Below are 67,074 nucleotides of genomic sequence, written 5' to 3' on the forward strand. Positions count from 1 at the left end.
TGCTTTCTCAACCTGCCCTGCCACCTTCAACAATTTGTGCACACATACCCCAAGGTCTCTCTGTTCATGCACCCCCTTCAGGATTGTACCATTTAGTTTATATGTCCTCTCCTCATTCTTTCTACCAAAATGTATCACTTCACACTTTTCTGCGTTAAATTTCATCTGCCACACGTCCGCCCATGTCACCAGCCTGTTTATGTCTTCCTAAAGTCTATCACTATCCTCCTCACTGTTCACTATACTTCCATGTTTTGTGTCATCTGCAAATTTTGAAATTGTGCCTTGTACACCCACGCCCAAGTCATTAATATATATCAAGAAAAGCAGTGGTCAGAGTACCAACCCCCGGGGAACACCGCTTCTTCCGGTCCGAAAAACAACCGTTCACCACTACTCTGTTTCCCATCACTTAGCCAATTCTATATCCATGCTGCCACTGTCACTAACATCTCTATTTCCTGGTCCTTGAATCTGCATCGAGGTGAAGGATAGTGACTATCCTAAAAACCTAACACCATGAATTTAGATTACGGTGGTATACAATTCTGCTGCTACTACTGATAACCCACAGCGCCTTACGTATACCTAGTTTCGGCTGCTAGATCTGCCCATAGTCTGTCCTACTTGGCACAAGGCTAGTGCCACACTACACAATGGAGGATGTCCTCACTGTGGAGATGAAACTTTGTGCAATGTTCACTCCTACCAATGCTGTCTGTGACAGTTAAATTGAAGACAAGGTCAAGTTGGTTACTTCCTTGTGTTGCTACCCTCACCATCTGACAGGCCCCATCTGGAAGTTACGTCCTTCAGGACCAACCCAGCTCAATCAATAATAGCACTATAGAACTCTTGCTTCCCCAGAGAGCTTCCTCCAAGTGGTGCTCAACATGGAGGACTGATTAATCAGCAGAAGGTGGATGATAGATGGCGATCAGTTGGAGGGTTCCTTGACCTGAAGCCATGAGACTCTCAAGGTCAATCCCACCCAGCTGTATACCACCGTAACCCATCCTCTTGTTGGAACAGAACATACGCATGGATAGTGATGGATAAACCTGGAATGTTGGGCTGATTGATATGATTCAGTGATTATGACTATGTCAAGCTGTTGCTTGACTGATCTGCAGGACAGTTCACCCAACTTAAGCACTGGTACACAGATTGGTTCAATGGAGAGTGTACAAGGATCTGCTAGTACAAACCTAGTTAATCTACTACAAGAGGCTACCTGCATGCAAAACACAAAACACAGCAGGCTACACACAGATCCAAGTGGTCCCACAACTAATGGATCAGAGCAAAGCCCTGTAGCCCTAACGCATTCAGTCGAGAATGGTAGTGGACAACCAGGCAACTAACAGCAGGTGGCACTCCTTGCAAATTCCCGCCCTCAACCATGATGGAATCCAGCACACGGGTGTAAGAAACGAGGCTAAAGTGTTTGCAGGCGCCTTCAGTCAAGTGCCGAGTGAACGATCCTACTCGGCCTCCTCGAGGTCTTCACCATCATAACTGCCAGTGTATAGCCAATTCCGTTCACTCCACGTGATATTAAGAACCAGAGCGCACTAGACACTGCAACGGCTATGGTCCAGGACAACATCCTTGCTGTAGTGCTCAAGACCAGAGCTAGCTGCTCCCCTAACCAAGTTGTTCCAGTACCAACAATATGGAAGATTGCTCAGGTATGCTCCAAGGGTAAATCCAAGTCACGCAATCACCACCATATTAACCTCCTCCCAAACATTAAATTCATGAAATGAGTCATCAATAACATTTACTCACCAAGAAGCTGCTCACTGACGTTCAGTTTGGGTTCCATCAGACGTGTGCAAGAGTTGAATGCCGGAGGAGATGCAAGACCAGCTGTTCGCAACATCATGGCACCAAGGAACCTTAGCAAAATTGAGGTCAATGGAGGTCCAAGGGAAAATCCTCCACTGGCTGGAGTCATACCCGACATTAAATAAGATGGTTATGGTTGTCGACGGCCAATCGTTGCAGCCCCAGGAATTCCTCAGGGAAGCATCCTTGGCCCAACCATCTTCAGATGCTTCATCAATGACCTTCCATCCATCATAAGGTCAGAAGTGGGGATGTTTGCTGATGCTTGCAGTGTTCAGCTTCGACAACTCCTTGGATGATGAAGCTAGCCGACAGAAGGACCTGGATAATATCCAGGCTTGGGTTGACAAGTGGCAGGTAACATCTGCACTATATAACTGCAGTGTAATGGCCATCACTAACAAGAGAAAGCCCAGCCATCTCTCCTTGACCTTAAACAGCACCATCCGTGCAGAATCCTCCACTAACATCATCTTGGGGTCACCAGAGCTGAACTGAACCAGCCATATCAACGCCGACTACAAAAACAGGGTAGAAGCTTGAGTATATGTGGCTCCTGTCCTGATCCTTCAAATTCTCTCCACCATCTACAAAGCTAAAGTCTTCCGTACGTAAATGGATTCCCCATAAACATAATAGGAATCCCCCTTTTTCATTGGTTGGCCTGGCCCACATGATTCCAGGGACACTTGCGAACCACATGTGCCCCTGGGGTGCATGGGCCTTTGCACAGGTGTACGCCTGCAGGCCCAGGACCGCAAGAGTCCGAAGCCATCAGAGTAAGTACGGAGTTTTCTTGCGGTTCGGAAGCGTCGCGGGCGGCAAGCCTCCGACCACAATTTCCAGGCCAATATTCACCACTGATGCAGTGTGGCTGCAGTATGTATAATCTACAGGATTATCTTGCAACAATTCAATCTAGTTATTTTGACAGCACCTGCCTTCCCTGCGACTTCTACTGCAGAGAACAAGAGAAGGATACGAGCAGCAATGTTATGGGAACACCATCACCTCAAAGTTTCCCTCCAGTTCACACATCATCCTAACCTGGACATATATTACTGTTTCTACACTGTCATGGTCAGTATCCCAAAATTTCCTACCCAACACCATTGTGGTAGCACCATTACCATATGAACTGCAGCAGTTCAAAAAGACCCACCATCACTTTCTTAGGACAACTAGGGATGCACAATAACTGCAACCTTGCCCACATCCTAATAATTCTTTAAGTGCCCAATCTCAGAAGTCTGCTTTAAATTGCTCCCACTCTGTAATTGACACGAGAAGATACACGAAAGCAACATGACCTACTCCTTCCTTTGAAAGCACAATATTTAACTATGCCCTTGAAGATCCCAGCTCAGCCTCACAATTATGTCCAAGGACTAGCAGCAAACTGTTCTAACTCAGAGGTCAGTGCTACCACTGAGTCAAGGCCGACACCTATTTGAATGTTAAATGAGAATTTTAACAATAAAAGTCATGAAAGAAAAAAGTTTCAATACATATACACTAATGGCTTTAGATGTTTTAGACATCATCACTTATTTGTTTGTTCCTTCCCTCTTCACAATGACAGATTAAATTTATAGCAGAGTGACCAGTAAATCCAATTACATCACATGATTACATAAAGAGGGATTAATTCTGTTTGCCAAACAGCTATCACCATTATTGATTCATGTGCATAGTTTAAAGAACCACTTGAAGGCTAGACTCGTAGCTTTTTCAGCTGCCAGTTTTCCCAAGAACTTACCCAATATCAGCCAAGGACATTTCAAACTGGGCTATTTCGATGTTATAAAGCAACTACTCCTTCAGTCTAGGAACTAGTTATATTTTACTTCTGCAATACTTCAACAAATTAAATGTGCATGGTGCTCCTTACATTTAGCGCAACATCTCAGACCAGCTTACACAAAGTGGATGCCAAGTAAAAAGGGGAGAGGGAAAAGAATCAAACAGTCAAGGAGAATAATTTCATCGAAGATTTTGAAAGTTGGAAGAAAGTGTTGAGGCAGATGGATTTTGGGAGAGAGTTCCAAAGGACAGGGCTTTTTAGAATGGGCACCAATGGTGGAGTGGTAGGAGTAGAGAAGAAGAAGGGCGATTAGCGTCTGAAAACCAGAGGGCGCACAAGGGACATACACAGCTGGAGGAGTTTCCAGAGGCAGAGTGAAAGCAAAACCATGGAGGGATTTGAGCAGAAGGGCTATGAAATGCTAGTTCACACTATTGCAGTCACGTTTTGTTGCTTGGCTCAAAGTAAAACAGTAAATCAGAATTCAAGGGAACGTCCAAATCAAAAATGAGGAGAGCGGTTAGAAAATCGCCAATGAAAAATCATCAAGTGCTTGTTTTCTTTTTTTTTTATAAAAGTAAAGTGAGTCAACTGAATCACTCAAAATACTGAAAAAAATTCTGCTCTCCAATTTAGCAATTTCTAATATCCAAAATAAAGTGTTGGACAAGAATCAAAAATCACATATTTCACTATAACCATTACATTTACCCATTGAACTGTGTTGCGTCTAAATACTTTCATTATTTAAGACTCAGAAGTCAAAATTTCTACTAGATATCCCTCAAGAAGTTGAAGGGAATTGCCAACAAAATCCATGCAAGTTGCAGAATTTTCTAGAATATTCTGAGCCTTTGCAATAGGTTTCTTGCAATTGTAGAGGAGGTCTCACCTCAACACATCAGCAGAAGAGTTTCTTTGCTTTTGCCAAAAGAACTTTGAAACAAACTGGAGATTGAATTCTCAAAGCTTTACTTCAGGCAAGTTTCACATTTAAGATATTTAGAGTGGCTCCTTTTCAATTATGAACTGCTCAATTTTATATCACCGACAGATAGCTGCCACCACTTGTGGCATCTTTAGTTGACATTTAGAATGCAAAAGAATGAATGTTTGAGACTGTATCTCTTTTACACAGTGTAAAGATTGAAGAATGTTGGACATCTTGGAGAGTTAAGGGTTAATAATCAAACGGCTCTAACTATAACTGGTCACAGAGCAAAAGGCTTTCGAAGATAAACAGGAAAACACAGGATGCCTCAGCAAGGAAGCAAGTCCCTGGGACGATATCTACCATGAGTGATTAAAGTATAACTTTAGTGGCTAGTGTAACAAGCTGCCCGTCAGTGGCAGTGAAGTATTTGTCTTGAATAGATGCTAATTACTGTGAGCAGGGAGCTGAGACAGCACTTGTAATTTGGGTGTGGCTCCAAAGGTATAAAAGTAAACACCATCTGCTAACGCAGAGTGTACTTAAACAGAGTATTAAACTTGGGAATTTGGAGAGAGTGGGAATGAGGTGGTGCGTTTGCCTCCATAGGACAGCAGATAGGTGATTGGTGAGTATTACAACTTTTTTTTTCCCCTCTAAGCTAGGCAGTGGTTTAAACTAAGAGCTGGGGAACTTTAACTAACACTATTAAATTAATATCTTAACTAGGTAAACTAAATAATTAATATAACTAAATAATCATTTGAATAAAAACTTTAATTAAATTAATTCAGGCTATCAATAAGCAAATAAATAACAAAGACTAGAGCTGGCAGGGCAGGTTATGTGTCAGGACTGTACAATGAAAGAGCCTGTGGACAGCGAGACTGTCCCGTATTCCCACATCTGCAGGTAATGTCTTTGCCTTCAGTCACTCCAGCTTGGAGTCACTGAACTGGAGTGAGAGTTAGACACAATCAAAGGGAGGGGGAAGAATTGCTGGATAGTTTTATCCAGAAAACAGTCACATCCCAGAGGAAAGGGAAGGTGTGACTGTTAGGGAGCTGGGTAGCGAGGACTTGGGAGAGGTTGAGGAGGAGGTAACACAGACACTGGTTCTGTCCAACAGGTATGATGTACTCACTACCTGAGAGGACAATAAGACTGCGGAGAGAACAGCCACAATGCAGACCAAGGCACTGCGGCTCAGAGAGCAGAATAGAAGTGCAGTAGTGATAGGGGATTCTATAATTAGGGGGATAGATAGCATCCTCTGCGGCCACAAACGAGTTCTCTGGAGAGTTTAGAAGAATGAGAGGCGATCTCATTGAAACATACAAAATTCTTACATGGCTTGACAGGGTAGATGCAGGAAGGATGTTTCCCCTGCCTTGGGAGTCTAGAACCAGGGGTCAGTCTCAGAATAAAAGGGGTCTGCCATTTAGGGCTGAGATGAGGAGAAATTTCTTCATTGAGGGTGGTGAATCTTTGGAATTCTCTACCCCAGAGAGCTGTGGACGTTCAGTCGTTGAGTATATTCAAGACAGAGATCGATAGATTTTTGGATATTAAGGGAATCAAGGAATATGGGGATAGTGCAGGAAAGGTAGAAGATCAGTCATGATCTTATTGAATGGCAGAGCAAGCTCAATGCTCCTATTTCTTATGAACAAGAATCCCGAAGCGGGTGTTGCCTACCTGGTGCCAGGGTAAGGGATATCTCGAGGCAGCTGGAGAGGAATTTGGAAAGGGAGGGGGTATATCCAGTTGTTGTGGTCTATGTTGGAACAAACGACATAGGTAGGAACAGAGAGGAGGTCCTGCTGAGGGAGTATCAGGAGTTGGGGCGAAATTAAAAAGCAAGACCTCGAGGGTAATAATCTCTGGATTACTGCCCAAGCCGCATACAAATTGGCATAGAAACAGTCAGATCAGGAGAATTAACACATGACTAAAGGGCTGGTGTGGGACAGAGGGGCACCAGTACTGGGACAGGAAGGAGCTGTACCGATGGAACGGGCGCCACCTGAACTGGGATGGGACCCATGTCCAAGTGGAAAGGGTAAATAGGGAGGAGGCAAAGGCTTTAAACTAGTAAGATTTGGGGGGGGGGGGGGGGGGAAGGGATCTACAAGAAATTAAACCAGCCTAAATATAAATAAAAACAGGAAAGGAGAGCATAGGAAAGAATAAAGTAAGGGAGGACATTGATGGCCAGGGAATGGAGAGATTTGTAGAACAGGAGTGTAAAAAAGAGAGGAACTGCTATTAAAAATGAGTTAAACTGTCTGTACAGCAATGCATAGTGTCTGTAATAAAACAGGAGAACTGGAGGCAATAATACATTGCGAGGAACCAGACATAGGGATTACTGAGACATGGCTACAGAAAAATCAGGACTGGAAATTAAACATTGCAGGGTATAACATATTTAGAAAAGATAGAGAGAGAAAAAGGAGCGGTGGAGTAGCTGTACTTATTAGGGATAACAATGGCAATACGAAAAAGTGAAACAGCTACCAAGACAAAAATAGAATCCATGTGGATAGAGATAAAAGATAATAAAGGATCAATCACACTAATAGGGGTAGTCTACAGGCCACCTCATAGTGGGAGGGAGGTGGAGGAAGAAATACGCAAACAAATTAGGGAAATGAATATAAAACATAATAATCATGGGGGATTTCAACTACCCTGATATTAATTGGCCAGAAGAGGTAGGCAAAGGGGATACATTCCTACATGTGTACAGGACTCCTTTCAAACCCAATATGCAAGAACAAGCCCAACAAGGGAGGATTCACTATTGGATCTAGAAATGGGGAATGAACCAGAACAGATAAAAAGTAATAGTAGGGGAACATCTAGGCAATAGCGACCATCATATAATACACTTTAAGATAATAATTGAGAAGTACACAAGTATGACAAAGACTGGGTAATAGATTGGAGAAAAGCCAATTTTGCAGGGCTGAGAATAGAACTTGGGAAAATATGGACAATATTGGCAAACAATGATGTAGAACAGCAGTGGGAAATATTTTAAATGGTGTTGAGAGTCTGGGGAAAATATATTCTACTAAAAAACGAGAACAAGCTAAAAACTAATGAGACACCATGGATGAATAAAGCCATAAGGGGAAAATTGAGGGTAACGAAAGAGGTATACACCAATTACATGGGCAGCATGGGAGTGCATGATAAGGGAGAATACGAAGAGATTAGGAGAAGTCAAAAAAAATTGCAAAGGCAAAAAGGAACCATGAAATTCAATTATCAAGGAAAATAAAATAGTAAAATATTTTACAGGCACATTGTGCTGTCTCTCTGTAGCAATTTATGTTAGTTTTCCAGTTAATTCAGGGGTTTGAGTAAGTTGGGTCGATTCCCATTGTGTACTGCCACCCAGTGGCTATTTGGTACCTAGCAACTGCAGTAAAAGTGCAGTAAAGTGCTGTAAAGCACAGTAAGTGCAGTAAACTACAGACCTACAGTGGCACATGCTCTGGGAAGCTGTATTGTTCCCATGCCTGAGTCTTGGATATTATTTGTCTGTAAGTACTTGAGAATGTTATAGATGATTAGTGTACACTGTATGTTGCAGAAAATGTTTAGTTTGTAACTTTTCTCTGTAAGCAAACTTACACAGCTAGCCGTGAAGTGCTCGCTCTCTGTCTAGCTGGTTAACTAGTAGCTGTATTTTGATGCACTATGTACAGGGCTAATTTAAAGAGAATGCCTTCCAGTTTGCTAAATGTATATTCACAGTAATCTGTGTTTCCACGTTTGGTAATTTACATGCCAAATGTACTGTGTTGCTCAGGCGTACCTAAATTTGTGTATGCATATCAGTTATGCGCTTGTATACTAATGTGTGCTTCCATTTCTGTGTTGTATTTCAGTTTTACAATAAGAATCTTTCAGTAAAGCTTTACAAGAAAAGTCAAGCCTTGTGATTTTTATGGGAAGATATCAAGTTGTTAGCTATCTGTCTAGCTCTGTATAGGAATGCGCTGCGAGGGCAGAAAACACATAAATTTAAAAAAAAGTCAGGATGGGAATAGGACCGCTAAGGGATGGACAGGATAATATCACACACAGGCAGTGATAGAGAGATGGCAGAAATATTAAATAATTACTTTGCTTTAGTATTTACCAGGGAGACAGAACAGGTGGACATGACATCGGATGATGAGATTAGAAAGGAGATAACTGCATTTAAAATAAAAAGGAGAAATATTAAATAAACTAATCAAACTCAGGAAAAAATCCCTGGTCCAGACAGATTACATCCACGCATTTTAAAAGAATCTAGGGAAGACATAACAGGGGCATTACTACACATATTTAATTATTTGTTAGAACAAGGTGTAGTGCCAGAAGACTGGCAGATAGCTAACGTAATACCTATATTTAAGAAGGGAGCTAGAACATGTCCAGGGAATTATAGACCAGTCAGCTTAACATCGGTGGTAGGAAAAATAATGGAATCCCTACTAAAAGGAGAAAATAGAACATCTAGAAACCAAAAATAATAATAATGAATAGTCAGTATGGATTTCAAAAGGGAAAGTCTTGCTTGACCAACCTCACTGAATTCTTTGAAGAGGTAACAGAGAGAGTAGACAAAGGTAATGCAGTAAATATAATTCATCTAGATTTTCAAAAGGCCTTCGATAAGATACCTCATAATAGACTAATGAACAAGGCCAGAGCCTGTGGACAAGTAGCAGAATGGATAACTAGCTGGCTTCAAGACAGAAAGCAGTGTGTATGGGTAAAGGGTAGTTATTCAGAGTGCAAGGTGGGAAGTGGCATTCCACAAGGATCAGTGCTGGGACCACTGCTGTTCATAATTTATATTAACAATTTAGACTTTGGAATAAATAACACAATTTCTAAATTTGCAGATGACACCAAATTTTATGGGGGGGGGGAAATAGTCAATACTGAGGAGGACTGCAACAAATTACAAGATGACATTAACAAACTTTAATGGTCATATAATTGATAAATTAAATTCAACTCATAAATGTGATGTATTACATTTTGGCAAGAAAAATAGAGAGGTCACATTACTTGGAAACTACAAGTCTAAGTGGGGTAGAAGAGCAAAGGGATCTCGGAGTACAAAGACACAAATCACTGAAAGTAGTGACACAGGTTAACAAGGCCATAAAAATGCGAAACAAGCACTAGGGTTTTTTTCGTGAGGGATTGAATTGAAAAGGAGAGAAGTTATGCTAAACTTGTATCATACCTTGGTTAGACCACAATTCTGGTCGCCATATTATAAAAAGGATATAGAGGCACTGGAGAGGGTGCAAAAAAGATTTACAAGGATGATACCAGAAATGAGAGGAATCAGGAAAGGATGAACAAGCTGGGTCTCTTTTCTCTTGAAAAGAAAAGGCTGAGGGGTGACCTAATAGAGGCCTTCAAAATTATGAAAGGTTTTGATAGAATAGAAACAGAGAGTGTTTCCACTTGTGGGGAAGAGCAAAACTAGAGGCCATCAAGACAAGCTCGTCACCAAGAAATCAAATAGGGAATTCAGAAGGAACTTCTTTACTCAAGAGTGGTGAGAATGTGGAACTCGCTACCACGGGGAGTGACTGAAGGAATAGTATAGATGCATTTAAGGGGAGGCTAGATACGTATATGAGGGAGAAGGGAATAGAGGGTTCTGCTGATAGATTTAGATGAGGAAAGACGGGAGGAGGCTCGAGTGGAGCATAAGTGCCAGCATGGACTGGCTGGGCCTAATGGCCTGTTTCTGTGCTGTATATCCTATGTGATCCTATGTAACTATAGTATAGGAGGGAAGTTTAGGAAGATAAGTGGTCAATAAAACTACTCAAAGGATTCAAGAACAGATAGGTCAGGAAGTCTTCTTTGAGGGAAGTATCTTTGAAGTAAACAAATTAGACTGTTTATGTAAATAGACTGTTTTCAAAGAATTCAAGAACAGATAAATCATTAGGTCTTAGCTGTGACACGTACCCTTCATGTAGGCAAAATAAGATGCACAAAGGAAACATGGTTTTCAACAATTAGTTGGAGAGCTCAAAAGGTAGAGAAAAATGAAAAGCTACGCTGTGTACGGTATAGATTGATCACCTATGCTGTATATGAATAATGTCTGTCCGTATACTCCACAATCCAGTGTCTAGTGCTTCTTCGAATGGTGTTGTTGTGAACCATAGAAGGAAGAAGGTTGACTAATAGTTGATCCAACAAAGAAGATTTCAGTTTTTCCTCCAAGTGATTTAAACTTAGCTGGAAGATGATTCTGAATAATTGAGTTCTTGCTGATTGGCTGGTGTTCATATCAATTACAACAATTTCATTCCCTTTCCATTCTGGCTCCAAATTCAGTTAGAACAGCTTTTTTCTGAAAGACAATGAACTATTTTAGGCAATTTTTTGTATGAAGCTGCATAAACTATGTTTCGAGATAATTTGTTTGATTATGGAAATTCATGTTTCTTAAAAGATGGTTTAAAATCAGCAAAATGGATCATGGTATACTTACAGCTTAAATGCAGGAACTGGCTATCAATAGAGAAAAGTGGTAACATAGAAACATAGAAGATAGGAGCAGGAGTAGGCCATTCGGCCCCTCAAGCCTGCTCCATCATTCAATGAGATCATGGCTGATCATCCAAACTCAGTACCCTGTCCCTGCTAGTAGGTTGCACGACATCACAAAAGGGACCACAGATGGCTCAGGGCACCTGATGATCTGAAAGGGGCCACGGGCTGTTCGGATTCCATTTTCCTGGGCTTCCTCGACCCTATCCTCTTCCCAATACTACCAAACACCAGCAAAGCCCCCCTCAATTTTCTGCTAGGCTCGGCCCTCTCCCCATGCTCCTTTCCCAGTCCTTCTGGACATTCCCACAAGCTTCCAAGACACCTTCCTGGTGCTCATAAAACTCTGGACCACGCTAGACCAAGATCTCATGGCCCCTCTCTCAGTGATCCTAGAATACTCTTCTGTAGTGCTCCCATACCCAAGGACTACCATGAGACCCCATCCAGTATCGGCTCCTCCCCAATGGTATAGAAATATTTCATGACATTCGTAATGTACCATGTTTGTCTAATTTATTTTTATTTTATATGTTGAGAAGAATTAGGTAAACTTAATTATGCAGGACGGCAAAAATATTGTTTTGATGGCGTCTCATATTCCCCAGTGGTTTGGTCCCAGTGTAGATGGAAACTGTGCAAGGCTGTTATTACTGTGCCATGGTGCATTTAGAACACAAGGCTCTGCGTATTCTCTTAAATAAATGTTAATAAATATTTTCCCCCAATATTTGTATGTGATGTTTTGTCCATTCAATATAAAAAAATGCTTCATGGAAATTACATTCATACAGTATGTTTGCCTATAGTATTTATTTTCAATGTCATTCAAGACACTATCACTGTACATTTCTAAATTCACAGAAGAGGATGAAACATGTTTTTGGACTGGTTCAAATTTTGTCACAACACCACCTCTATTAAAAGGATGCGTGGTTAGTGTATTTAATGCATGCCTTCTTGAAGGCACAGTACATCTAGGTCAAAAATGCACTTATGAAAAATAAGGATCCGACTTTTTTTTTTAAGGTTAGCTTAACTGTGCCGTAAATACTATGTAATATATATTCTTAAATGAAGTAATCTCTTTAAATAATCAGACTGGCACAATCATTGCCTTATTTGATTGCACACATCACTTTAAATATGATCGATGTTCCTGAATACTGCTAAGAAAAGTGGCTATTACGCAATAATCAAAATATATTAATTTAAAATTGTACATGAGTAATTAGGCGTGCCCCAGGAAAACAAACACAAAAGAGCAACCAAAAAATCATTTTGATTTAAGGTTACCTGATATTGGCAGGGTTTCAAACAAACACGAGAACAACTATATATTTTGCAATGGACTACTGACCAGTGTGTCACTGGCCTGATAAGCATTCTGTAGTAATTAGCTGATGTCAGCTTACAAACTGCTGCTGAGATCAGGAAATCAGTCTTATGATAGGGGAGAGAGGAGATAAAGAAATGGATAAACTCGCACTCCACAGCACTCTTTCTTGGCTCTTTACAAAGCAGTTCTAACATCCATAAGATATCCTTATCCATGCTTTTATTACCTCCAGACTAGAGTTCTTCAACACACTGCAGGCCTCCCGACTCTACAGTGTAAACACCCAACTTGTCCAAAACTGCGCTGCTTGCATCCCGTATTGTACTAAGTTCCACCATCACCGAGCTCTGCTAGCTCATGTCGTCAAAAGTATCAACTTCAAAAATCCTCATTAGTCTCGATGGCCTCAACCCATCTCAATTCTGCAAACTTCTCCATTCCAGCACGCATCCTTCAGGCGCTGGCTTTCTGTGCATTTCTTTTCACAAACCTATCGTGGTAACTATGTTTTCAAACATCTTTGAACACCAACTAATATTCAGCATTCAATTTTCAACAATAACTTGCATTTAACGTAGAAACACATCTCAAGGCGCTTCACAGGACTGAAGACGACAAAAATTGACACTGAACCAAAGAAGGAAATATTAGGACAGGCAACTAAACATTTGGTCAAAGAGATAGGTTGCAAGGAGGGTCCCAAAGGAGGAGAGGTGGACAGAGTTTAGGAAGGGAATTCCAGACCTTGGGGTCTAGGCAGCTGAAGTCACAGCTGCCAACTGTGGGGGACGGACAAGTCCAGAGCTGGAGGAACATAGAGTTGTCGGAATACAGAGTTGTCAGAGGGGGGCCTTGAAGGGATTTAAGCAGAAGGATGAGAATTTTAAATTTGAGGGATTGGGGGGACCAAGGGTCAATGTAGATCAGGGTTGATGGGTGATTGAGAGGATCAATAGCTGCAGAAGTATCGTGGCAAACAGAGGGCCAAAGGCTAGACAGTTAAAGTGCTGTTGTAAGTGACTTGGGCGAAAACATTTTGCCATTTGAATTCTCACCGTGGGACTTTTACCATATTAAAAAAGGTACTAAATAAATACAAGTACAGGAAACTTTGTGCTATCCGGGACCGACCTGTTGCCGTTCCCTCAAAACTGCCAGACAAACCAGCGTTAATGTTGAAGCATATGGAGCTTTTCAGCTCCGTATCTGACAACAAACACTGTTGCTTAGCAACAGCTTCTAAACAGTCGGCCGTACCTTGGAAGCGTCTCTGTTGCTTAGCAACAGCATCAGAGAAACTTTGCAGAGCCTGACTGTAGAAAAAAAAAGCCACGAGAAGAAAAAAAACCTAACAAAACAGCTCCTGATTTTTGCCGGTGGCTCGAGCTTGCCGGACATTTAGCCTTTGGATAACAAAGTTTCCTGTATGTGTTTTCGTTTATTTCTAATTTTTTTTAAATTGGAGATGACTGGGTACTGATACTACTCACTGCAGTTCCACCACCTAATGTTTAGCAGTACTTAAGTGCACTACATATAATTATTTGCATAACATAGAACGGCCATGTCAATTAACTTCAAAAGCTTTCTCAACTTCAATGACTAAGTACAGTAAGATGTACAAGATTCTACTCAGTAAGATTTCTTAACAATTGTAAGTAATCTACAATTGTGTAGATCTTACTGAATAGAATGTTGTGTAACTCACTGCACGTAAACCATTTTGTTTTACATTTCATGAAAAAAGTGGGGTGACTTGAGTTTATCTTCCAATGCAGCACACACTGTAAAATGATTAGATTTTAAGAAACAAATTTCCCAGATTTAATTTTCAAAATTAAAAGCTTGCATCATGATTCACCAAGGAGCAGGTCCAAGAAAAAAAATTAGCAGCTCTATGGGAGTTCCAGATGATGTGATTTTGGATGTCAAATATGTTTGTGTAGGAGCAACAGAAAGGAATCATGATTGAATTGAAGTCTCACATGGATGAACTTCCAGGTAAGGTAGTGGAGGTAAATTATTTTAAATAGTTTTTAAAAAGTTGGTTGCCATGACAGGGGTACAGGTTGAGCGTCCTGAATCCGGCAACCTCGGAACCGAGGCCGAGCCAGTTTTTGTGTTTTTCCAGACTTCGGAACGTGTTTCTGACGTCCGAAGAGAGGAAATATCGCAACCTGGGCTCGGGCATTTCCGGACATCAGAAACACGTTCCGAGTCCAGAAACGCCTGGGCTGCTCTGCGTAGCGCTGGCGCGTTTCTCCGCCCCTCCCCTTCTGTTAAAGGGAGGGATGCTGCGAGCTCTGCAGAACATCCAATGGCCCACACTAGGCCACCAGGGTGGCTTGGTGCCGTGGCCGCAGCCTGGCAGAAACACTTAGTGGAGCTGTGCAGATTAAGGAGGATAAAACACAACACTAAAGTTTTACTGCATCACTCGCATTTTTCATAGGATTTTTCAAAAAAAGACAACAAAGTTAGTACAGGTGGAGCGTCCAAAATACAGAGTTCCAGATGCCGGAACATTTTACGGATTCCGGACGACCCTGCCACCAATCGTCCCTGTACTATATATTTTTCCCCCCAGGATGGGCAAGATGAATGGCCTTCCTCATTTCTATCTATTTTGAGATTAAATAAAATGATATGGTCAATGGGTGGCTCACCTCTTGACTCCCCAAAGCTTCTCCACCACCTATGAGGCACAAGTCAGGAGTGCGATGGAATACTTCCACTTGCTTGGATGAGTGCAGGAGCAACACTCAAGAAGCTTGACACCATCCTGGACAAAACAGTCCACTTGATCGGAAGCCCATCCACCATCTTAAGCTTCCACTCCCTCCATGACAGGCATTGTGGCTGCAGTGTACACAATTTACAGGATGTACAGCAGCAACTCACCATGGCTTCTTTGACAGCACCTGCCAAACCCACAACCTCCACACCTAGACGGACAAGGGCAACAGGTGCATGGGAATACCATCACCTCCACATTCCTGACAAGCAACACACCCTCCCAACTGGGACATATAATCGCTGTGCCTTAATGTGGGAGTACCTTCACCACATGGACTGCAGTGGTTCAAGGCGGCTGCTCACCACCACATTCCCAAGGGCAACTAGGGGTAGACAAATGTTGGCCTTCCTAGCGACACATTTAAAAAAAACTGTTCTAATACAAGTGAGCTGTTTTTCTAGTTTTCATAACAAATTTAGAAAAATGTATGCACATATAAAAGGAGATTAAGTGGAATGGAAATTCATTAATTTTAATTACACTTTGAAATTAGGTTCTAAAATTTATAATAATGAAATTCCAATTAAAGCTGTATGACTACCAGATTGCTCATTTTACTCTAGAAAACCATCATAAATATCAAAGTGGGTAGTTAAGAGTGCTGACATTACATCATAAAATTTCACTGCAAATTTCAGATTTCCATTAATCACCAGAACAAACATCCAATGTTATAAAATTTGAGATAAGGAATAGGCCCCATCCCCTTTCATATAAAAACATTACAATTGCAAAAAAGGTAAGTGAAATAAAAACTACAGTTGGTATTTGAAATAAAGTATTTTTTCCCATCTTGTACCTTTAAATGCATTAAGTACAAGTTGCTTCAAATTGTACTTTACCATGCTCTTAAAAATTGATAGAAAAAATCCATCTTATTTTAAATGCCAACAATAAATGGAACAAAATATATAGCTTTAATTCATTCATAGTTTATCACTTAACCTTTAAACGGAGGTATCCCAATATCTACTTATATACACTAATAATGTAATGGATGAGATTTTGCAGCAATTACAATGGAAATATTACAACTGAAACCTGAATTCCAATAATTACAAGGAAAAATGTAAAAAAAATTTTTTAATGCTTTTCTGTCTAAAATCGTGTACACATCCAGGCTGGCCAATAGATTTAATCTCAGTCTCGTTTTTTATAACCAACCTGCCAAAAGTGAATGAAACAATAAGCTTTTCCTTGCAAATTTAAGATTGCGTTTTCCTGCAATCCCATTATTATCACACTGAATACGAGGCCTAATCGCGCAGAGCAATAAACGTGAAACTCGCCTCCTCCAGAAATCGAGTGACATCGTACACTTTGTCGTGTATCACCAGCCATGTGGACTTGCTACCGTTGTGACTTTTCACTTCTTCCATCGTTAAATATTTCACCGTCGAGTCATTGTCGCTCTTGTTATTTGGCTCCCCCATTGTACACCTACTGCCGAGGTTACTGACAACCAACCTCCTACCCGCACTGAAGACCGGCACCCGTTCGCCGACTACAACCCGATCCCCAGCCTCCAGTGAGCGAGCGAGCGTGACCTCTGCAAGTGATCTTCCTCGCCCGGCGGTCTCCGCTGGCAACAGCCAATCGTGTACCGGGATCGCCGCGAACGAGCGGTGGAACGCGAGGCCGCGCGCGATCAAACGCGTCAGACGATCCGGCAGCACGGTCACGTGATTAGAGTGTACTTCTTTTATTGGCTGGCCGGGGTGGGGCGGGTTAGATGGTTGGTCGCGATTGTAGATTATTGTTTTTTTTTTCGAATTTTTTTTTCTGTCATTTTTTTATTTTAAAATTTGAACATTTTACAGTGAATGACATTACAGAGCTCAATTCTCAGCTCTTTGTACAAAGTCACAAGCCCCCATGCCTACAAGGCAGGGGTCCCAGTCTCTACAAATTGGTGATGTGATCTCCAAGCTTTTTTCAATTTAAAATTTGAACATTTTACAGTAAATAACATTACAGAGCTCAAGTGTCAGCTCTTTGTACAAAGTCACAAGCCCCCATGCCTACAAGGCAGGGGTCCCAGTCTCTACAAGCTTCTTGGTCGTCTTCACTTGTTCGTCCAGATAGTGGGTCTCCAGGAATTCACACAGATGAGGGTCGGCGCTCCCAGTGGAGAGTTTGTGCAGATCCGGCAGACTCTGGCTGACACTGTTCTCCATCTGCAGGGCTCTCTGCACCACCGAGCGGAGCCTCCCGCTCTCCCGACCGAACAAGTGGACTGTAAAAAATAAGCTTAAAAAACCCTAGATTAATATTTAAAACTTATTAAATTAAAATCACCCCAGCCCAGGTGACGATGCACTCCAGTCCCCGCGGCGTCCACCTGTCTGTAGATTATTGTCTTACGTGAACGAACTAAAATTGAATGACTGCAAGAAAGAAAAGCACAAGTTATTTGTTTTCTTTCTCTGCAAAAGATGATACGACACTCGATTATAATTTCATTAAGGAAAATAAAAAGGAAAAAGCTGGAAATCTGAAGTGAGGACTTCAGAAGGGTTACGCACCCAAAATGTCATAACGCGTCTGTCAAGCAGTTGCAATGAGGGGGACTGACCTGCTGTGTATTTCCAATATTATCTAATTTTGTAGTTTCATAAGCACTGAATGCAGGCTGAAGTCAAGTCAAACTGTTCTTAACCTGACCTGCTGAGTGTTTCTGGCATTTTCTGTTTTTATTTCAGAGTTGTTCTTCATGTTCTCTCTCCTCTGAGTTCACTAGCCTCCTATCCTCCCTTAATCTCTCCCTCCATGCAAACTCCCCAACCCGTATTCACAGCTGCCCTCTTGACCTTGCCATCCCTCATGGCCTCGCTACTCCCATCGTGTCAATCACAGATAAGGCCATCTCTGGCCACTTCCTCATATCGTTCTCCACCCACATCCCCCTTTTTGACACGGTTGACCACTCCATCCTCCTCCAACGCCTCTCCACCGTCGTCCAGCTGGGTGGGGCTGCACGCGCCTGGTTCCATTCTTATCTCTACCTGAGCTCTACCTCACCATCACTTCTCTCAACCCCTCCACTGTCTCTGACATCCAGTTCTGGATGAGCAGAACTTTTCTCCAATTAAATATTGGGAAGACCGAAGCCATTGTTTTCGGTCCCCACCACAAACTCTGTTCCCTAGCCAGTGACTCCATCCCTCTCCCTAACATCTGTCTGAGGCTGAACCACACTGTTCGCATCCTTGGTGTCATATTTGACCCTGAAATGAGCTTCCGACCACATATACGCGACGTAACTAAGATCACCTATTTCCACCTCCGTAACATCGCCCGTCTCAGCCCTTGCCTCAGCTCATCCGCTGCTGAAACTCTCATCCATGCCTTTGATACCTCCAGACTTGACTATTCCAACGCAGTCCTGGCTGGCCTCCCATGTTCTACCCTATGTAAACTTGAGGCCATTCAAAAATACCCGTGTCCTAATTCACACCAAGTTCCGTTCACCAATCACCCCTGTGCGCGCTGACCTACATTGGCTCCCGGTTAAGCAACGTCTCAATTTCAAAATTCTCATCCTTGTTTTCAAATCCCTCCATGGCCTCGCCCCTCCCTATCTCTGTAATCTCCTCCAGCCCCACAACCCCCCGAGATATCTGCACTCCTCTAATTCTGCCCTCTTGAGCATCCCTGATTATAATCGCGCAACCATTGGTGGCCATGTCTTCTGTTGCCTAGGCCCTAAGCTCTGGAATTCCCTCCCTAAACCTCTCTGCCTCTCTACCTCTCTTTCCACCTTTAAGACGCTGCTTAAAACCTACCCCTTTGACCAAGATTTTGGTCACCTGCCCTAATTTCTCCTTATGTGGCTCGGTGTCAATTTTTTTGTCTTATAATACTCCTGTGAAGCGCCTTGGGACGTTTTCCTATGTTAAAGGTGCTATATAAATACAAATTGTTGTTGTTCTTAATTCACACGTGCATTAGCTATAGGTTTTCAAACTGGTGACATAAGAACAGCACTCGGTCATTCAACCCCTCGAGCCTGTCCACCATTCAATCAGATCATGGCTCATTCATACCTCAACTCCATTTACCCACCTTTGCTCCATATCTCTTGATACCTTTACTTCTGTTAATCTCAGTTTTGACATTTTCAATTGACCTAACCTCAACAGCTTTTTGGAGGATAGGGTTCCAGACTTCCACTACCCTTTGTAAGAAGAAGTGCTTTCTGTCATAACTCCTGAAAGGCCTAGCTCTAATTTTAAGGTTCTGCTCCCTTGTTCTGGACTCTGCCACCAGTGGAAATAGTTTCTCTCTATCTACCCTGTCAAATCCCTTCATCATTTTAGGAAAGAAAGAACTTGCATTTATATAGCGCCTTTCATGACCTCAGGGCATCCCAAAGCGCTTCACTGCCAATTAAGTGCTTTGGAAGTGTAGGCACTGTTGTAATGTAGGAAATGCAGCTGCCAATTTGCGCACAGCAAGGTCCTGATAATCTGTTTTAGTGATAATGCCCAGATAATCTGTTTTAGTGATATTAATTGAGGGATAGTTGTTGGCAAAGACACTGGGGAGAACACAGTACTGCACTGGAGTGTCAGCCTAGATTCTGTGCTCAAGTCTCTAAACTCAAGCGAATACAAGCCACATTTATGCAACCTGGACACCCAAATCCCATTGCTCCTCCAAAGTTCAATAAAAAAATTCTGATTTCTTGAATCCAAAGTGGATGACTTCACACTTCTCCACATTGAACTCCATCGGCCACAGTTTTTCCCACTCTCTTAATCTATGTCCCTTTGTAACTTCCTGCTCCCATCTACAAAACTTACTGTTCTTCCTAACATAGTGTCATCTGCAAACTTGGATATACAACTTTCTATTCCTTTATTGAAGTCATTGATATATATGGTGAAAAGCTGAGGCCCCAGTACAGATCCATGGGGAATACCAGTTGTCACATGCCACCAGAGTACATTCCTTTTACCCCTACTCTCTGTCTCCTACCTCTCAACCAGTTACCATCCCATGTCACAAGGGACCTCAAAATCAGATTTCTGAATGTTTCTGTATTTGTTAACTTACTACTCTCTCTTGGTTATTCTCCTACATAGCTCAACATGGGCACAGCATCACTGCCAACCACTTCTCCATCTGCTTGCATGATCACACTTGGTATATTCCGTGGGTCCATGCTCAGTGCCCTCTTCTTCACTTTCTACATGACACCCTTTGGACCTCATCCAAAATTGAGGTCAGCTTCCACACGTGTTTATGATATCCAAGCTCTTCCTCACTACAAGTTAGCTTGGCTCAGTGGTAGTGCTCTCACCAAAAGGTTGTGGGTTCGAGCCCCAGTCCAAGACATGAGCACATAATCTAGGCTAACATATCAGTGCAATACTAAAGGTGAACTATATTGTCAGAGATGCCAGTTTCTAGATGAGATATTGTACTGAGGCCCCATCTGCCTGCTCAGGTGGATGTAAAAGATCCCATGACACATAAAGAAGAGCTGGGGAGTTTTGTGCGGTCTTGGGCCAGGGATTCCCAGGTGTTGGTGGGGATGTTACACTTTTTCAAGGAGGTTTTGAGGGTGTCCTTGAAGCGCTTCCTCTGCTCACCTGGGGCTCTCTTGCCGTGCCGGAGCTCCGAGTAGAGCGCTTGTTTTGGGAGTCTCGTATCGGGCATGCGGACAATCCCTCCATCGGAGCTGATCAAGCGTGGTCAAAGCTTCGATGCTGGGGATGTTGAGGTCTACCAACCTGCCCCCGCCACACAGTACTGCCCCCCTGATTATCAAAATCCACAACAAGGCCTTGGACAACGTGGACCACTTTTCATACCTTGGGAGCCTACTGTCAACAAGGGCAGACGTCGATGACGATGTCCAACACCGCCTTCAGTGTGCCAGTGCAGCCTTCGGTCGCCTGAGGAAGAGAGTGTTTGAAGACCAGGACCTCAAACCCGGCACAAAGCTCATGGTCTACAGAGCAGCAGTGATACCCGCTCTGCTGTATGCCTTAGAGACATGGACCATGTACAGCAGGCACCTCAAAGCACTGGAGAGGTACCACCAATGCTGCCTCCGCAAGATCCTGCAAATCCATTGGCAGGATAGGCGCACCAACGTCAGTGTTCTTGCTCAGGCCAACATCCCCAGCATCGAAGCTTTGACCACGCTTGATCAGCTCCGATGGACGGGTCACATTGTCCACATGCCCGATACGAGACTCCCAAAACAAGCGCTCTACTCGGAGCTCTGGCACGGCAAGAGAGCCCCAGGTGGGTAGAGGAAGCGCTTCAAGGACACCCTCAAAGCCTCCTTGAAAAAGTGTAACATCTCCACTGACACCTGGGAATCCCTGGCCCAAGACCGCACAAAGTGGAGGAGAAGCTTCCGGGAAGGCGCTGAACACCTTGAGTCTCTTCGCCGGGAGCAAGCGGAAGCCAAACGCAGGCAGCGCAAGGAGCGCATGTCAACCCAAGCACCCCACCCACCCGCCCCTTCAACCACCGTCTGCCCCACCTGTGACAGACACTATAGGTCCCGCATTGGACTCATCAGTCACCTGCAAACTCATTTTTAATGTGGAAGCAAGTCATCCTCGGTTCCGAGGGACTGCCTAAGAGAAGAGAAGAAAGGTGAACTATATTGTCAGAGATGCCAGTTTCTGGATGAGATATTGTACTGAGGCCCCATCTGCCTGCTCAGGTGGATGTAAAAGATCCCATGACACATAAAGAAGAGCTGGGGAGTTTTCCCAGTGTCCTGCAACTTTTATCCCTCCACCAACACCACCAAAACAGATCAACTAGTCATTTATCTCATTGTTGTTTGTGGGGCATTTCTATGTACAATTTGGCTGCTGCACTTGTCTACATTGCAACAGTGATTGCATTTCAAATGCAATTTCTGTCTTTCACATCCCCCATTGACCCAAAGGATGCTGCCACACTGTCAAATTGATTGTCTAATACCTGGTGAACTAAAACAATGTCGGCAAGATCGCAGCCATCTTCTTCTGCTCCAGCCAGCATCTTGATGCCTTTCACCTCTATTTCATTAATCACTGCAGTTGCCATTTCAAGCTGAGTTAGGACGTGTGCAACCTTGGAATCCTGTTTGATTCCAAACTCACCTTCCTACGCTACATCTAATCTGTTACCAAAAGTGTTTTTTTTGCACCTCCACAAATATTGCCCATCTCCATCCTATCACTCCCTGCTGTTACCAAAACCTAGTCCATGCCTTCAACAACTTAAATCTTATTCAATGTCCTCTCCAAATAAGCTCCCTTAAAGCTTCAACACATCCATAATGATGAAGCTCATGTCCGCACCCACAGTAGGTCCCACACACAATCACCCCCGCCCCCACCCCCACACTACCATACATCCTCTTCAACTGGCTTGTCGGCCCCAGCGTATTGATTTGAAACTTCTAATTTTCAAATCTCTTCAAAGCCTTGCCTCACTCTGCCTTAATCATGTCCTCCTGTTTAACATTCCTGCATGCATCCTCAGTCGAGGCAGAGAGGTTTAGGAATGGAACTCCAGAGCACGGGGCCTAGGCAGCTAAAGGCACAGCCAATAATTGTGGGGCAAAGAGAGGGACTGCACAAGAGGCAAGAGCCGGAAAATTGCAGTGTTCTGTGGGAGGGGTTGTAGTGCTGGAGGAGGTTAGAGAGATAGGGAGGGGGTGAGGTCATGAAAGGATTTAAAAACAAGGATGCGAAGGCATCAGAGGACAGGGAGCAAATGTAGGTCACCAAGGATAGAGGTGATGGGTGAGTAGGACTTGGTGCAGGATATAATGTGGGCAGCAAAGTTTTGGACAAGTTGAAATTTATGGAGGATGGGAGGCCAGAGTACTGGAATAGTTGAGTCTGGAAGTGACAAATGCATGGATGAGTGTTTCAGCAGCAAATGAGCTGAGGCATGGGTTGAGGTGGGCGATATCGTGTATGTGGAAGTACAGTATGTGTTCTGTAATGGAGAGAATACAGGGTCAGAAGCTCAGCTCGAGGTTGAATAGGATGCCGTGAAGGATAAGTGCACACCTTGCCATTTATGGAATTCTAGGTCACTGCAGTGACTGGGATATAAGGTAGATATTAGTGAATTAAAGCTAATGGACTATCTCAAGGTCTTGACCTCAAAAGAAACCTTTCATGTATCGGTGCTATTTTGATACAACACTCTCTTTTCTTGCAGGAAACCTCCCAAAGGGACAGCCATTACAGATGACAACTATCTCTTGTAGTGCCATTGTTTGAGGGATTAATTGGACCAATTTATCTATAAATAAATAATATAAACTGAGGAAATCCACCCTTTGAAGCTATCATCTAAACGACATACAATGTCTGTGTATTTTCACTTCACAAAGACAATAAGAGTGTTATAAATCTCATCATCAAGAAACTACTTATGAAATAACGCTGGACGGCCAGCTGGTGGCGCCGTCCAAGGAGTATAAATAGTCGGGCGTGGGCCCCAGCTTGACAGGGACATTTTGTAAGACGAGGAGCTAGTGAAATACAACTAGACTTCCATGTTCTGAAACAAGTTGATTAAAGCCTTGCTTTATGCTCAAACCAAGTGCATAGTGAATTTTATTACGTCAGAGTTTCACAGAACAAATGTCATTAATATGTAATACTGTACTTCCAGACAGATATATGTTTCACTTTGTCTACAAGCTTATAGGGGGAAAACAAAAACAAAAACACCTATTTGAGCATTAAAAAAAAAAGAGCCCTGGACTTGGAACAATTTAAATGACACGATATAATTCAGAAATTTTATAATTTAAAGCTGTACGGAACCCTAAAGGCTGCTTTTTATGGGATGTGGGAGTTGCTGGTAAAGCCAGCATTTATTGTCCATCCCTTTATGCCCCCAGAAGCTTTGGTTTTCATAAACTGTTAATTTCTGTTTGCTATACACTATAACAGTATGCTAAATAATAATATAAATGTGTTTATTTAAAATGTAGATGATTCTTTAGAAATGGGATGGAGTCGGTAGATTGTTCTGACCAAAAAATTCTATACCTGTGGCAGGTCTGGTGTTCGCAAATGTTTTTTTACCCTCACAACATGGCGGAGCAGAGGCCCGCTCTTCGCCCCCAAAGCATTCTGGACAGTGAGGCAGTGGCCCTGGTTGGGGGCAACGTCAGTTCCGGTGTATTGTGTGTGTGAGAGAAATGGCGGAGTGTTTGGGGTTGACGAGCGGTTCGGGGGACCCGGTCGGGGGCTTGCCGCAAACTGGGGTGGGAATGAGGTCGAGGTGCCGGGAGAGACAACTCTCTGGTGGGGCTGAAGCCGATCTCCCGGAACCCGAACAAGTGGTGAACCGTTGGACATTGGAGTTTAACTTCTACTGCGCGCTCAAAGCGTTCCGAGCCGGGGAGTACGAGGAGTTCTGCGCCATCCTGGATGTGATAACGGGTGAGAAGAGTTGTAAATACTGGATTAAAGATTAGGGACTAGTTAATTGTTTTTAAATAAACCAAAACATGCTCGAAATGCACAACAAAGCTGGCCAACATCGACAAGGATACATGGTTTAACCGATGCTGATAGACCTCCGTTTTCCCATGAATGTCAGGTTATATTTCAGAATAAGAGCATTGAACATTTTATGATATTTCAAATTTTGCATAAAATATTTGGGAGTAGAGGATATCTAAGCTGATAACAATACTAAGTATAGTCGGGAGCCCCAGTTAATTTTAAGTTGACGATCTTCACAAACATTGTGTGTCAGCTATGGCTCGGTTGGCAGCACCCTCGCCTCTGAGTCAGAAGGTTGTGGGTTCAGGTCCCACTCCAGAGATTTGAGCACAAAAGTCTAGCGCAGTACCGAGGTAGTGCTGCACTGTCGGAGGTGCTGTCTTTCGGCTGAGACGTTAAACCGAGGCCCCCATCTGTCCTCTCAGGTGGACGTAAAAGATCCTTTGGCACTATTTCGAAGAAGAGCAGGGGGGTTATCCCTGGTGATCTAGCCAATATTTATCCCTCAATCAACATCACTAAAAAAAACAGATTATCTGGTCATTATCACATTGCTGTTTGTGGGATCTTGTGCGCAAACTGGCTGTCACGCTTCCTACATTGCTACAGTGACTACACTTCAAAAAGTACTTCATTGGCTGTAAAGCACTTTGGGATGTCTGGTGGTCGTGAAAGGCGCTATATAAATGCAAGACTTTCTTATTCTTACTGATGGGCCTTCAATAACCACAAAACTAGAAGTTATAGACTTAAACAAGTTGGCTTTTAATCACTAAGATCAGAGCTAACATTTCAACACGCCGACTGGTTCACAGGAATGAGTCATACAGATCCTGGGATCTTTATGTAAGAGAAGTCAGGGGCGGAGCCAAGACCTGGAACCTCCCAGGTTAGTCGGGAAAGAGGAAGTGAAACTATACACAGTGGGGGAGAGTAATATACATGAGTGCAAAACGAATACAGGACCAAGACAAACAGATTTCATTGCACTTATATTCACAAATTAAATAAAAGTCCTGGTACCTTTTGAAATAAGCATACTCCTTTAACCTCCATGGTTACAGATTCTACAGTGCCTACTACACTTTATCACTAATTATAAAATGTCTGTTGCATAGCACACTTCAAAGTTTGCTCACTTTGTGTACTGCTTCCCTGTAACATTTTGTTGATTGGCTCAAAATGAAACAGTAGCAAATCAGAAGAGGTAGGGAACATATAAATCAAAAGCACCTAGAAATCTTCTATTGCAAAACTAGCACAGACTTACAAAAACCAGTCCTGAATGACAGTCACAAGAATCTCCCAATAAAAGGAAGAAGTTGGACCAATTGAATCACTATTCTGTGAGGGGGAAAAAATTGTTTGCCACTTTTTTTTTTAGTAACTGAACGCACAGAACCAGATGGCCTATCAACATGGGAGATCTGAGATTTCCATGCTTGCAATCAAATTGACACCTTTAAAATGTCAAACCTAATTGTGTGTATTTTTTTTCCATCTAGAATTGGGAAATGCTTTGAATAATAGGTACTATCTCCCCTACATCCTTCTACCCCAGTAAACTGTCCTGGACCACCTAATATTCATGTTCAAGTGAACATTACTGGTCTTCTGGCTTTTATTTAACTCTGAAATGTGTTTTCCTTCTCTTTCCCCACCCAATTTCAGCTGTCTTAAACCGACCGTACATCGACACAGAGGAGATTGGAAAGAAACTTCTCACAATACAATTTCTATCCAAATTTGGTAAGTAAATGCTATTCCTGTAGATAAAGCACTCATTGTCTAGGCTCACACATGGTATTTCTTTCCTCAGACTTTAAAGTTATAATCTAAACATTTAAAATGGTTTAAATGTATCGTTGACTTTTTATACATAACTATATGTGGTCAACTCATTTTCAGAGAGTGATGCCATGCCGCTGGAATCTGTTTTGACAATTCTGGGCCAGATGAAGGCAGAGTTCTTGCTCGGTGAGGATTTGTTCCAAGAGATCAGCGGAGCTGTGGTGGTGCAGGTTAGTTTCACCATTTGTATTTTTAAAATAAATGAAGAAGTCAAAGTTTTTGCAGCATCAAAGGTAGCAGGAGCAATTGTTCCCATCTGACCTGGCCCTTTATTTTTATCATCGTTGGCAGGGTAGTTCACAACTGCACATCTCTAGATAGGATAATGAAATAGTCTGTGTTAGTTGTCTATTGGCATGAATTCAATATCACTATTCAGTTGTTTCTGTGTATGTTATTTTCCCCCTATGTGTCTTATGTACACATAAAATGGGGAACTTAACAAGATTAAACTGTTGGGGTATTTTGGTGCAAAGGTAGAATATAACATTTGGCAATTGAAAATCCTTTGCACTTGTGCGGGACTGCTCTCTGCCTTAGTTCACTTCATCTTGTTGACTGCCAAAATCGAAATGTTCTCATTTTTCTCTCCCGCTTCTTGCTGACCTTAATTGCGGAATAAGATTGAGTGCTTTACATTTGTCAATTTTGTTTTACTTTTTAAAAATGTTAACCCATTAAAACTACAGTTACTGTCATAAACTTTAATCTATAAAAGTGTGAGCCTTCGCTCAGTGGTCGCACACTCGCCAATGAGTCAGGAAGTTGTAGGTTCAAGCCCCACTCAAAAGACTTGAGCTCACGATCTATGTTGACAGCTCATTACAAACTGAGGGAGTGGTGCACTGTCAAGAGGTACTGTCTCGTGGATGAGATGTTAAACTGAGACCCTGTCTGCCCTTTCAGGTGCACAGGAAGATCCTATGACACTATTCAAAGAGCAGGGGAGTTTTTCTGGTGTCCTGGCCAAAGTTTATCTCTCAGCAAATATCACCAAAAACTCATCTGCTCATTTATCTCATTGCTGTTTATGGTACTTGCTGTGTGCAAATTATATGCTGTGATTACCAACATTCCGACAGCCGCCACGCTTCAAAAGTACTTAACTGGCTGTGACGTGCTTTGGAAAATCCCGAGAGGTGCTATATAAATGCAAGTTCCTTTATTTTTGTTATGGAAAATGCAATAAGAATATAAAAATGGGGCTCAGTTTTATTTCTTTGGACTACCTACCCTCAGGAAAGCAGTATAAACTGTCCAATATATTGTGCAATCATTTGTGCTCTGTGGTTCTTCTGTGATTGACCTGTTAAATTCAGATTATAACATCTGTAACTGATCAGAAACCTGTTTTATTTTTCTTCAGAAATGAGCCTTTTTCCATATATATTTTATAGAATATTGGTAGCCAGGCAGCTGGTGGCCACTTAGATCAGTTTGCTACTCAGCTGGAAATAAACTGAGTGGCTATCTAGGATGTACTTTGTCACATATTACTTTGAGCGTAGATAAATCACCTGTGTCTAGACTTAATTGAGTGTTAATTGTCAAATCCACAAAGGTGATGGAAACTCTTTGCTGTTTACTTAGCTTTGAGAAGGAATCAGAACTGATTGATTGATTGCTTCTCTCATCGATGGGTCCTGAAAACAAGGGACTTATTACAGCTGTCCTTTGTCCTGAAAGAGGTGGCTGGCTGGAAATGGGGTTCTTGGAAACCAGCCTGGTTCTTTTGAACCCTACTTTGAGCTACTGTTATAATAATAATAATCAACTTTATTGTCATTGTTAGTGCACAAGTGCAGTACAACGAAATGTAGGCTTGCGGCTCCTGAGAGTGTACATTTAGATTAAGACATTTAAACATTCAACATACATTTGGGTTGTAATACATTAACATAAACATAACCATAACCATAATAAAGTGCATTGGCAGATGTGCAGGCTTTAGAGTTTATTTGTGGAGTTCAGTAGGATGACAGCCCTGGGAAAGAAGCTGTTCCTAAATCTGGTCGTACGGGTGCGAATGCATCTGTAGCGTCTCCCAGATGGCAGGAGGGCGAACAGACTGTGGCTGGGGTGGGTAGGGTCTTTGATGATGGTCCGTGACCTCCGTAAACAACGTTTCTGGTATATGTGCTCTATGGTCGGTAGCCGGGTGCCGGTAATGCGTTGGGCAGTTTTGACAACCCGCTGCAGGGCTTTCCGGTCATAGTAGCTACAGCTGCCATACCATACTGTGATACAGTTCGTCAGGATGCTCTCTATTGTGCAGCGGTAAAAGTTAGAGAGGATCAGGGGTGACAGGTTACATCCCTTCAGCCTCCTTAGGAAATATAGGCGCTGCTGGGCCTTCTTCACCAGAGAGGAGGTATTGAGGGACCAGGAGAGGTCTTCCGTGATGTGGACTCCGAGGAACTTAAAGCTGTCCACCCTTTCCAGCACAGCCCCATGGATGTGGATGGGGGTGTGACTTCCGCCTTTAGACTTCCTGAAGTCCACAATGATTTCTTTGGTTTTCTTGATGTTAAGGGCCAGGTTGTTATCGGCGCACCACTTCACGAGATGCTGGACCTCCTCCCTGTAGGCTGACTCATCGTTGTTGGTGATCTGGCCTACTACCGTGGTATCATCCGCAAACTTGATGATAGTGTTGGAACCATGAACAGCCACACAGTCGTGGGTGAAGAGGGAGTAGAGGAGGGGGCTCAGCACACATCCTTGTGGGGCCCCCGTGTTCAGGGGCAGAGGGGGGGAGGTGTGGTTACCTAATTTGACAGACTGGGGTCTGTTTGTTAGGAAGTCCAGGGTCCAGTTGCAGTTGCACAAAATATTAAATTGTGAAAGACGCCATCTTGATATTCCTTTGTCTCACTTTAGATTTTAAAGGAAACAGTGGGTGTAACAGTTGCACGTATCTCTGCTCTTGAGTGGACATAAGAAGATGAGAAATAGGAGTAGGAGTCGGCCATCTAGCCCCTCGAGCCTGCTCCGCCATTCAATAAGATCATGGCTGATCTTCTACCTCAACTCCACTTTCCTGCACTATCCCCATATCCCTTGATTTCCCTTAATATCCAAAAATCTATCGATCTATTGAATATATACTCAACGACTGAGCCTCCACAGCCCTCTGGGGTAGAGAATTCCAAAGATACACCGCCCGCTGAGTGAAGAAATTTTTCCTCATCTCAGTCCTAAATGGCCAACCCCTTATTCTGAGACTGTGACCCCTGGTTCTAGACTCCCCAGCCAGGGGAAACATCCTGCATCTACCCTGTCAAGCCCTGTAAGAATTTTGTATGTTTCAATGAGATCACCTCTCATTCTTCTAAACTCTAGAGAATATAGGCCTGGTCTACTCAATCTCTCCTCATAGGACAACTGCCCCATCCGAGGAACCAGTCTGGTGAACCTTCGTTGCACTCTCTCTATGGCAGGTATATCCTTCCTTAGGCAAAGAGACCAAAACGGTACACAATACTCCAGGTGTGGTCTCACCAGGGCCGTATATAATTGCAGTAAAATGTCTTTACTCTTCTACTCAAATCCTCTTGTAATAAAGGCCAACATACCATTTGCTTTCCTAATTGCTAGCTGTACCTGCATGTTAACTTTCAATGATTTGTGTACAAGGACACCCAGGTCCCTCTGAACACCAACATTTCTCAATCTCTCACTATTTAAAAAAAATACTCTGCTTTTCTATTTTTCCTACCAAAGTGGATAACTTCACATTTCTCCACATTATATTCCATTTGCCATGTTCTTGCCCACTCACTTAGCCTGTCTTTAGCCCCTTGAAGCCTCCTTGCATCCTCCTCACAACTTGCATTTCCACCCAGCTTTGTATCATCAGCAAACTTGGATATATTACATTTGGTCCCCTCATCCAAATCATTGATATACTGTAGATTGTGAATAGCTGAGGCCCAAGCACTGATCCCTATGGTACCCCACTTGTTACAGCCTGCCAGCCCGAAAATGACCTGTTTATACCTACTCTCTGTTTTTTGTCCATTAACCAACCTTCAATCCATGCTAGTATATTACCCCCAATCCCATGCACCCTAATTTTGTTTAATAACACCTTATCGAATGCCTTCTAAAAATCCAAACACACCACATCTATTGGTTCCCCCTTATCTATTCTGTTAGTTACAACTACCGATTTGTCAAACACGATTTCCCTTTCATAAATCCGTGTTGACTCTGCCCAATCCTATTATTATTTTCTAAGTGCCCTGTTATCACATCCTTAATAATAGATTCTAGCATTTTCCCTACTACTGATGTCAGGCTAACTGGTCTGTAGTGCCCCGTTTTCTCTCTCCCTCCTTTCTTAAATAGTGGGGTTACATTTGCTACCTTCCAATCTGCGGGAACCGTTCTAGAATCTATGGAATTTTGGAAGATGACAACCAATACAGTCACTATTTCTATAGCCACCTTTTTCAAAACCCTAGGATGTAGGCCATAAGGTCCAGGGGATTTATTGGCTTTCAGCCCCGTTAATTTCTCCAGTACTATTTTTGTTTTACTAATACTAATTTCTTTCAGTTCCTCATTCTCGCTGGACACTTGGTTCTCCACTCTTTCTGGGAAGTTTTTTGTGTCTTCGCCCGTGAAGATAGACACAAAGTATTTGTTTAATTTCTCTGTCATTTCCTTATTCTCCATTATAATTTCTCCTGTCTGTTGCACCAGGCTGTTGGCAAACTGGATCCAGGAGAAACAGTTTGAATAACCAGCTTCGTATAGGAACTTCTAATTATGATGCAGGTTCAAATTAAGCGTTGTTACAGAGAATCTTGAAGACTTGGAGATGATTTTTGTTCTATCCTCTACCACCCCCACCCCCCCATATAATTCAGTTCATCCAAAACTCTGCTACCCATATCCTATCCCACACCAAGTCCTGATCTCCCATCTCTGACTTGCATTTGTTCCCATCCCCCAATACCTCCAGTTTGAAGTTCCCATCCTCTTGTTCAAATCCTTTTATGGCCTCCCTAGGTCTGTAACCTTTTCCAGCCCTGTAACCCTCCGGAGCTCTCCATCCCCCGCCATATTTTCCTGGGTCTTTCGTGCTGATCTGGCATTAACCTGCTGAAAACAGTTAAAAGGTCATTAACATAGCTCCACCCCCATTGAAATCAATGATGATTGTGATTTTCCTGCATTTAAACCAATTTTCACTCCACTGCCTCTTAGACTCAAAAGTCATGGCGCTGGTGGCTGGCAGAGGTGTGATCTGTTTACTTTGAATGCATTCGATGATTGCATTTAAACGACATGCTAGTGTGTTTGCTGATCGGGACTTGTTGAAAGACAGATTCTTACACCATTGCATTGTGATGCCAATAAAAAATGTAATAACCGATTATTTTAAAATATTTATTTATCTATTTCTTTTTAAGCATTGATTGTTGCTGCGAAGAGTATAATTGTTTTGAAATAGTGGTAGAAACGCTTGCACAAATAAACTGGGCTGGAGGGTGCAGCAACAGCTGTTCAAAAGAATATCGGTCCCAAAAGTCAAGAGAAAGACTTTTGGATGATAACGGCCCCAGATCGTCCCTCATACTTTTTCATCAAATGTATTTGTTGAATTGCTGGAAAATATGGCTGCTCTCTAGCATAATCTAATTAGAAGTGCAGGAAAATAAGTAAGTTATCAATGGGATTGCTACACTACACAGCAAAATTTACTGTGAACATCGCAGGAAAATTTGGACCAACATCTATATTAAATAGGCTAGTGGCCACATCGCTTCTGTATATTAGTTGCATTCAACCCTGTATCACGTTCATTAGTAAATGCAGAAGCCCATTAACTCCTGTAGTTGAATTTGTACCTCAGAATCTGTTCCGAGTCTGTGCTGCTGTGATACTGTCCCAAGGCATTTAATGGTCGTCCTTCGGAGACATTAAACTGATTCCTCGTCTTTGTTCAAGTGGACATTAAGACTCATGGCACAATTCAAAGAAGAGCAGGTTCTCCCAGTGTCCTAAGCTAACCTTCCTCCCTCAACCTACACCACCAACAAACACATTAACTGATCATATATCTCATGCCTATCCGGGGCATTGGTGGTGCAGAGCGACTGCCCTGTTTTCCAATTATAGGTACTGCATTTCAGAGTTATCTACTGTATGAAGTGCTTTTGAGATACTTTGACGTGATAATAGTTGCGTTTATATAGTGCCTTATTGGTTTCTGAACTGGTTAGGTTACATTTTGTGTATATACATGGCTTATTCTCTGCATTTTTAACAAGTTTGTTTCAAAACATTGAAGAAAACAATGTGCTTATTAGCGAGCCTGGTCTTGTAGTCATCTCAACCGTGTCAATTTTAAAATGGTTGCCAAGATTAATAGGGAAAATCCAGGATTATTATAATCATAATTTCAGAGGCCATTTTAAAAGCGAACAAGAAATTTGTAAGAACAAAACTTGGGAGAGGTTGGAAGTTCAGCCTTTTATCTTTTTTTTCCTGACTCAAAATATGGAGGATCCATAAAGAAATTCGTGGCATTGCCACTTAATCAGCTGGTTCTCCACATCTCCCCTAAAATGGAGCCTCCAGGAAAAGCCGGTGAATTTCTTGAATCACACCTCAGTAGTGGTGAACCAACCAAACTAGGATGACCAGCTGACTGGGGATTGTGACTCATGATGATTTGATTGGAAGTCAGATGAGGTGATCCTAATTGTGGTGACAGCTTTTTCAAAGTTAGTAAATTATTTTTGTACCTACAAACCTTGGGAGTATAAATAACATTTTGGTCCTCTTTCTAAAGGCTGTGGTTGAATCGATTAAGAATAACTGTTTTCGAGAAGCTTCTAAGATCTTCGAACGGCATCTCAAAAAGGACAATGTTGACCAGGTATGTGTGTAGCTGTTTAATTTGGGCTAATAAAATCAGACGTTTAGGCGCTGCGGCAGACATTTTTTCGTATTATTGATCTATTCTCTGTAGTTGTCAAATTCTTTTACTTAATATTGCAATCTTAATGAGGGGCATGGGGAGGGTATAGGGTCTTGTAGCTGGAAAGGAGTGATGTGACCATAACCACAGTAGTTTTGTTTAAATAGCAAATGAAATGTTATTTTTCATTAATTTATTGTGAATAAAATGCAAATATACATTTTCCGAGTATTAGTGTTTTGAAACTAAATCATAATGTGGTTGGATTTAATAATTGCATCAAGATATTTTTGCATCTCGAAACTGGGTACATTTGATAGAATTAGAAGAATAATGAATACGTGTCCTTTATGGGACTGTACCTACAGAATCAGCAGTCATACTGGTTCTAGCTTCATTTTCTTAATGCTATGGTGGTGGGCCAGTATTTGTATAACTTCAGTGTACATCAATACGCATGAAGATAATTTTCCATCGATGGAATCTAAAGGAGTAGTTGGTGATAGATATTGATTGCTCTTTTTAAGCTATAAAGTTAACAACTGCAATAACATACAATCTGCGCAGGCCATGTAAAATGTACAACCCTAGTAATATAAATATATATGATATATATGCACTGAACTTTTTTGCCTAGTTTATATAATTTGCTCTATCCATTTTCTATCTCTCCATTATCTAATTTTAATAATACAAATGCCATGTCCAGCGCATTATTTTTGTTATACATCCTGTGTCACACTTCCTTTTATATAGAAGATCATTCTAAGCTAGCCAAATTTCTTCCACGATTGGCTCAATTCCAAATCAGTTCCCATCAGGTATATGCAGAAACCCTTTTCTCTGTGAGACTTCTATGTCACCTCAGCCTCAAATTTTACCTCCTTCATCTATCCACCTCCTCCACTCCATCTACTACCTATTGCATTTGTTTCCAACCTGCAACCAACATGCTCCCTCCCTCCTCAACACCCCCACTGAAGATCCAGCCTTGTGTACAGGAAACTTTGTGTTATCAGGAGGCTAACTGTCCGGAATGCTCGAGCCACCGGCAAAAATCAGGTGCCGTTTTCGTTAGGTTTTTTTTCTTCTCGTTGCTTTTTTCCTCAACAGTCAAGCTCTGCAAGGTCTGCTGAAGCTGTTGCTAAGCTACAGAGACGCTTGGACTGTTTAGAAGCTGTTGCTAAGCAACAGGGTTTGTTGACAGATATGGAGCTCAGAAGCTTCTGTATCTTTCAACATTAGCGCTGGAGTGTCCGGCAGTTTTGAGGGAACGGCAACAGCTCGGTCCCGTCTGTGCCGGATAGCACAAAGTTTCCTGTATATTTTAAATTTATTTTCCACTATCCTGTCTGTTCCTCCATTTGGTTTGCACTGCTCCCTTTTTATGATCCGGTCTGCACTTACAGTTGCTTTACATTTATCTTCTACTCACACCAGCTGTTGCATCGCACGCCACCTGCTCAAGGAGAGAGCAAAGAATGTAAACTTGGGTCTTTCAGGCCGCTGAGACAAATACAGGATAATTGGGTTAAATTATTTGTGGTACAACATCTTGCAACAAATCCCACAATTTTTGCCCTTCTGTGCAATATTCCCTGTTGGTTTCTCTAGTCGCACACACTCCAGTTTTAATCAGCACGTTTTAAAGTGCCAATCATCTCCCTCTTAGGCAAAAGTGAAGTGCGTGCTGCCGACTGTGACATCTGGTAGTACAGCTGCTGTGCTGACTGCTCTGTTCATCAGTGCTATTTCAATTTTCAGCAGTTCCAGTTAACTGAACACTAAACTGACAGGGACTGGAAGAAAATTGTCCCCTGTGATTTTTTTTCAATATTTTGCTATGGTAAATCACTTGCCCTATAGATAATAGATGGTTGTAGACTCAAGTTTCAAACTGTCAGTGCCCTAGTAGTCTGTGATGAAACTTCAGCTCTTTTGAGCCGTCATGCTGCCTTATGGGGCAGGACTGTGGTTAAGACTAAATTACAGTGGCCGTCTATCTTCAAAATGCCATGTCAACGCAATCTATCTATGCTGCATAAACTGACAACAGTGCATTATAAGTGTCATCATCCATCAGCAAACACTGAGCCATCACCTGCCACACTGGTTAATTGATTGTAACGCTACTTTGGTCACGTCACTTGACAAGCTCTGGAGACAATGGTTAGCTAGATCTTTTTTGACTACGTGCATCCATGGAAACAACTTAGATTTATAAAGCACCTGTTAATATATCAAAATGCCCCAAGGCATTTCATAATTGGGGTTAGACCTGAATTGAAAGGTATGGGGAAGTGGCCAACGGTGTCATTGTAGAGAAACGTTTTAAGGACGTTTTTGAACACAGAGAGATATGTAGGAAGAGGGAAGCATTTCGAGAGGGAGTTCCAGAGTGTGGGACGAAGTTAGTTGAACGCTCTGCCAATGGTAGTAGAGTGGGGGAAGGAGGCAATGTGCAGTAACCAGAGTTGAAAGAGCAGAGGTTGCAGGCAAGAACATAAAGCTGGAAAAGGTTATGGATGATGGAAAGAAAGAACAAATTTGCATTTATATAGCACCATTTATGATGTCCCAAAGCGCTACATAGTCAGTGAAGCATATTTGAAGTGTAGAACTGCACTGAGATAAATGACCAGATACTCTTTTTTTTAATTTTTTTTAGTGATGTTGGGTGAGGGATAAATATTGGCCAAAACATCAGAAGAACTCCCCTGCTCCTCTTTGAATAGTGCCGTGGGGTATTTTAAGTCCACCTGAGAGGACAGGCATGACCTCAATTTAAAGTAATGTCTGATCTGATGGCAGCACCTCCTACAGTGCAGCTCCCCCTCCATACTGCACTGAAGTGTAAATCTGGATTATGTGCCCAGGTTGGAGTGGGGCTTGAATGCACAACCTTCTGATTCAGAGGTGAGAATGTTACCACTAAGCCAAGGCTGACACCTTGATGATGTAAAGCTAGGCCGTGAAGCTATTTGAAGGTACGAGCAAGAATTTTATAATCAATTCAGTGAGGAAAGAGCATCAATGGAGGTTTGCAAGGATCGATTAGTGGGATTTTGCGCAGGATAGGACATGGGTAGCTGAGTTCTGGTGCATTGGAATTTATGTTTTGTGCAGCTTTAGAGGCCAGCATTGGTAGAGTTCTGGAACTGATAAAGGCATTGTACTGTCAGTAACTTGTTGTGTCTTATTGCTTCTGTGTGTTATCTTTCTAGCCTGGATGTATTGGTCTGACGTTATGTATTTACCGCTTTGCAGAATAGACAGGAGAAGTTGGACTCTGATGTAATATACTGTAGTTAAAGGGTAATTGTTAGTCCTGCCCCTCTCTGAGCGGGCTTCAGTTCGCTGGAGACTCGGTCCACTTATGCCAACTGCCTTTTTGGTGGGGGCTTGAGTTGAAAATATTGGGAGAAAGTCCAAACTGTAACAGTATATCTGATAAATACTAACATGTTCAACATGTATAGTAAAAAAACAAATGCAGTTGTATTGTGCTTTTACCATTATAATTTCGCACATTTATCCTATTCGGTTGTTTTAGAAATTGCTTTTGGCAATTATTGAAGAGAAGAATTCATCCCATCCCGATCTGCATCTCTTTCAATACAGCGACTTGAAAAGGAAAATGCTGTTTTTTGCAGAAAGCTTAATTGACAACTCTGAACCATATCTTCTTCGCGTATGTATTCTGATTCAGTTCCTTTGTCGTATAATCAAATGTACTTTAGCACTTGAGAAAGTATTTCAAGTTTACTTGTTCTGCAAATGTGTCCATTCACAATGTTTGTTTATTTTGTTCATTCACAGCACCCCCCCCCCCCCCCCACCCAGCTCGAGGTCTCTTCATGCCACGCAACTTTCCAATTAAAGTTGATTAGCGTAGTGCTTCCTCATGAGGTCTTTTGATCAGCATTTTTTTTTAATTAAGAAAAAATAAAATAGAAGAGGACTAATGTAAAATAATTATATTATTTCTTCTACTTTGCTTCTGGACTCGAGTTCGCTTTTAAACTTGTAGCATTTCAAAAATATTAAGCTATGTAAAAGTACACTAAAAATAGTGCAAAAGACAAAAATTGAAGAGTACTTCGTTATTCAGCATAACTGAATAAAAAAAGAAACCATTGATTATTGGGTTTGTTTAATTTGCATTGATACAGTTATACATGTATACTTTTTTGTACTATTTAAATGCTTTGCGCATTCTATGTAAACTCACTGAAAATTTTGTGAGGATTGCTCATTTGTAGTGTTTTTTTCCCCTGAGCTGTGCTAACTTCTGTGGTTGTGTATTTTTTTTAAGTTCTCATTGCAAAGTTATGTATTTGCTGCTAATTTGTAGCAAGTGCATATTTAGGATTGCATGCTTTTTGATCCAAGTTCCCCAGTGCTAATTGCTTTCAAGCTATTGTTGTCTGGGTTATCTCCACCCAATTTTTTTCTGTCATTTTTATTAGACATCCATCTTTTTCTGCCTTGTCAAGCATTCTGTTCGCTTTCATTGTGCAAGGAGCGCTAAAGAAATATTAGTAGCAGTAGTAAAATGGGTATAGTAAATTTCCTAGTTCTAACATACGAACAAACATACGGACAGGTAAAGACCCTCTGGTCCATCGAGCCCGTTCCACACCATTGCGATACCTTGTGTATATCACTCCACCCCACCCGAAACCATGTGATCTCCTGGGAGAGGCGAAAAAACAGATTAAAACACCCAGACCAATTTTGGGGTGGGGGGGTAAATCTGGGAAATTCCTCTCCATCCCGTCTAGGTGATCGAAGCTAGTCCAGGAGATCAGTCTGGCCCTGAAATCCCTACAGTACCTACCTTCTGTAAGAGGTGATCTCCGCCCCAGCCAGAAACAGGCCCAGCTTTCGCTTGAAGGAATTCAGCAAATCAGCATCCACCGCACGAGACGGCAGTCTGTTCCAGAGGGCCACTATTTTCCGGGAAAAGAATCACCTTCTGACGTCTAACCTAGATCAGGCCTTGTACAACTTAAGTTTGTGACCCCTGGCCCTCCCTCGCCTATTTAATGGGAACAAACTCTCAACTGGAACACAATCTACTCCCTTCATTATCTTATATAAACCTCAATCAGATCACTCCTAAGTCTACGCATCTGTAAAGTGAAGCGTCCCAACTCTTTTAGCCTATCTTGATAACTAAGATGCTTTAAACTGGGAATTAGCCTAGTGGCCCTCCTCTGCACCCTTTTCAAAGCCTCAATATCACCCACCATGCGAGGAGACCAAAACTGGACACCGTATTCCAAGTGAGGCCTGACCAAGGTCTTGTACAAGGACAAAATAGGATGCCTCGTCTTGTACTCAATTACCCTATGGATACACCCAAACCTCCTATTTGCTCTAGCTATCGCTTCACGGCATTGCTCATGTACCTTTAGAGATGTATGCATTAGAATGCCCAAATTTCTTTCTCGCTCCACCTTCTTTAATGCTTTTCCCTGAAGGATGTATGAATGTTGAGCATTTGCCCTGCCCACATGCATAACACTGCACTTGCCCAAGTTATACAAATTTTGCCAGTCTTGCGGCCAATCTCTCAACACATTAAGATCTGCCTGATGCAGACGAGCATTGTCTAACACTCGCACAGATGTTGGTATCATCTGCAAATTTGCAGATCGTGCCCCCAACACCTACATCCAGATCATCAATAAAAATAGTAAAGAGCAACAGTCCCAACACAGATCCCAGCAGGACACCACTGGAGACCTGTCTCCAAACCGATTCAAATACATCGATAACTACTTTTTGCCTATGTCCCGCCAGCCAGTTCTCAATCCAGCTCGATATATTACCACTAATATCAGAGGCTTCGCTCTTTCGAGAAGCCTCTTGTGCGGTACCTTAACAAAAGTGGGTTTTTTGGTAGAAAAGGCAGGGATTTATTTTTAACAGGACTAAAATGTGCATAAATTTGCCCTTCTTGAACTGACGGGTACATTTGCTGACCGTGTACAGATTACAGAACAGTGCTGCACAAGTTCAGTAGATTTCTTGAGTGAGATTTCACAAAAAAAAGACTAAGAAGAATAAATATTGGTCATTTGTGATTTGCTCTCAGAGTGCAAAAAACTCCACTTCAAGAGCTGTAGCAGAAGTGCAAGATGAGGAACTGAGATTTGACTCTAATCAAGAGGTGCATCAGAACAGGCAGGCGTCCGATCGGAATAAAGGCTCATCGAATCCAATGGATGAATGTTGCATCTGTTCTAAAAGGTGGTTGGAACATTTTAATCAACTTAAGCTATATTTCAAAATTGCTAAATGTGTAAAAAAAGAAAAGTTAAACTCCAGCCTGCTGCAAAGACTCATTTAAGGAAATGATCTGGAGTAAATTTCAAGTTTTGACACCTTAGTAAAGAAAAATTGTAACTTGTTCACTGTTTCTGTTTCCTAACAGTAATCTTAGTGAAAATTAACTTTGCCCTCTGGTGCTGTCAGTGTTTTAGTTCTCTATTCTGCATTCAAATGCATTGGAATTACATTTCAAGAAGTGTTGGGATATGTAAAATAGAATTAATATTGGATGTAGTGGTCCTTTTAATTGCATTGCCGTTTCAAAGCACAATTGCTTGTCTTTTAAAATTCACTAATATCAATACAAAATAATCACAACCCCCAGCAACGTTTTTGACTTGGCCCTTTTTCTTGTTCTCTGGATGTGGGTGACACTGGCAAAGTCGCATTTATAGTCCATCACTCGATGCCCTGAGAAGGTGGTGGTGGAAGGAGAAGGTGCCTTCTCCTTGAACCAGTGCAGTCCTTGTGATGGTGCTCCCACAATGGTGGTAGGTAGGGAATTCCAGGATATTTACCTAGCAATGATGAAGGAAAGGTGATAGGTGTCAAAGTTAAGCTGGTGTTTGACTTGAAAGGGAACTTGGAGGTGGTGGGAAAAAACAGCAACTTAAAAAAATATTTTTTTACAAAATAGAAAACTTTTTTACATTTAAGAGTGTTCCAGCAAATAGTATTTCCTCAGTCACAAGCAACCATTTAATTCCCTTGTAAAATAATTTACGGTCTCTGCTTCAACTTCAATTCAGAAAACTCTGCATTCTAACCACCCTCCCAAGAATTTTTTTCAGCTTTTCCTTTAATTCTTTTTATGATTATTTTAAATGTACGCCCTCTTGTTACCATGTTACCAACTGGGGAAACAGTCCATACTATTTACCTTATTATTCATAAATTTAGACATCTATGAGATCACCCGTTAACTTCCTCAGATATAATGGCATGTATTCTCAACATGACCTTTATCGGAGGGCATATTGATGGAATAATTACGCATATTTGTGCAGTAGTTTAACACTGCAGGATTGGTGGGGAGGGAGAAATGCTGCAGGGGCCACCTCACTTTTCCTATTGGTGTTTTTAGGTTAGGTTCATCCTGTACAGCTGGGGATCAATGGTGTTGGTGTGCTCTTTTTGTCTGTCTGGGCATCAACCCATTCCTCCCTTTTGCTGGGTGTGTTATGGGGCTTGTGAGAGGACACTTATTATGAATTTAGAATATGCAACATTGTTTAGGAGATTTAAGGTATTAGAGCGATTGGTAGATTGGTCTTTTCTCATGCCTGACTTTTTAAATTTACCTACAGTGATCGTTTAATCTCTCTGCATATTGCAGAAATAATGATAGAAATAATTAAACAGATAACAATGCCATTATGATAGATGGATCAAAAGTTAGACCTGCCACTTTTAATTTGCAACTTGGAAAGGGTTAGGCATCACCCTAACTACCCCCCTGTCAAGCAGCCTGAAGTTCATGTTAATGGTTCCTGAATTAGCAATGTATAGCCTGACATATTTTTAATTCAACAGGACTCAAAACATGCATGCTGTTTAAACTCTTTTTTTTAATTGTCTGTGTCTGCGCCAATCTTACTTTTTCCACGAGGTGTTCATTTTGCACCATGTAGTGTTTTATGAAAAAGTAGTACGTTTTATCAACAAGTACTATTTTACAGGCTTGGAATTTTTGTGGAGGCAGAACTTCAATCAGCTTGGCTATCCGAAGCAGTTGTGGCACTGCTGTAATGTATATTTGTATTGAAAAATCAAATTATACGGTGGGCTGTGCCACAGAGTGATAAGGATGTGGATTTGTGCCTATGAATCCCCTTAGGATCCATTTATGATCGCCGCCCTACTGTGGTGAGGAAGCATCAAGCAAAGATTGGGAGTTACCTGCAGAGGGAGAAAATGAGATGGGAGTACACCCCAGGCCAGGCTTGTTCACCATTATGTTCAGAATTAAAGTCTAATCTATCCTTTAAAGCCAATATGCATTGTGCAAAGACATTCTGGGGAAGGAAGAAATTTACTTCAGGTACACTTTTAATAAGTTGCTTGCCTATAAAATTGAAGTATGAGAAAATGCCAACGGTAAGCATTCTAGCCATTAGTTCAATTTTAAAAAAAACTAGATTTCCCCCTCTCCCAACTTGCTCCAGTTGCTTGTCATTCTTCATGTGTGAACCTAGATGGTCAATGTTGACAGGTTATTTGACTGCAGAGGACCATTTTAACAAAGCCAAGTCATATCCTCATCTGACGTCCACACGTGCACTCCTCAGTAAGGGCCACTGGATAGAGTTCAGGAGCTGAAATCCTGGCTGATTTCCCCCCACCCCCCATCCATTCCTAGGCTAGGGTAGCTGTGTAAAATTGGAACGTCTACTAATCATCTCAGCTAAGAACAACTAACTTGGTACAGACCAAGTTACAACCCTGAGACCTATACTGTATGGCTCAGCACCAAACCAGATGGTGCATTTACCAACCTGAGCTATGGGAAGCTTGGGTTGTGTTCCTAGCATTGAGTTCCTTAATGGTAAGAATAAGAAATCCTGCAATGTTTATTTAGAGAAGTTTATGTTCTGAACAGACTAGTTGTTGTTCTTGACGTATCTTCCTCCCTGACAAGCTCACTAAAATTGAGAACATTGTATGGGGAATTATGTGTGAAACTATATCCTATCACTCTGTTGTGCAATGAATTTCTAAACCAATGGTCTGTAAAAAGAAGAAAAGAAAGACTTACATTTATATAGCGCCTTTCATGTCCAACGGACGTCTCAAGGCGCTTTACAGCCAATGAAGTACTTTTGGAATGTAGTCACTGTTGTAATGTAGGAAACATGGCAGCCAATTTGCATACAGCAAGCTCCCATAAATAGCAATGTGATGATGACCAGATACCGTAATCTGTTTTTGTTATGTTGATTGAGGGATAAATATTGGCCGGGACACCGGGGCGAACTCCCCCGCTCTTCGAAATAGCGCCATGGGACCTTTTACGTCCACCTGAGAGCGTGGACGGGGCCGAAACGTCTCATCCGAAAGACACGGGCTAGATTGACACATACTTTCCTACAATGTTTCAAAATATTCACAAGTTGTGTTGGGGAAAAAAAGCATGTTCATGTTGAAATGCCAAAATCCAGAGAAACAGATAATCCTATAACGACAAATTTGCATTCTTTCTAGAGTGGAATCTCGGCCTGGCCTTCCTAGCAGTCTTGTAGCACTACAAACAGCATTCTGCATCCTCCATAAATCAACAGTGGATCCAATGTCATCCTTTAAGAAGATAGATTTATTGGATTTTGAAATGCCTGAAAACAGCAAAGCACAACAGATGGCAAGATGCAAGAAGCAGAGGACTGAGGCAAAGGCTATTCAACAATTTGATAAGCCAGATGTAAAATGCATACAGGCTGTTTCTCGGTTTATTATAGATCCAGACAGTCAGGATGAGGTCGAACATCTTGATACCATAGCCAAGTCTGGTAGCAGACAGGAAATTCAACATGACAGAGTGAACCCCCTACAGTCACATAATAAAGATGGCTCTTTTAAAGAAATCTCGCATAAGAAAACCACCTTGCAACAAGTCAAGAGGTTAGAATCGTTAAACTATATAGTCTTTAACTTCATGTATGTTTTTCTCAAAAATGTACTTGATTGGGGAAAGACTATACAGGAAACTTTCTGGTATCCGGCACGGACGGGACCGAGCTGGTACTATCAACATTGCCGGAGAATCGAGCGCTATAGTTAAAATATAGGGAGCTTCTGAGCTCCGTATAAAGCAACAAACCCTGTTAGCACAGCTTGCAAGCGTCTGTAGCTTAGCAACAGCTTCAGTTAGACGCTTGCACAGCCAGAAATGAGTAAAAAAAAAGTAACTAAAAGTAAAAAAAGTTATCTGAACCGACTCCTGAATTTTGCCGGTTAACCAACATTTCCGGTTATTTAGTGGCCGGTTAATCGAAAGTTTCCTGTAGTAAGTTAAGCCATACTGGAGTACAAGTTGAATTCTAATTTTTTTTTTTTGCTGTTCCCTTTTTTTCCCTCCTAAAGGCACTGACTTTTGCTGGAATGGATTTCTATAGAGGAACATCAGACCTCTGGTACCTAGTCTTAACTGGCCATTCTGAACCTAGACTGAAATAGTTTCGAGGTTATTTGACCGTGGAGGGAATCATAGATGATTATTTTTCTCTTTCCCCTGCCCCGCCCTGTGTATCCACATGCATGAACTTCACCATAGGGGCCACTCGGTAACATCTAGGAGTGGGAGCCCCAGCTGATTATATTTTTCTCTTCCCATGTCTACTTTTTTGCTTCTGGCCAGTTGTGGCACCTTTACCCCAGGAACCACACATTTTCTGATATGTTATAAATTAGAACAGAAGCATTGAATAGTCAATTACTTTGTTCTGAATTGTCTGAAAAGTGTTGTGTAATAGCCCAAGCTCAGCCACTGTATGAGACACCAGATTACAAATAGTGATTCAACGGACCATTTCAACCAAGAGTGATATTTCGCTAATGTCATCTGAATCTGAATAGTGGTTGCTGTTTCAACCTTGCTGTGAGGTGTCTAGTACTTTAATCTTTTTCCAACAAAAAATTGGACTGTGATTTTGTTTTGCTAAATCAGATAAAGGCTCATGTATTTTTCCTCATCATGTGTATGTGGGAGAAACCATCTGACAGCAACTCTTGGATGTAAACCATTCTGGGAGAATACATTTTACTTGCAAAATTCCCATGTAGGTTCTTCTGCTAGAATACTAGTAAAAAAATGGTGGTAACAGAAATGTTCTGTCTGTGGCTTTGTGGTATTGCTCCACAAAAGGACTTAACGCACTACTCATAACTGGAGACGGAGATAAGAAGGAACACACTTAAGTATCACAATAGCTGTAGCAGTACTGCTTTAAGTTTCATCAGCCATTTATGGTATTGGTCTCACTTTAGCAAAAGCAATAAATTACAATTATAAATAACAACAGAAAATGCTGGAAATACTCAGCAGGCCAGGCAGCATCCGTGGAGCGAGAAACAGAGTTAACGTTTCAGGTCTGGGACTCTTCATCAGAACTGGAAAAAGCTGGAGATGTAACATATTAAGCGGGTGCAGAGACAAGGAGGGGGGGTGTTGGGAAGGGAGGAAGGAATTGAAGGAATATACTGTGCTTATGTAAGAGGCAGGAAAGATAAAATGTTGCAAATGGGAATGGCAAAATCATACAGCATGAAAAATGGGGGCAGGGGTTATAGTTTGAAATTGTTGAACTCAATGTGGAGTCCAGAAGGCTGTAAAGTGCCTAATCGAAAGATGAGGTGCTGTTCCTGGAGCTTACATTGAGCTTCATTGGAACAATAATAGGCCGAGGACAGAGAGATCAGAGTGGGAATGAAGCAGAGAATTAAAGTGACAGGTGACCGGAAGCTCAGGGTCACCCTTACAGACTTTAGAAGGCACTTTACAGCCTCCTGGACTCAACATTGAGTTCAACAATTTCAAGCTATAACCCCTGCCCCCATTTTTCATGCTGTATGATTTTGCCATTCCCATTTGCAACATTTATCTTTCCTGCCTCTTAGTATGTTCCTTCAATTCCTCCCTCCCCTCCCAAACCCCCTGTCTCTGCACCTGCTTAATATCTGTTACATCTCCAGCTTTTTCCAGTCCTGATGAAGGGTCCCAGACCTGAAACGTTAACTCTCTTTCTCTCCACGGATGCTGCCTGGCCTGCTGAGTGTTTCCAGCATTTTCTGTTGTTATTTCAGATTTCCAGCATCCGCAGTATTTTGCTATTAAATTACAATTATACGTTGTTAACATAACTCTTCTTTGGGAATATGACAAAACCGGTATTAGGTCTGGCAAATATAGTGGTTAAAGTAGTCTTTGCCATTTGCTACATGGTGGAAAGATCCAGCTTTCCATGCCATTTTCCAAAAGACAGCAGTATTGTTACTTGTGATGGTTGGTGTCTAATTATTTTAAATGATCAATTAGGAATAACTGCTTGAATTATCCTGGAGAGATTGAGGACAAGGAAGAGTGGAGCGATGAAGAATTTCTTTTTGATGTATCTCGAGACATTTCCATCCGTGAGTAAAATAGCAATGTACAAATTTTGATCTTTGGATGTGAACGATGCTGGCAAGGCTGCATTTATTGCTAATCCCTAGTTACCCATAAGGTGTGTTGGGCCTTCTCTTTGAACTGCTGGAGGTCTTGTGGTAATGGCTAGGTAGGGAATTCCAGGATTATTACCCTGTGATGATGAAGGAACAGCAATTTTATGTCCAAGTCAAGATGATGTGTGACTTGGAGAACTTTTCGGGTGGCGGTGTTTCCACAACACTGCTACTCTGGTCCTCCTTGGTGTAAGAGTTTGCGGGACTGGGAGGTGCTATCGAAGTAAGTTTGGGAGATGCTGCAGTGCATTCTGTAGATAGTAGATATTTTCACCATAGTAAGCCCGAGGTGGAGGGAGCGTATATCCGGTTTAGTGGCAGATACTGATCAAGCGGACTCCTTTGTCGTAGACGGTGTCAACATTTTTGAGTGTTGTGGCTGCACTCACCTAGGCAAGTGGTGAGTATTCCCATCAGACTCCTGGCCTGAGCGTTGTAGATGGTGGAGAGGCATTGAGGGGCCATAAGGTGAGCCACGAGTTGCAGAGTAACCAGTCTCTTCCCCGTTCTTGTAGCCATGGTGTTGATATAACTGATCCAGTTAGCATCTGGTAATGATGAACCTTAGGATGTTGATGATATGGGAAATTTGGCAGATGCCGTTAGATTCACTCTTCCAGCAAATTATGGCCCAATGTATTAATTGCAGCACTTGTTATGGCAATTGACTTATCCATCTGATTTTAAGCTTAATTACTGTTGATTTCTTACACAGGGAATGGAAGAACTTCTCCAACAGAGAGTCATTTTTCATGCTCCTCTAAACGCCAGGTAATTTGCTTACCTTGAAACTTGTATACTTTGGTTTGATATCCTATACATTGAGGTTGATTTATGTGCAATTTACCTACATGTCCCAATTTCATTTGCAAATCTTGTGGTATCACTTTAAATTTTCTGAAGGTGCATTAGGAAGGAATCTTTACACAAGTAAATAAAACAGCATTGTTTATTTGATTAAGTATTCTTTTAGTGTGGCTCTGTTTTAATCGTACTTCAGTCTGTTGAAATTTGTCATGTTATTGAATGCCATCTTTTTGTTCACTGTCTCTCCACCTCTCTCGACCCCTCCTGCTGCCTCTGTGTTGTCGGACTACTTGTCGGACATCTAGTCCTGGATGAGCTGCAATTTCATGCTGTAAACATTGGAGAGACTGAAGCCATTGGCCCAGAAATTAGGATCGGGGGCTTGCCGCGCGTGCAAGCCCCCCGATGTGCACTCACCCGGCGCACCGACATCTGAAGCCTGGGCCTGCTTGGAATTCCTGTCACTGGCCCGGTTCAGCTGTCGGCGCGCTGTGCTTGCCTGATCCAGCGGCGTAGTTAGTGCGATGTGCCGGCTGGGATCAGGTGAGCACTGTGCAGCCAATCAGGGGAGGGGAAACTTCATTCATGAGTTTGATAGTAAGAACTGTCAAACTCATGAAAAGTACGGGTGCCCAAAAGACTAGTTTAACTTTAAATAAAATTTTAAAAAACATCCCAATAATTAAATAAACTATAAATAACTTTAAAAAACTATTTTAAACAATTAATCAAATTTTTGAAAAAAATAATTTTTTAAGAAATCGGGTCTAAAAATAAACTTACCTTACTGTAAAGTCCTTAAAAACAATAAAACTGTGGAAAAAATGTTATAATTTTAAATAATAGACCACTTACCTTAAAGAATCAAGTCCTTACGCCTCCTTTTTATATGTCTAAAAAGTTCAGGCCCTTGCACACGGGCAAACCTGTCAAAAAGAAGGAAGTTCAACGCGTGCGCGCAGAGTCCTGCGCACACGCGTTGGACCTCTGAACCCCTTGGAGGAAATGCCGGTTTCCTGCGCATGCGCTGTGCATGCTGAAATCCGGCACGTCCAACGGGCCCACGCGTGAGTACACCGTCCGTACTCACGCGTTGGGACCGGAATTACTGGCCCATTGTCTTTGGCCCCTGCCACGATCTCCGTACCCTTGCCAATGATTCCATCCCCTCTCCAGCCACTATCTCCGGTTGAACCCGACTGTTGGCAACCTCGGAGTCGTATTTGAACCCATGCTGAGTTTCCAATTTCACATCCGTCCCCATCGCAAAGACCGCTTACTTCCACCTCCATAACAACGCACTTCTCTGCTGCTGCCTCAGCCCATTTTCTGCCAAAACCCTCATCCATGCCTTTCTCACCTTCTGACTCAACCATTCCAATACTCTCCTGGCCAGCCTCTGACCCTTCACCCTCCATAATCGTCAGTTCATCCAAAAACTCTGCTGCTCATATCCTATCGTGCACCAAGTGCCACTCGCGTATCACCCCTGTGCTCGCTGACCCGCATGGGCTCCTGGTCCCCAATGCCTCCCATTTAAAACTCATTTCATGTTTAAATCCCTTCATGGCCTTGCAATTCCCTATCTCTGTAACCTTCTCCAGCCCTACAACCCTCCGACAATTCTGTGTTCCTCCCACTCTGGCCTCTTACTGATCCTGAAATTCCATCGCTCCACCATTGGTGGCCGTACCATCAGCCATCTAGGCCCTAAGCTCTGGAATCCCCTCCCTACCCCTCTCTGCCTCTCCTCCTTTTAAGATCCTCCTTAGAACCCACCTCTTTGACAAAGCGTTGAGTTACCCCATCTAATATCTCCTCTTTCGATCCTATGTTGATTTTTGTCTGATTACACCTCTGTGAAACCCCTTGGAATGTTTTCTATGTTAACAGCGCTCTATAACTAAGCTGTTTTATGATGATGACGAGATATACTATCAGCAGAATGAGATGGCTGTCGGTGAAATTTAAGTTTTCCTCCCTTCAGAGCAACCTGCAGTAGTTGTGACAGGTTTAATACTTAACAGCTATAATATTGTACCTACATAGATTGCATTTAATTATTGGCCTCCAATACAGATGAACACATTACAGCATTGCAATAAGTAGTGTATAAAGAAAAAACCTGCATTTATATATCGCCTTATCATATCTCCAGACACCCCAAAGTGCTTCACAGCCAATTAACTACTTGTGAAATATAGTCACTGTTATGCATGGTTCCTCCTCCTCTCCTGACCTCCGCCTTCCCATTGCCAGAATTACAAATTCATTGTATAGTAATTGTTGATGCATACTATTACAAATTTGGGTCTGCCGTGAATACATTCTCTAGTTCAGTGACGTCGGTCACTCCCATAAGAAGCCTTGAGTCTTACTTTATGGAGGTTGCCTCACATTGCCCTTTCCTTGTATAATAGTGGGACTTGGCAGGTCTAACAATTGTACACCCTCATGACCGGAACTAAATGTCAGCATTCTTCTTGGAGATTTTTTTCAATTCTTACCAAAGACGAACTGAATTAACACTAGAAGAAATTAGGTTTGATTCGAATCATTAAACTGCTTTATTCCACAGTATGCTGAATGTATAGAGTAAAAGTTACGATTAGATTCCTTTAGTTCAATCAGTAAATCTTTGCATAATAATATAAAAATAATGAATATACTATGTCACTCCACTTCATCTTGCTTAATTTAAACAGAATAATTGCTATGTATTCTGTTGTAGAACCCAGGGCAGAACCTGCTCCCTGCAGTCTCCTATCTTTTTAACCTTCTCACAGAACTACATTATCTGACTACCTTTTGGTGTCTCTGTGTGCCTCTTCTTAACCCCCACTTCATAGACAGACAAAGATTGAAGTGTTTTCCAACAGTGGATGAGAAGTCTTTTCTGATTACCCGTAAAAACTAACATCGTTTATTGTTTAATCTCTGGGGAAAACAACTTCTGTTTAGCATATTAGCCACTGTTTTTTCTGGGTGCTTTTTTTAAATAAAAAGAAAGTGCACACTGCTTTTAAAAACCCAATTTTAAAAGTAACCCTTTTCCAAATCCTTTCTGTGAATAAATTATCAAGTTTTAAAATGTGACAAGTGCCCATGCCCTAACAAGCAGTGAAGTCAGAGTATCCATGTGCTGGTGCTTATTTTCTTTTTCTTTTGTTGTGGAGTATTTTAAACCAACACTCGACACAAGGTTTTAGATCGATAGTCAAGTTATCTTTATTGCACCAGTGGGGAAACAGTCTGCTCTGTATTAGCCAGACTTTTTCCAAATTGGTACAGCAAACACTACATTTTTATACATATGTCCAGCTCATTCAAAATTCATTCCTGCCACCTGATTGGACCTTGGCCTGCATGCATCTTCACTGATTGGTTGCCTATGCTGCTGCGTTACATTAAAGTACCGCCTTTATTATCGGAAAAGTATATGTCCGTTATCCCTCAAGCTGTTGTTGCACCTATGACCTTTGTTTATGCCAGATGGGGTCTCATCAACATTGTATTTCTGACTCATTGTCCTCCTTTCCTGCCTCTCCAGGCCTCTTTTACTTCCAACTCATTGTTTTACTTTCCTGCCAGAACAGAACTTACATCCTCTTGGGCCTCTTATGGTTTCAACATCTGACTATGTTATCAACTTAGAAAAAGCTTACTAATGAGATTATTGTCTTTATTACACCATTCCGTGAAACTGCCAGCGATGTCCGTTTAACTCTTTCCCCACTGCAATTTGCTTTCTTACATTTAAGATTTCAATTGCAGTGTTTTTTATACAGAAAGAAGTGGTAGATGCGTTTGAATCCTTTTTGTACACAACCTCTTGATTCACTGCTATTCTTGATCAGATTCAAGAATGCCATTCAATTTAGGAGGGGTAGAACACCTTACTAGTTAAATGACTTTTGTGTTGGGTTGGGTTGGGTTACTCAACACAATGGCACAAAACTGTATGGGGGGGGGAAAATTCAGTATCGCCCCGTCTGGGGCGCCATTATCGGCCGTGCGCAAGGTTTAGTGCCTGGCGCTAATTATCGCCTCTGACGGCAAACTTGGCTTTTATTGCCCCTGGAGGTGATTGGAGCGCTAAATCAGGCGCTTCACACCTGTCTTAAGACACAAAGGCAGAGGAGCGAAGCGCTACCTCCGAGCGCTGGCGAAGCAAGGAAGGACAAATCAAAATGAACCTGCAAAGTGCTGCTCAGTACTCAAAACTCCTTCACACAGCGTTGAATCTCTCCAGAAGTCAGTCTCAGTCTCTCTCTCTCTCTCTCTCTCTCTCTCTCAGAATGTGTGGTGCAAAAATGTCACCGACAAAAGAAGGTAGGAAGCGGTCGCTTTTAAATAGTGCTCCCCCAGTCCCTTTCTGACAGCAAAATGCTCCCCTCAACCTGTCGTTGCTAGCGGCAGGGGGCGCCATTCAATATCCGGTCTGGGGCGCTAATGGGGCGTTGCGCACTCTACTGACGTCACGATCTGCCACGCAGGAGATCGTGGCGGTAGTGTTTAGCGCCGCTGCAAAATGTATAGTTAATTTCGTGAGCAGCGCAAACATCGCCGTGCCCGGGCGCTAGTTGCGTTGCGCCCCAATTAGCGCCCTCTTAAGGCGCTAATGGAAGGCGCAAACGACTGAATTTTCCCCCCTATAAGTCTGCAGATGAAGGTGAATTTTCATTATTCTAGACTGAAATTTGTAATTCTCGGAACCCACATTAAAAGGGGTAAAAATGCTTGGATTAAAGTGAATATATTGCTCCCTTGATAGCTCAGTGATGAAGACAGTGTGTAGATGAGCCTTATAGATCAGAAAGCCTTGGGGTTTGATTTCCGGTCTTTGCTGAGTTAGTTGATCCAACCAGAGTGGCAGTACAATTGTCCTCTGTGCCCAAGGAGGAGAAAATCAGCCAGAGTTATAACTCCTGATGATTGCTATCCAACAACCCTCTGGTGCTAAGTGTGTGCCTGTGGATGTCTGGTGAGAACAGCATTCAGCTTGTTGTGATGCATCCCTCAGTCAAATAACCTGTCAACACACTGTGTCTAGATTTACCCCTGAAGAATGACCACGTGAGTAAGGTTTGCTTTATTTTGATAGAATATATCATTTTTATAAGCATTAGATTCAATTGACTGTCGGATGTGTTAGCAGAAGTCACTAATGATCACTAACAGTGCATAGCCACTTTGAAATCATCATCTTTTGAAGTAGTCTGTAGTCAAGTACATTGTAGATTTTTTCCATTAAGTCTCCATGTTGATGGAGTGTGGTGCGATTGACTGATTACATAGGATTGCATTGGCCTGTTTCTGTGCAGTATAGCCTTTCGGGCCAACAAGTCCATGCTGGCGTATATGCTCCGTTCGAGCCTCCTCCCGTCTTCCCTCATCTAACTCTATCAGCATAACCCTCTATGCCCTTCTACCTCATCTGCTTATCTAGCCTCCCCTTAAATGCATCTATACCATTTGCCTCAATTACTCCCAGTGGTAGCAAGTTCCACGTTCTCACCACCCTCTGGGTAAAGAAGTTTCTGCTGAATTCAGAGTCTGGGTGGGGTAGAGGAGCAAAGGGATCTCGGAGTACAGATACACAAATCGCTAAAAGTAGCAACACAAGTTAACAAGGCCATAAAAAAAAAAAAACAAGCACTAAGGTTTATTTCTAGAGGGATAGAATTGAAAAGTACTGAAGTTATGCTAAACTCGTATCGGACCTTGGTTAGACCTCACTTGGAGTACTGCGTACAATTCTGGTCGCCATATTACAGAAAGGATATAGAGGCACTGGAGAGGGTGTGGAGAAGATTTACAAGGATGATACCCAAAATGCGAGGGTATACCTATCGGGGAAAGGATGAACAGGCTGGGCCTCTTTTCGCTTGGAAAAAAGAAGACTGAGGGGTGACCTAATAGAGGTCTTTAAAATTATGAAAGGTTTCGATAGAGTGGCTACAGAGAGAGTATTTCCACTTGTGGGAAGAGCATAACTAGAGACCATCAATATACAGGAAACTTTCGTTTAACCGGAGGTTAAATGTCTGGAAAGCTCTATCTACCGGCAAAATTCAGGAGCCGTTTCCTATTCGTTTTTTTACTTATCGTTGCTTTTTTTTTCCAGTCAGGCTCTGCAAGGTCTAGCTGAAGCTGTTACTTAGCTACAGAGACGCTTTTAAGCTGCGGCCGACTGTTTTGAAGCTGTTGCTAAGCAACAGGGTTTGTTGTTTTAACATTAGCGCTGGCTTCTACAGCAGTTTTGATGGGACGGCACCAGCTCTGTCCCGTCAGTGCTGGATACCAGAAAGTTTCCTGTAAGATAGTCACCAAGAAATCAAATAGGGAATTTGAGAAACAATCTTTCAGGCCTGCTTGGTCCCAGCCTTAAAGACGGTACTTACTAATTTATATTATACTAGCTGAAGTGCCCGACGCCGAGGCTTTTTTGAGGGCATGTTGTTGTTGGAAGAGAGAGAGAGAGAGCGACTGGGGGGGAAGAGAGAGAGCGACTGGGGGGTGTGGTAAACCACTGTTATACCTGCCTGTGTGGGTGTTTGTATTCCACTGTGTACATGTCTGTACATGCCTCGGCTGACTCCTCCCACGAGTCCAGGTATAAAGGTGACTGCTCCACAGTCCCTCTATTCTGGACTGGTCGACCACTCGAGGCACACCTTCATTCTCTTGTTAATAAAAGCCTGTTAGTTACTCGCTTAACCTCAGTCTTTTGAGTAATTGATAGCGCATCAGGGGGGAAGAGAGCGAGCGACTGGGGGGGGGAAGAGAGAGAGCGACGGGGGTGGGGAAGAGAGAGAGCGACTGGGGGGGAAGAGAGAGAGCGACTGGGGGGGGGAAGAGAGAGAGCGACTGGGGGGGAAGAGAGAGCGCGACTGGGGGGAAGAGAGAGAGCGACTGGGGGGGGGAAGAGAGAGCGACTGGGGGGGAAGAGAGAGAGCGACTGGGGGGAAGAGAGAGAGCGACTGGGGGGGAAGAGAGAGCGACTGGGGGGGAAGAGAGAGAGCGACGGGGGGAAGAGAGAGAGAGCGACTGGGGGGGGAAGAGAGAGAGAGCGACTGGGGGGGAAGAGAGAGAGAGCGACTGGGGGGGGAAGAGAGAGAGAGCGACTGGGGGGGGAAGAGAGAGAGAGCGACTGGGGGGGAAGAGAGAGAGAGCGACTGGGGGGGAAGAGAGAGAGCGACTGGGGGGGAAGAGAGAGAGAGCGACTGGGGGGGAAGAGAGAGAGAACGACTGGGGGGGAAGAGAGAGAGAACGACTGGGGGGGAAGAGAGAGAGAGCGACGGGGGGGAAGAGAGAGAGAGCGCGACTGGGGGGGAAGAGAGAGAGCGCGACTGGGGGGGGAGAGAGAGAGCGACTGGGGGGGAAGAGAGAGAGAGCGACTGGGGGGGAAGAGAGAGAGAGCGACTGGGGGGGAAGAGAGAGAGCGACTGGGGGGGAAGAGAGAGAGAGCGACTGGGGGGGAAGAGAGAGCGAGCGACTGGGGGGGAAGAGAGAGAGAGCGACTGGGGGGGAAGAGAGAGAGAGCGACTGGGGGGGAAGAGAGAGAGAGCGACTGGGGGGGAAGAGAGAGAGAGCGACTGGGGGGGAAGAGAGAGAGAGCGACTGGGGGGGAAGAGAGAGAGAGCGACTGGGGGGGAAGAGAGAGAGAGCGACTGGGGGGGAAGAGAGAGAGAGCGACTGGGGGGGAAGAGAGAGAGAGCGACTGGGGGGGAAGAGAGAGAGAGCGACTGGGGGGGAAGAGAGAGAGAGCGACTGGGGGGGAAGAGAGAGAGAGCGACTGGGGGGGAAGAGAGAGAGAGCGACTGGGGGGGAAGAGAGAGAGAGCGACTGGGGGGGAAGAGAGAGAGAGCGACTGGGGGGGAAGAGAGAGAGAGCGACTGGGGGGGAAGAGAGAGAGAGCGACTGGGGGGGAAGAGAGAGAGAGCGACTGGGGGGGAAGAGAGAGAGAGAGAGCGACTGGGGGGGAAGAGAGAGAGAGAGCGCGACTGGGGGGGAAGAGAGAGAGAGAGCGCGACTGGGGGGGAAGAGAGAGAGAGAGCGCGACTGGGGGGGAAGAGAAGGGGGGGTGGGGGGGGAAGGAGAGAGAGACAGAGGGAAGGAGAGAGAGGGCGAGTGGCCCGCGGCCGCAAATGGAGCCAAGCCCCGGGAACAGGCGTGAGCCGGCTTGAGGCTGTGAGAGACGGCCACGCCCGGTTGCCGGGGTAACCCTTCCCCCCCCCCCCCCCTTCCGAGCCCCCGTGCTCCTGAGCACCGGCCGTGCCGCCCCGCCCCGCACTCCCGAGAGCCCCGCTCTCCGAGCCCCGGCCGCCCCGTCCCGAGAGCCCCGCTCTCCGAGCCCCGCCCCCCCCGCCCGAGCTGGCTTCAAGACCGCCGAGCGGGGAAGAGAGAGAGAGACGCCGCATCTCAGCTGCTGGTTTCCCGCGCTCTGTGCGTCGCCTGCTGCGCGCGCACCCTGTGCATGTCCCGTGACCCTCGCGGTCGACGCCGTTGCCCCGGGTAACGTGATGGGGGGGACTGGGGGTGGGGCGGGCGGCGAGGAGCTTACCAGAAGCCGTGGGACAATTACCTAGCTCGGGCGTGGCTGGGCAGGAGAGGCCTAGGCTTTGAGGCCTTACAATAACGGGGAAAGGTAGGGAAAAGAAACATCAGGTTGGAGAAAATATTTACAAATGAATGAACTTTTGTTTAAAACAATTTAATAAAAGCAATTTTTTTTTGCTGGAAATGTAGATTTGAAAAGAAACACGCAGAAAGCGGGAAAAAGAATGGAATCAAGATGGCGGCCACTCACCTCGGTTCAGAACGATAAGGCCCGCCCACACACGCACCGATTGGTCAACCGTCATGCCACCGAAGCATAGGATTGGTCAATCGTCCTGTCACTCGACTCTAGGAGGGCCCGCCTGCACGCGCGACGATCCCGCCCCCGCCACGCAGCGATTGGTCGACCGTCGGGTCGCTCGACCGGACGATTGGTCGACCTTCGTATCACTCGATGATAATGAGCGGAATTTTGAACGCTTTTTGGATACCGTGGGCGCAATTTTTGTCTCGCCAAAACGTAAATACGCTTATGACCGTTCCGGAATCGTAAGCTTTCTTTTGATGTAACGCACGTGTAGGTACGCTCTATAACTTGAGTGTATAGCCGGATAGACAGACAGAAGGACAGAAGTACCGCTTTTATATATAGACTAGCTGAAGTGCCCGGCGGTGCCGAGGCTTTTTCGAGGGCATGTTGCTGTTGGAAGAGAGAGAGAGAGCGACGGGGGGGGAAGAGAGAGAGCGACGGGGGGGGAAGAGAGAGAGCGACGGGGGGGGAAGAGAGAGAGCGACGGGGGGGGAAGAGAGAGAGCGACGGGGGGGGAAGAGAGAGAGCGACTGGGGGGAAGAGAGAGAGCGACTGGGGGGAAGAGAGGGAGGGGGGGAGCGGAGGGGGAGAGGAGGGGGGAGGGGGGAGAGGAGAGGGGAGGGGGGGAGGAGAGGGGAGAGGAGGGGGGGAGGAGAGGGGAGGCGGGAGAGGAGAGGGGGGAGGGAGGGCGGGGCCCCCCCCCCCCCCCCCGAGGGTCGCCGCCCCCCCGAGGTGAAGACCGCCGATTGCGCGCGCAGCAGGAGCTGAGACGCGGCGTCTCTCTCTGGCTCGGCCGGCGGGCCCGGTTGCCAGGGTAACCGTGACGCTGACCAAGCCCCGCCCCCGGGCCGAGCCAGAGAGAGAGAGAGACGCCGTGTCTCAGCTGCTCCTGCTGCGCGCGCGGCCCCCCCCCCCCCCCCCCCCCCCGGAGGTGAAGACCGCCGATTGCGGCTGTGCGAGACGGCCGGCCGGGGTTGCCAGGGTAACGCTTGACGCTCAGCAAGCCACGCCCCTCGGCCGAGCCAGAGAGAGACAGCGCGTCCCAGCTCCTGCTGCGCGCGCACCCTAGCGGCGCTGGGCTGAGGCTCGGCCCTCCAGCCTTCGAGTGGGGCCGGGAGGTGCCTAGCTCGGGCGTGGGTGCGGAGGAGATGCCGAGGTTTCTAGGCCTACCTGGAAAAACGGGGAAAGGTAGGAAAATTAATGAGATTAGATAAGTTAATTACTTTCTAAATCATTTTTTTTAAAAACAATATGTGTTTTAAAAGCAACGTTTTTTTTTAAGACGCAGAAAGCGGGAAAAAGAAAGGAAAAGTTTGGAATCAAGATGGCGGCGACTCACCTCGGTTCAGAACGATAAGGCCCGGCCCCACACGCACCAATTGGCCCGGCGGCACACGCCAGCAACCCGGCGCACGATTGGTCGAGCTCGAGGTCACTCTGTCGCTAATGAGCGGATAATGAGATGCTAATGAGCGGAACGCTGAAGGTTTTTGGGATACCGCGGGCGGGATTTTAGCCCGGCCGAAACGTAAATACGCTTAAGACCGCCTCGGAAGCGTAAGCTTTCTTTGGAGGTAACACGCGCGTAGGTACGCCCTGTAACTTTCGAGCGCATAGCCCGACAGACGCACAGGCGATGACAGACAGAATGACAGACAGACGTACCGATTTATATATATAGATAGATTCAGTCACCAGAATGTTTCTAATTTGCATTTTAAAAATTGTATTCTAGAAATGGACAATTGAAGAAAGTGAATGGATTAAACAGGGTATACAGAAATTTGGAGTAGGAAATTGGCAGAAGATCCTGAAACATTACCCATTTTGTGACCGCACCAGTGTCACGATCAAAGACCGATGGAGGACGATGCAAAAGCTCGGAATGACTTAAAAAGACAATACCAAGATTTATTTTTAAATTTCACTAATTATCACATTAATATGAAATGTAAAACACATTGCTCTTATACTATAGAAGAATGCTGAATCTTTTTATATTTAATGTTACAGTACACTGAAAAGCAAACCTTTTGCTGATCAAATTGGTACCAGCAGGCGCCCTTTTTTCATTTAAGAAATGGCAATGGTCATGTGGAAGATTTTATGTATGTGTTGTAATATGTGTGCATACATGTAAGCAGTTTTATTCATGCACCTATTCAGGACCTGGCAACAGTACCAATTAAGGAACATTGAGATTTGAGCCATTTTTTTTCTTTCCAGTTAAATATTTAGTCCCTGTTCAAGTGTTTTTTTATTTTGTGTACCATATTAATTTTGACTTGTAATATTTCGCATGCAACTGTGCACAGTGCTCTGACATTTCAAAAATAATCAACCACCAGTAAAAGTACAGAACTTCCCACTAACTTTTTGTAATCTTTGGACACTGGTCATCTTTTACAGTTAAAATATCAACAATGTTGAACCTTGTTCTCCAAAAAATAAAAGAAAATCCACCAGTACAGCTGGAGCACTGGCTTTACTTCAATTTTTCAGGGGTTTTGTAGTTAACTCCCACTTGCAACAATTGAGAATTATCAGTCTTTTATGCTTTAGTATAAACGAATGTGCTGTTCCAGATATAATATCTTACATTATGTGGGCATTGGCTGTTTTTATTGTCATCTGACACACTTGATTTGCTGCAGAGAATTCTTGCTCTGTGCACACTTCCATTATTTGTGAGCGTGCAATATTCATGGCTGCAGCGCTCATGAGTTATGGGCTTTTCATGTTCTTGTTCATAAGAATATCTTACCATTGCTGTATCTGGAATATCAACATATATTCCATAACAAGTTGAGTAATCCTGTCATTAACTTCCTGAGTGATGCTTCCTGAAGAATTCAGTTTCTCAACATAACCATTGGTCACTGTTTCCTACTCCCTGCTTTTCTTTCTCTCTCTCTGCTTTTAGCTGTACTGTTGCGGCCAGTTTTTTTTGTGTAGCATAAGTGCGATCTGATGACCCAGCTTTTTTAAAGTTTGCATTTCCTTGCAATAGCAACAATGTTATTTAAAAGAAAAATGTCAACCCTCCCAAACTGAACTATCTCCGTCAACAGATGGTTAGAATGAATTCAAATGTATAAACTGGGTAATTGTTTTACGATGACTGGCCTGAATTTTCTGATCTGGCAGGAATCCTGACGACAGGTGTGGGGTTGATGGGCTTGCCAAAGCATAGTAGTTTGCAATGCCGGTCAAGAAAATGGTTTTTTAACTTTCCCACTTTGGAATTGATTGCAACAGCATTTGTGACACTCAGCATTGTTAAGGCATTAATGATGGAAAATACATTGAATGACATTTTAATTATTAACATTTCATCCAGAAAATTCTGCATGAGGCGTTGGATGTGGGGGAGACAGGTATTTTCATCACTTGCCTACTGAGAAACCTACAGAAAAAATATGGTAATGTTTGGAAAAACTAGGTGATTAAGTCAAATTCCTTTATTATTGCATGATATTATGGCGTTTTCCAGTATTTTTATCAGTGTTTTCGAGAACATGTTCTGGGATTCTGTCCATTTTTCTGTGAAAACCATAAATCAGTGATCTGTTTGAGATCTCGGCAACAAGAATTAGATCTATTGCAAGAACAAGCTAGTGACAACTTTTAAAATGTGCTGTTTCACAGACATCACTTGTTCAAATAAAAAAGGTGTGATTTAGGTAGTTTTATGTCTCTTGGATTGCACTTAGCTCTGATGGTGCCAGTAGTCTGCAGGAATTGCCACTAAATGCATAGCCTAGTATTGTACAAAATATATAAATAACAATTGACTGCTTTTCTAACTTAAATTTTGTTAGTTTGATAAGATGTATATTTTACGCAATTATAGCAAAGTGGAGAAAAATGTTTCTAAATGCCTATAATTTAATACATTGCTTATTAATAACAATACAACAAAGATGTAGGCCACATGTATAGTATAGTATGAACAAACCTTTGATGTCTGAAAGGTTGCTTCTGATCTTTGTGGCTTCATGTCAGTGGAAATGTTGAAATCTTTGATTTTTCATCAGATTTATCGCTACGGAATTTTTTTTAATGCATTGCAAAGTCGTTTCATGTTAAATAATTGCTTAACTGATGCAAGTTGCACCATTTTCTCCTTTTTTGAATCCAGTTTATACAAAGGACTTAAGCATACTGCATTCAGAAATGTTTCCACAATTCATATTCTGTTACTGATCGCTTCGTCTCCAAATATTGAAATCTCTTCTCATTTTTAATGTTTTCTGCTTGGAAGCGGGTTTCAAATTGGAAACCCGTTGAAAATAAATTGTATTTTTTCATATTGGTGATGATGTGTTCCTTTCTTTTTCACTAGTTGAGTTATGATGACAGCAGTTAGAGCTGTGTATTCTGTTGAATTGAGGGGATTTGATAGAGGTGTTAAAAATGATGAGCAGGAGTAGGCCATTCGGCCCGCCGAGCCTGCTCTGCCATTTAATAAGATAATGGCTGATCTTTTACCTCACCTCAACCTTCCCGCACTATCCCCATATCCCTTGATTCCCTTCGTATCGAAAAATCTATTGATTTGTCTTGAATATACTCAACGACTGAGCATCCACAGCGCGCTCGAGTGGAGAATTCCAAAGGTTTACAATCCATTTAGGCCACTGATCCTTGCGGTACCCCACTAGTTAGAGCCTGCCAATCCGAAAATGACCTGTTAATTCCTACTCTGTTTTCTGTCCATTAACCAATCCCCAATTCATGCTAATACAATACCCCCAATTCCATGAGCCCTAGTTTTGTGTAATAAACCTCTTGTGTGGCACCTCATCAACTGCTTTTTGAAAATCCAAATACACCACACCCACTGTTTTCCCCCTTAACTACCTTGCTAGTTACTTATGCCGAATGAGACAAATGAATAATTTAACTCTTTTTAGTGGTGTTCATTGAACTAGTGCCATGTCATCCTTTATAAATAAAAGTAGTCGCAGCATGGATCCCTGGGCCACTCCACCAGCCACTGCCCATCAGGCTAAGAAACCTCGATTTACTGCTGTGCTTTCCTGCCTGCTTTTAAGTAATTTCTCGATCCAATGGGGTCCTGATTTTCACAAGCAGTTTCTTATGTTGCATTTTTCTGGTGTTTTCTTGGAAGTCCATACAAAATATAACTACTGCGACCCCTGTCTATACTTTGTTCTTTCAAAAGATTCTATTAGGTTAGTTAAGCACAACGTGCCCTTAAATCCATATTGACTATTTTGGGTCCGTCCAGGCCATTGTAAGTATTTATATTTGAACAGAGGTGTAGCATTTTCCACCCTCCAATCCTTTTGCAAATTGTCCATCTCCAGTAAATATTGAAAAGTCATGGTTTGCCCCTCTTCCTCATTAACATCTTCAATATGCTATTTGCTCCCAGACATGTATCAAACGTAGGTTCAGAGACATAAATGGAACTTTTTGAGAAACAAAGGACAGGTATCAGTGTAAAATTAATTCTTTGGTAAAGGTTTGGAATAACTTGACAACAAAATTAATAGAAGCAAACAAGTTATATTCAAAATCCAATTAGATGCTGTGATTTGAGAGTTAATGAAGAGTGGCCTTTGGTGGATGAATAGCTTTTTTTCCTTATGACAAATGTTCTAGGGGAAATCTGTGGTACCTATAATATGTAGAGCCTTGTCTGAAATGTGTTGCTAGTAAATGTGACTGCTTTGTTTTCTTACTCAATTCTTGTAAATATTACTGAAAAAATAATTGAAATCTAGCAAAACATGTATTAATAATTATATAGTAAAAATGCTGAGGGGTCTCAAGATTCCAAAGAGAGTACAGCAGTAGGCAGTAGTTCTCACTATAAAATTTAATTACATGACGTAGAAAACAATGGGTGTTACATGATAGTTACCCTTAATCAACTCGTACCTTCTTAAAAAATGAATGATTGCAGCTTTGCAGAAACTGGCATAACCAACGCACACTACTGTGTTTTGTGCAACATGAGTTTAAAAACTGAGAATTAACACTTCGTTCAGAGCCAAATTTGCATTTTAAAACCCCACACCCACTTAGCAGTAATTACGCCCCTTTCCAAGGCTGACCTGAACGCCAATTTGTGATCGTGTGCTGGAGATTAGGATTTAGGACAGACAGAAAGGAAAAGGAGGTCGCGTAGCGCTATTAATAAGGGTTGAGATCGGTACGGTAGAGATAGAAACATAGAAACAGAAGATAGGAGCAGGAGTAGGCCATTCGGCCCCTCTAGCCTGCTCCGCCATTCAATGCGATCATGGCTGATCATCCAAGCTCAGTACCCGGTCCCTGCTTTCTCCCCATACCCCTTGATCCCTTTAGCCTTAAGAAATATATCCAACTCCTTCTTGAATATATTTAATGAATTGACCTCTATTGCCTTCTGTGGTAGAGAATTCCACAGGTTCACCACTCTCTGGGTGAAGAAATTCCTCCTCATTTCTGTCCTAAAAGGCCTACCCCTTATCCTTAGGCTGTGACCCCTGGTTCTGGATTCCCCGACCATCGGAAACATCCTCCCTGCATCTAGTCTGTCCAGTCCTGCCAGCATTTTATAAGTTTCAATGAGATCCCCTCTCCTTCTAAACTCCAGCGAATACAAGCCCAGTCGTCCTGTCATCCCAGGTATCAGCCTGGTGAATCTTCGCTGAACTCCTTCCATGGCAAGAATATCCTTCCTCAGATAAGGCGACCAAAACTGCACACAATACTCAAGATGTGGTCTCACCAAGGCCCTGTACAACTGCAGCAAGACATCCTTGTTCTTGTACTCAAACCCTCTCGCTATGAAGGCCAACATACCATTTGCCGCCTTAACCGCCTGCTGCACCTGTATGCTTAACTTCAGCGACTGGTGCACAAGGACACCCAGGTCTCGTTGCACTGCCCCCTTCTCCCAATTTATTGCCATTCAGATAATAATCTGCCTTCCTGTTTTTGACACCAAAGTGGATAACCTCACATTTATCCACGTTATATTGCATCTGCCATGCTTCTGCCCAATCACCCAACCTGTCCAAATCATTCTGTAGTTTCTCGGCATCCTCCTCACAGCACACACGCCCACCCAGCTTTGTGTCATTATAGGGAGTTTGCAAAATTCCCCCACCTCGCCTGCTTTCCGAATCAAACAAAGTTGGCCACTTTTTAAACGTACAAAATGGAGTTCTGGGACACGTGACCAGAAAGCTGCTGGAAGTGAGTCATTTTTCTCCCCAGCAACAAGACTGGAGACAGGGCCTGGAATTCCACAGTCCCTATGTGGATTCCAGGCCAGACATGGAATTGAATATGTAATAGCAAGTCGCCAGTAGGCCAGTAAGAACAATGAACCTGGTTGCACTGCAGTCAGGGTTAAGCTAGTTAAAACCATCATCGGGCCCCTCCTAACAGATCCAATCATATCAGAAACCGTTTTAGAGGACTAGGCACCAGAGACACCATTGTGTGACTGAAACCAAAAACAATGAGGGCCGGTGATAAGGCCGTTAGTGGGAAATCGTCCGTTTTGCAGCCATTTACAGTTAACGAAGTAACCTGGGACACCTCTCGATCTGGGGGAGGCAAGGCAGATCGAGAGTATAACTTTTTAGTAAGCAGACAGAAAGAGCAGTTCGAGACACTTCGACTTGGAACACACTTCGGGAGAGACCGCTTCTACACTTCACTTCGATTTCATCCTGGGATTTCGCTGCAAAAGGGAAATTTCGAGGACTCTACTGGGAGAAGCAGTCTCCAAGACGGGGAAGGCTATGCGCAGCAGGCCTATGCTTTGGTAAGCAGGCGACGCTCCCGGTCCGTACTGGCTCCCGATTTAAACCTGACTGTTCCCCCCCCACCACCCCCCCCCGTGCCCACCACCTCAGGCAGGGATTCAGAGTGGAACCAGGAAGACACGGGACGGAGTGCACCATCCCGGTACGGACCGGAGCCCAGAGTGGGCCTCGCTAAACACGCAGCCCGACCCAGGAGGGAAGCCTTTTCGCCCAGCCAAGGAGGAAGATCCACTACCTGACTGACGGGAGAGTGTGTGGCCAGTGCACACTGAACTTTACCAGGCCAGACCAACTAAAGCTGCAGTCCCAGGACAACCTAAAGGCCTTTGTTCCAATGCGTTGGGTGAGCATAAGAGTCTGACCCCCCTTTAGTTCGACCTAGGTTAGGGATAGTGTAGGAGGTGGGGATAAGGCTAAGGGGAGTGTTAATGTGTGATACCCCTCGATGTGTCGTACTCCTTCCCGCACTCGCGTGCCCTCTGTTTTGAATATATAGTATTCCTTTTTTTCTCTTTTTAAAGTGTATAGAGCTGTAGCCTTGGTTTAGTATCGTTGAACCAATTAATTTCTCTACTTGCTTGTTTTGTTTTATTTTTCTCTCAATAAAACCGTTATTATTTGAACCTTTCACCTGCTTGTCTGTCTCGAGCTTGTTATTCTGCGCATCAGCTGCCTGGTAGGATCCTAGTGTCAGAACTGAGTGGGAGTGTGGGGACGCCTCGAAAACGTCCACTGGGTCAGGCCCGGGCCAAACCGACCACCCAACCAACAACCCCTACATCATCTGCAAATTTGCAGATATTACATCTAGTTCCCTTGTCTAGATCATTAATATATATATTGTGACTAGCTGGGGTCCAAGGACCGATCCCTGCGGTACCCCACTAGTCACTGCCTGCCACTCGGAATAAGACCCGTTTATTCCAACTCTTTGCTTTCTATCTGCCAACCAGTTCTCTATTCAAGTCAATACCTTGCCCCCAATCCCATGTGCCTTAACTTTACACGCTAATCTCTTATGTGGGACCTTATCGAAAGCCTTCTGAAAGTCCAAATACACTACATCCACTGGTTCTCCCTTATCTATTTTACTAGTTACATCCTCAAAAAATTCCAGTAGATTAGTCAAGCACGATTTTCCTTTTGTAAATCCATGTTGACTTTGTCCGATCCTGTCACTGTTTTCCAAGTGCTCTGCTATTACATCTTTTATAATGGACTCTAGCATTTTCCCCACTACCGATGTCAGGCTTACCGGTCTATAATTCCCCATTTTCTCTCTACCACCTTTTTTGAATAGTGGGGTAACATTAGCTACCCTCCAATCCATGGGTACTGTTCCAGATTCCATTGAATGGTGGAAGATGATCAGCAATGCATCTACTATTTCTAGGGCCACTTCCTTAAGTACCCTAGGATGTAGATTATCAGGCCCTGGGGATTTATCGGCCTTCAATCCCATCAATTTCCCTAACACCATTTCCCTACAAATACTGATTTCATTCAGTTCCTCTCTTTCATCAGACCCTATGTTCCCCGACATTTCCGGGAGGTTATTTGTGTCCTCCTTTGCAAAGACAGAACCAAAATATGTATTTAATTGGTCTGCCATTTCTTTGTTCCCCATTATAAATTCCCCTGATTCTGACTGCAAGGGACCTATGCTTGACTTCACCAATCTTTTTCTCTTCACATATCTATGAAAGCTTTTACAGTCAGTTTTTATGTTCCCTGAAAGCTTACTCTCATATTCTATTTTCCCTTTCTTAATTAATCCCTTTGTCCTCCTTTGTTGAATCCTAAACTGCTCCCAATCCTCTGGATTACTGCTTTTTTTGGCCAATTTATATGTCCTCTCCTTGGATCTTATGCTATCCCTAATTTCCCTCGTTAGCCACGGTTGAGTCACCTTTTTTGTTTTATTTTTATGCCAAACTGGGATGAACAAATTCTGTAGTTCATCCATGCGGCCTTTGAATGTTTGCCATTGCCTATCCACCGTTAACCCTTTGAGTGACATTCCCCAATCAATCCTACTCAATTCGCCTTTCATACCATCGTAGTTTCCTTTATTTAAATTCAGGACCCTAGTCTCTGAATCAACTACTTCATTCTCCATCTTAATGAAGAATTCGATCATACGATCGCACCGACCCAAGGGGCCTCGTGCAACAAGATTGCTAATTAATCCTTTCTTGTTACATAATACCCAGTCTAAGATGGCCTGCTCTCTGGTTGGTTCCTCGACATATTGGTCCAGGAAACCATCCCATAAACACTCCAGGAATTCCTCCTCCATAGTATTGTTACTAATTTGGTTAGCCCAATCTATATGTAGATTAAAGTCACCCATGATGACTGCTGTGCCCTTTTTGCACGCTTCTCTAATTTCCATTTTAATGCCACCCCCAACCTCAGGTAAAAGATCTTGGCTTGGCAGATCGTGATGTAGAACTGGAATCAGTTTGGGTGGAGCTAAGAAACAGCAAAGGGCAGAAAACATTGGGGAGTTGTGTATAGGCCACCAAACAGTCGTGGTAATGTAGGGCACAGTATCAATCAAGAGATTAGAAGTGCATGTAACAAGGGCAATATGGTAATCATGGGGAACTTTAATCTACATATTGATTGGGCAAATCAAATTACCACTAATGGTGTGGAGGATGAATTCTTGGAATGCATGTGAGATGGTTTCCTTGATCAGTATGTGGAGGAACCAACCAGGGAACAGGCTATTCTGGATCTGGTACTGTGTAATGAGAAAGGGCTAATCAATAATCTTGTAAAGGGGCCTTCAGGGACAAGTGACCATAATATGATTGAATTTTACATTAAGTTTGAGAGATGTAGTCCAATCTGAAACTAAGGTCTTCAATCTAAACAGGAAACTACAAGGGTATGAGGGACAAGTTGGCCATGGTAGATTGGGAGACTACACTAAAAGGTATGAAGGTGGACATACAATGGCTAACATTCAAGGAAATAATGCATAATTTGCAACAAACATATATTCCTCTAGGGCATAAAAACCCAAAAGGAAAAGTGATCCAACTAGGGCTAACAAAAGAAATTAAAGCTAGTATTAAGTCAAAGGAGGAAGCTTATAAAGTTGCCAGAAAAAGCAGTCAGCCTGAGGATTGGGATCTTTTTAGACATCAGCAAAAGGGGACCAAGAAAGGGAAAATGGAATATGAGCACAAGCTAGCGAAAAATATAAAAACGGATTGTAAAAGCTTCTATAGGTATGTGAAAAGGTAAAGACTGGTGAAGGTAAATGTAGGTCCTTTACAGTCAAAGACGGGAGAATTTATAACAGGGAATGAGGAAACGGCAGAGAAATTAAATAAATACTTTGTTTCTGTCTTCACGGAGGAAGACACAAAAAACCTCCCAGAAATACGAGAAAACCAAGGGTGTGGCAAAAATGAGGAACTTAAAGAAATTATTATTAGTAA

The 67,074-nt window shown here is 43.1% G+C and overlaps 2 protein-coding genes across 4 annotated transcripts in view; one reads left to right on the forward strand and one right to left on the reverse strand.

Moving 5' to 3' along the window:
* The window catches only part of cyb5b (cytochrome b5 type B), a 30,557-nt gene extending 13,549 nt beyond the window's left edge, over positions 1-17,008 (reverse strand). Inside the window, exon 1 of one of the 3 annotated variants that reach the window (XM_085991722.1) lies at positions 16,606-17,008. In XM_085991722.1, the coding sequence (XP_085847848.1) occupies positions 16,606-16,749 (144 nt within the window). In that variant the 5' untranslated portion in view covers positions 16,750-17,008. The remainder of the gene's footprint in view (positions 1-16,605) is intronic. The other 2 variants (XM_085991721.1, XM_085991720.1) reach the window with 2 other exon arrangements.
* A 7,369-nt stretch (positions 17,009-24,377) lies between these two features.
* terf2 (telomeric repeat binding factor 2) lies at positions 24,378-60,136 on the forward strand. The gene is made up of 10 exons (XM_085991723.1): positions 24,378-24,744; positions 26,482-26,559; positions 26,719-26,831; positions 33,467-33,553; positions 37,149-37,286; positions 39,699-39,853; positions 43,136-43,549; positions 45,963-46,057; positions 46,863-46,918; positions 57,562-60,136. Exons 1-10 carry the CDS (start codon positions 24,501-24,503, stop codon positions 57,718-57,720), a joined length of 1,539 nt encoding a protein of 512 aa, XP_085847849.1. The 5' UTR covers positions 24,378-24,500; the 3' UTR covers positions 57,721-60,136.
* Positions 60,137-67,074: the final 6,938 nt, after the last annotated feature.

The sequence above is a fragment of the Somniosus microcephalus genome, chromosome 6, assembly GCF_052327205.1.
Source record: "Somniosus microcephalus isolate GS21.2 chromosome 6, FLI_Smic_1.0, whole genome shotgun sequence".
NCBI classification, from domain to species: domain Eukaryota; kingdom Metazoa; phylum Chordata; class Chondrichthyes; order Squaliformes; family Somniosidae; genus Somniosus; species Somniosus microcephalus.

What these genes read in the sequence shown, in the direction of transcription:
- terf2 (XM_085991723.1), top strand. Translation starts at nt 24,501, where the DNA reads ATGGCGGAGTGTTTGGGGTTGACGAGCGGTTCGGGGGACCCGGTCGGG. An exon ending in ACAATTTCTATCCAAATTTG is followed by an intron (nt 26,560 to 26,718) that starts GTAAGTAAATGC and finishes ACTCATTTTCAG; the next exon opens with AGAGTGATGCCATGCCGCTG. An exon ending in ACCTTGCAACAAGTCAAGAG is followed by an intron (nt 43,550 to 45,962) that starts GTTAGAATCGTT and finishes ATGATCAATTAG; the next exon opens with GAATAACTGCTTGAATTATC.